Here is a 72,089-nt window from a genome sequence, read left to right as displayed (position 1 = left end):
GCAAACAATAGAAAGAACACAAGAATAGTAGGCTTAATTAAAGGCATGGATGTATCGTTTTTTTTTAAGACAATATTTGCCCCCCACTTCACTGAGTTTGCTAAATAATTGCAAGGAAATTTAACTCTATGACACAAGTAAGTTAGATTTCCTTCCAGAAGCAAATTTAGAGAATCCTGTGAATTTCTCTAAAGTTTGCCATTAAAAAAATGGTAACTTGAAATGTCACTTTGGTTGATATAAGCCCTCTAAGATGTTGCATTGACTATTACTAATCGTTACAGGCTGGAAAAGTCTATTTCCTATCGTTTTCAACTAAATTTTAATACGTTGCAACTATCTCGCTTGAATGGCCTTCGAGTGCCAATCGAGCGAGCCATTATAAGACTCCGCCCATACTTGCTGAAGTCTTACTCGAGTAGGCTCAACTAAAGTGCCAATCTAATTTTGTATTACAAAATAGCTTAATTTATGACTCATACTTTGTGGAATTTGAGTCAAGGTGGACTTTTTTTTTTATAAAATGTTCCAAATTCCTATTTTACTTGGTTTGGGTCTTCATGGTGTAGAAAGAAATTAAGTCTATTCCTATTTAAATAAGTAATGGTACTCTTTGTCTACAAAGGAATGTATTCATTGTCCACTACGAAAAGGTAAACCTTATCTACCAGTAATGAATATTGAAGTATTATATAAACATTTTGAATATGGTTTTGACCAAAAGGTCCTCCCACATGGAGAGAGACTTTAAATTAGTTTTAGAGAGGCCTAGAGAGATTTTGTTTTCTGTGAGGGTTCTTTGAGTATGTAAACACTTTGTAATCTCTCTTTTATATATCCCCTAATACCTCTAGAGTTAGGCTACTGTTTGAACTACATAAATTCTCTATGCTCTTACTTTGTTTGTGGTTCCTATTTTTCGTTTCTTTTCCCCAAAGAAAAAAAAAAATTCTTATATGGGAGTGCTATTTGGAGGCCCATTCCTGCAACAAATTAGTATTATTGCTTCCGCTTTTACAACAAATTTCTCAGTTTATCGATTTGTGAACTTTCTTTACCGATAACTTCGCTCAAGGGATCCACTGAAACTCAATTTTTATTTCTTAGTCATTCTTCATTCTTTTATTATTAAAGCAAGATTACTCACATTACAACCTACACTTGTGTGTGTATATATATATATATATATATATGTACAATCAACATGGATTATATGTTCCTTCTCAAAAAAAAAAAAAAAAAAAAGATTATATGTTCGTAATTGATGCTAATAAAATTATAAGGTGTAAATAATAAGTTATGATAAAAATGATGTTATTTCAATCATAATTATTCATATTGACCTTTTAAAAAAATGTGTCGGTAAAAGTTATTAGAGTAGATTTCTTTTAAGGACTTAAAAGTTAGCTCACAAGATGGCCACCCGTACGTGCATGATAAAACTCGAGAAGGTAAAGACTAGAACACTGGAATTATTGAATTATGTCGACCCACGCGCAAAGATTCGTTCGGTGGTGCTTTTTTTGTTTTACTGTCACTAGCAATGCAGAATTTGTGTAGCTCTAAATAGCAAAGATACCTCTCATAGTAAAATTTATTGTCACCTGAATAAATGTATTTCATCAAAAAATCAACTTGCTATTCTGTACAATGTTTGGGAAATGAATTAATGGTTAACAATGAAATCTTTGTAGATATTTTGTCGAGCCTATCACATCCATTTCAATTTAATTAGTCAAAAGATCTAGTAGAACAATAAAATACATAATTTTTGTCGAATAAAGTTTTTCTCCAAACTAGTTTGGAGAGAAACTCTTCAAACTTTTTATATATATATTTTTTTAGTGTGAATTTTGAAAATCTAACCGTTAAATTTTATGTTCCTTATGTTTATAACATGCATATCAAATTTTGTATAAATCGGATATTATTCACTATTTAATCAATTAACTTATTTCTTATATATAACTTTAGATTACAAAAACTTGAAATTATAATATTTATTTGATAACATAGCAATAAATCTTTAATTTTCTTGAAATTTTGTAAGCATTAAAGATATAATAAGAACATGCAATATAACGGTTAGATTTTCAAAATTCACACTCAATATAAATATATTTTTGTCATAACTCTCTGTATAGCTGATTGTGATTACTAAATAAAAAGTAATGAGTTCATGTAAAAGTGATAAAGAATAAGTTAAAGAGTCGTGGCAAAAATTGTGAGTTTATTTGTGGTACTAAAAGAACTCTCCATCAACCAATTCTGAAGTGCCAAACTTTTAGCGCAAGCATGCTATCACCTTTTCATTGAAGTGTTGAAAGACAAATCTTTTTCCCAAAGTGTGTTTTCCCAGGACCATTTGCTAGATTGGCAACATATATTCCCTTCTGCATGTATTATTTTCCAACCTTTCTATATTTTCCACCTTTCTGTTTCGTTTTTGAATTTTATGTGGCAAAAGGAACAAAATATGCTTAAGTTCTTTAACTAGTTAATAATTATGTTCATTCTCAAAACATAGAAAACAAAAAAAAAAAGTTGATAATTATGTGACAAGTGCCAACCCGCCATATGTCAATATGCATATATAACACCGTGACCTTCCCATTTATTTGGCGTACCAAAAAGAAACACAATGTATTGACCAAAATTACACATTACAACCACAAGGTTGTGTCAGATCACACAAGTCATAAATGGTGGGAAAATAGTGATATGTCATCTAAAATATTAGAACTAAAGAGAATGAAGATATTTATGTTACGTATTTCATTATAGAGAAACAAAGTTTATAAACGTTCCTTTTGTGACACTTACTTAAATTGGCTAAGGATTCCAATTTTTGCGGTTGTATAATTTTTTACTTTCCAACTTAATTATGTCTATTATTTTTCTATGCTTATTCAAATGGAAATTAGGTGTTGATGTTTTTTCCTCCAATTTTTTTCACAAAAAAGAGAAGGTAGATGTCATTCTATAGCCATTAATAATGAAAGCTACTGCTTTTTTATGATTTTTTTTTTAATGGAAAATGAAAGCTACTGCTTATGCATGCTTTGATTGTTCTTATTCATTGCAAGGTAGGTATAAGTACAACACCATTGCGCTTATGCTGTTAAGAAATGACATTATTATCTATGGAAACTATGTACTGTTACTAATAACTGGAAAAACACTACACACAACTCATACTATCCCATTTTGAATTTTTTTTTTAACAATATGATCAATTAAGAAACTGTTGTTACAGTATATGTGGTACCAATTTTCTAATTTCAGTCAATTAATCAAACATGACTTACCAAAATGTAACCTCAATTCATGGAGTCATGCAAATTGGCTCATGGATATCAAATTCTTTCACAAATGGCAGGGGTAGAGTAAGACATTTTGGTTTGGGGTGTCAAACACATTTTGATAAATTAGTAATGAGAAATTTAAAACACATTCATATATACATTTACACACGAGCCTGTGTGTTTATATATATATATATATATAATTTTGAAAGGAAACTTATTATCTTTATAAATTTTAATATGCAAAAATTACCTACTTTGCAATCAATATGTATAAAAAAATCACCATTATTTTATTATAATTTTTTGAATACTATCACTCCCTAACATTAAATCTCTATTGGGAAATTTAGACCTCAGTTGATAGAATTAACAAGTTTCAAATCCAAGTTGCTAATTAGATTTATTATGAACAAAACTTGTTAAAAACAAACAAACATCAATATCATGCAGCGGAAAAATAAATAAGACAAGATATGATGACCCAGGAAAACCAATGAAACAAACTAGTTTCATAGTAAAAAACCTGGGGGGAAACCTTCCCAGAAAGCAATCTACTATAGTAAAAAGAAGTTTCAGATCTAGCACAAAACCTTTGTCCCTAGACTCTACAATCCCCATAGATAAATTCACAGCAGAAACTTTCTACCGTTTCAGAATCTCTAAACTCTTCAATAGATAAACGCCACCCTTTGATGTTACATGGATCCCAATACGTACACTCCAGCAATTTTATTGATTGTTGTTGGCTGCAAAGTTCTTCAACTCATAAACGATGAAGATCAGAAAGCACTTGGTTACAAAACCTAAGGCGTACAAACGCAGTAACTTCACACAAAATATATGAATTCACTCTGTTGCTATTTCTCTTGTAAATTCTTTTATGTGACGACCTCTAAAATAAATCTTATATAGGTCTAGGGTTGTGAGAAAAGAAATTCTACACAAATATAAAAGCCTGACCCAAAAATCAGATCTAAAAATTCTGATTTCCCGTAACCTTGATCGATCGGAAGGTGTCGAGCTTTAAACCTCGATATATAGCCATCTGTCGAGAAGCTATCGAGGAGCTATCGAGAACACAAAAGATTTCTCGATCGATCCACCAGCTGTCGAGAAGGTGTCGAGATTGCGATAAAAAAAACCTTAAAAAGCTCGATAGATAGCCAGCTGTTGAGAAGGTGCTGAGCAGCTGTCGAGCTATCTGTCCGCAGGTGTCGAGCTATTTGTCCAGCTTTATTGAACATCTTTTCTTCACTTATTTCTTGGTCCAATCTTCATGACTTTAATACTAGACTTGAACAACATGTTTCTTTAAGTATTAAACACATTCTAGATCTATCCAATTACAAGTAAAGTGTGTTTTGTCAAAGGATTAGGCAATTACATAAAAGAATGACATATGTTCTTTAACAAGTGAAACCACATATGTCCTAACAATCTCCTTTAGTTAGTTTTTTATTTTATTTTTAACATTTAACATTTTGAGTGTAATTCAAACATTGACAAACAATTTGAAACTTAACAACAATGGCAACAAAAATCTTAGTTCCAAATACTAAAAATTTGCAAAAGAATTTTTATTATTATTAAATACTCACTATTCGAACTTGACAACTAAAACTCACAAAATAAGAGGGAAAATAAAAGAGAAATGTTTTTCTAGAGTACCATTTTTTGGGGTTAAAAAATAGATTTTTTTTTTTTTTTGGTTATTATCAATTATTGGCTTTAGATCACTGATTAGTTGTTCAAGTCATTTTTTTATTGTTATTTGGGGGGGGGGGGGGGGTCAGGGAGGCTACTCTTATTTTTTGGGTCCAATATATTTTTTTTTAAACTATAAAAAAGTCATATACATGAAGAGAATTTTGAAAATATTTGGGAGACCATCCCCCCAAGCTACGTTGTGGCTTTGCCCCAGCCAATAGGCTATAGCAAACGGATACTGTTTGGGGATACTTTAATTTTTATCTGTTTGATAGGTTCACAGGTCGTTTGATGTCTCTTTCAAGTTTCAAAATAAAATCTGATTTTAGCTTAAAGGGATGAGGTTTGATGCAAACGATGCAAGAAACACTAGAATATGGAAAGCAAGTGAATTAAATCCTAAGTTATCAAGCTAATTTTGAGGTGAAGTCTATGCTGATGAACTTTCAAGTTTCAAGAACTAAGTTATCCATGATCATCATAAAGCAAAAATATTGAAGGCCAAATAGCAGTCAGGCTAAGCATCAAATTAATTAAATTGAAGGTGGATATATAGATCGAGGTCTAAGACTAAACATCAAATTGAATCCAAAGTAATGAAAAATAAAATTATATAAACTAAGAACAAGATCACAAAGAACCAATTACAAGCATGAACACTTCACAAGGAACTAGAATTACAATGTTCTGTGTGTAAAATATGTTAAGTTTTAGACCCTGGTTGTTGAATAACAAGTGAATTAACCAAGTTGTTCAATTAGTCTGATTATATTAATTTATAATTCACGAGTAAGGCACTCTAATGCATGCAGAGGCATGTTCAATAATGTGTCACCAATCGCACAAAGTCATTCACAAGGAGATGGTGATATGGCTAACGAAGTGGAAACTGATGGGGAATACTCCAAAGGAAAGCCCACTCCAAAGAAACCTTCTCCAAATAAGAAAACCCTCTATGATAATAGATATTTTAAAATCAACCAAAACATCTTCGATTGATAGCAATGATCGAAAGGCTGCCGAAACTTCGATCGATCGAACAACAATTGAGGGTTAGTTGAACTCTAACGGACTTGAACACTTGAGTTGTATCTTGCATTGTTTAGCTATTTCTTGATCCAATCTTCAATGACACATTAACAACTCAATTTTGGCATACACAGGAGTCATGGAATTCCCCAACACTAAAGATTTCCCCTAACAAAATAAAGAGAGATGCTACGTCTACAACATTTTTACAACAAATCACAGGTGGTTAGTTGTTATTGGTTTAAATTTGAAACTAACACTAAGATTACTTTTTTGCCCGAACAATAACAACTAGTAACAACCTGTCACTTAGAATTTGTTGTAAAAATATTATAAAAATATTGTAAACATATCATTTCCCCAAAATAAATTCTCTAGATGCGTACAGTGTCCTTTTTTTAAGGATTGGACCCCTATCTATACTTGTGGCTTGATAGTTATTAATAATTGTTCCTTCATCCATCTATCTTTCTCTTGTTGGGTTTATATAACACTTGTCACAATTTTACATACTACTTGTAATTTTTTTTTTTTGTTAGTATTTAGACCTCTGAACAAACAATGTTTAACCTGATTTTATGGCTAAGTTATTAATTAAGTCAATTATGAAAGCCTTAGGTTAAACGTAAATCAAACATATCATGTAGTGGAAAATCTAAATAACATAAAATATGATGACTTAGAAAAACTAATAAAAAAAACCAGTGAAACAAACCAGTTTCAAGGTAAAAAAACTTTGGGGGATCAATTCCAAGAAGAACAATCCACTATCAAATAGAAGTTTATAGTCAAGAATATTTAATTCGTAGTAAACTTAACTATGACTATCAAACTGAGCTTTGAAATCCTTAAACATCTATGATATGAATCTGCTCTAACATGAACCTCCAGTTCATGCTTTAAATCTCCAACGTAGACCTCCAGTTTACGATTTCAAGTCCACCCTAGAAAGTTTAGATCCAGCACCTTTGATGACTGGTATGCAGGAACTTTAGATCTACTGGTTCTTATAATATATAAATTGATTTCCGGTAGTAACTTTGAAAGGAGAAGGTACAGAACCTTTTAGATCTCAAAAGAGCAACTTCAAAATCTTCTCAAAACATATCTCAGGGTTTTCATTATATACTTAGTGAACTAGATTTGAAATCCTAATCATTTGATGGGCTAATAGGCCGATGGGCCTTAATTTAAATTCTGCATATTTGTAGTTTGATCGATCGAAGCACAGTCTTGATCAGTCAAAACTGACATATTTCGAATTCTTGAACCTACAGCTTCTTTGTTCTTGTATTTTGACTTTTAGCAGTTTGTGCAATGTCTAATATGACCTATAGATACTATGATCTATACCTAGATAAGTTTATATACTCAATTTGCCAACAAACTAAACATTTAGAATCTAACCGTCTTGATGACACTTGCCTTCATTTCGTGTACCAAAAATTGCCGCAAGAATTATCATCTTTGGCCCCCATTTTTGTTCTAGTATGGTGTGTTGTTGTAGGCAACAAAAAATAAACCTATACTTCTAAAAATATATGTAGCAGTGCGAGTAAGGATCGTTTTCACGGAGAGTATCTAGCCTAGTTTAATGCTACGAGAACCAGGAGGGGGGTTCGAGTATAATGAAAACAATTTTAAGAAAAACAACTAAGGAACAATTCAACTTAAAGTATCGAAATCAATCAAGAGAACAAACCTTGGTCTAAATCAACATCCACCATCAGAATTTTACAACTGATCATCGATACAAGTATATATCAATTTACACTTTGAATATTCACTGTTGGAACTATTTTCCTATTTTTCCTTAGTTGTAGTTAATTAGAAAACAAGTGATCTAATTAACCCTAACTACTAAACAACCCAAGACAAGCGCTAAAAGTTTAATCTAGTAGCAGCCTTAAGAAATAGAGAGATCGATGAAATTAAACAACACAAACACAAGCGGTTGCATTTAATTTAGTCGAACGTTCTTCCTAAAATCTAATAATTTTTTACAGCAAATCATTAAATCTTGGTTGCTTCATAAATTAGAGGTATGAAACAATTACGGATTTGATATCTAACCTAGTAGTAGATTGCAACAAATAATAAAACAGTAAACCTCCTAGTAATTAAACGAGACAATCATGAAAATAGGCACCGAAGAACATCTAATATTCAAAAGCATAAATTGAACAATAAAAATAAGTTAGATCTCACAGTTTTATTGATTCCGAGTCTTTAATTTCCTTCAACCAAGTATAAAAGTTTTAGCCACACAGGACCATAACAGAAAACTCGAAGGAGAAAATAAGAGAAGAGGGGAGAGAGAGGAGTGTGTGTCCAATTCTATTTATTCCTCCCCCTTTTACACGTTAATTCCCCCTTTCCCAAGCCTACAAAATCTCCTAAAAATATTCTAAATAATAATATCCAAATTTGATAATTAAGGCAAAAAAATTAAAAATAAAACAAAGTCCTAATATAACTAGAAAAGTTGTGTTTTTCAGCTGTAAATTTCATGCATCAGATCTGGAAGCTTCCAAAAATAAATCGCATCAGATCCGCGTATTAGAATTTCAGGCAAAGGAACATTCCAAAACGTTAGCAATGCAGGTACAACAACTTCAATCCTGATTTCGACCTTGATGCATCCTGTATCTCTCAAAACTCAAAACATGAAAGTTGTAGATCTTTTTCTTGGCGTTCCATAGAATCTTAAATCATCTCAATCGGAGCTTGGCTGAGAGAATTATGCCCATATTACAAAACGATGTCAAAGCTGTCTAAAATCGCCCAATTAGCTATGTTTTGCACTTAATGCTCCATTTGCATCCTAAATCAAAATATAAGGATAATGAGTACATTTAGGCACCAAATAAATATAAAAGACTAAATATTAAGGGAGAAAAATATGACATTTTGCATTCTTATCGTAGTACCCTTGCAAATGTAATCCCTTTATTGTCCCCTTATCATGCTTGTAATAATTCAAGAATTTCTAAATTAATACCAACGGGTACCATTGATGTCACATTTCATTATCATCTTAGATCAAGCTAAGTTATTTTGATTGAATATGTATCTATTTGTTGGTGTGTGTAAGAGCCAAGACCGAATTATATATGTTATAACTTTTTATAGATATTATATTATTTGATAAATTAATTAAAAATCTCACTGTTAGATTATATGTCTTGTTTTTAATATGCATACAAAATTTTGTGTACATCAAATGTTATTATTTGATATGTGACCTCATGTTTTGAGTATAATATTGAAATAAAAAAAGAAATATATTGAAAAATGAAAACTAAAAATTTTATGTAAGAGATAATTATTGATTTTAGATTATCAAGATATTTTTGCAAGTATTAAGGGCATAGGATGACAATGTAATATAATGGTGGACTTGTCAAAAAATATAAGTATGGGTGGGTGAACTTGAGGAATGAAAAGATCACAAAAATAATAGGCTAAAGGAAGCTGCCACGCCCGGAGCACCACCACCACCGATTAGCTTTCCCTAAATTACAAAAGAAACCCACAAAAATGTTTAAAGTTGGCCTAGTGGGGGATGACCAGAGTCGCTCCAATGATTAAGTCAGCAAGGATTGTAACCAAAAGTATTATTTGTGTTCTCTCTTCATATTCTTATTTTGCTTACCCCTTTTTGAAGAGAGGGAGGCCTTTAATATCATTCATTTTATCTCTCCATCTGTAAAATTCCTCAAATTTGGTAGATCTCATGGTGGCTTGAGAAATTCAGTGGTCGACTAATGGTATTTCTGCCTAATTAAGTGGCCTTCCTCAATGGCTATAGAATACCAACGATGCTTTCATCTGCAGATATCATCATTTTAACCACCAATTTAGCCATCATCTCCATCGTTGTTCAATGTCACCATATTTGTCTCATGCTTTCACATCCTATAATCTAAACTCAAGATATCTTAAAGTTTTCACCTTAATTTTGAAGGGTTTGACTTACCTTTATTACTTTTTTAATTGTAATCTCATTTTATTTTAATGAGAAATTATTATATTATGCACTAATTAAATAAAAGGTAGATATTAAAGTCCATTACCACTTGTTATTGTGTATTTAAAATAAAAAGAGAACTCCAGTTAAAAAAGTACCAAAGATAAGCCAAACCCAATTTTAAAAGAGATATTTGATATGTTAGTCGAGATTCATTGTAGTTATGTTACTGCAATACTATATTGTACATTCTAATTTGTACTACATCTAATATTAGTCTATAGTTTAGGCTCATTATAACATAAAGATTTTATATAGTAGAGAGCTATGTAGTATCTTAAATCTTTTTGTTATAGATATAGGCTGCACCGTATTACATCTTTGTTTCCGCTTTTTATTTCTCTCATCTCTTTCTCACTTTCTCAATCCAATAAATAATTTTCAATACCACAATCACAACTATAACATTATCGTCATTATCAATGACAATGTTATTGCACTACCACCCTAACATCACTTCTTTCATCGATATATCACATCACTACCATTAATGTACCGTCACTATCATCAACACCATTTAATATTTTGCCACAACATCACCATCACATGGTAATTTTTTTTTTTTTCTTTTTTCCTTTCATAAAAAAATATATCTACAAATAAATATATAAATTACTTGTTCCTACTCTTGTAAACTCAACCATACAAGTAGCTATCGACTTTCCCGGACAGAGTAGTTCGTGCTTTAAAGAAGGACATCTCTCTAGGTTGATCTTTTCTTTGGTTTGTTCTCTGTGTTTTTAATGTAGCAAAAAAAAAAAAAAAAAAAATTAAATTTTCTTATACAGATAGAATTTCTACTCTAACCTAATCTAAGTGTATATGTGTGTGAAACTTTCTACTGGAGATTTGAACCCTGGCCTTTGCCCTCTACTTACCATGAGCATTTATATTTATGAAGTGACTATCGCACCAAGAGTGCGCGGTGGTCAACCATACAAGTCTTGGAACTTACTAATTCATGTTTTTTTTTAGTGGCTTAATTACTGTATTAACTGAAGTATTCAATGACAGTTTAATTTCTTTTTGCTAATGTCGACGTCTGGTGTATTTGATTGATCTATGCTTAACCAGATAAACCAAACCTTTACCTTGAATCCCTCACCTGATCACTGGCATGTTTACATGGTTGAACTTATAGGAGGAGCAAAGAATATTGGTCACTTGACTCAATTGAAAGTGGAGTGGGTTGGATTTCCAATAAAATTTAGCTCGAGGCTTAAATAGCATAAAAAAGGAAAGGAAGAAAAAAGAAGAAGGTAGGGCTATAACAAGACCATGCATGCATCAGTTCTTTCCTTTATACTTTGTTCAATTATTTGAAAGGGAAAGGTGCCCTAAGATGCCTCTCCTGTTAGAAAGGGTGAAAGAGAAGGGAAAAAAAAAAAAAAAAAGCTAGAGGGAACGAAGGAATCCCTTTTTCAGGTTTTCTTACGGGCCAAACATTCTCACAATATATATATATATATATTTAGAAAAGGTAAGGGAACTTTATTACGGTATATATATATATATATATAATTGGAGCTTATTTGGATGAGCTTATCTTACATGAAAATCTAATTTGATCCCGTTGACCTATTAACCGGATTGCTTATCAAGTTAATCAATAACAGTTTACCGAACATAATGATAAAGCAGCCACAACAATAACATCAAAATCTAAGAACAGTAAAATACTTACTCTAAAAAGTGAAGAAAAATCAATATAGGGATTTGTTGACAAAATGAAAAACTTTTGAAGAACTTGTCATAAGAAAAAAAATACTTTCAATGTAACCTATCCCACTGGAAAATCACTATAGAATTTTTTTATTTTTTATTTTTAATTTTTTAATTTTTACAACAACCTATACTTAACAAAATATTTGCCAACCGACTTAATGTGTAACTAAACAAACAATTTGTTTACCTCCCATCATAAGGACTACATGAACTTAATTGGATCTCATCTATGGAATCTCCACCACAAACAAACATGTCTACACCAATTTAGAACTTTAGTATGTCAGTGAACTCAAGGCTGACCTTAAGCCTAAGCCACTTAGGTTATGGCCTAGGGCTCCTATACTAGAGAAAGCCCCCATAGATATGGGTCAATATATAAGTGATATTTTTCAATTAAACATTTTTTTTCCTCCACTCATAAAAGGACCAAAAATTATCTTTGGAAATATTTGATGATCTACCACTGTTTACGAAATAATTAGGGATCTACTACTTTTTTGAAATTTGATTTGTCGTGTAACTTGAGTCTATGAAAAATAGCCACCAATTTTTTATGTAACTCAAGTTCCAAGAACTCGAGTTCCATAAAAAATAGAACAGCAAACTTGAAAGTTATTTAGCAATCTACCACTATTTTGGAAAAAATGGCCTTCAAGTTTGTTGTTCTATATTTTCAAGGAACTTGAGTTCTTGGAACTCGAATTCCAGAAGAGTGGTACATCCATGTATATTTTCAAAACTGTAGTAGACTGCTAAATAATTCGGCCAACAGTGATATTTAGCCATTTTGGCCCTCATAAAAGGTCCAAAAAGTAGAGTGGTACTAAAATACTACAAATTTTATAAATTAATGTATTACCAATCACAAAAAGTAATTTAAATGCTCAAATATTATCTTTTTGATGTGTTACCAATCACATTAATTACTACATCAATTTGTAAGTGTTTTGTAGTATTTTTTTTTTTTTTTTTTTTTTTTGTAGTTTTAGACTTTTAGTATTTCCACAAAAATTAGGGATTACTAGCAATTCAAACCAATCATCATTAAGTGAATTAGTGGATTTAAAAAAGTAAGAACAATGGATTTAATTATAAAATATTATAATATAGAAGTGAGAGCATTCACCAAATATTATTTAAATGATATTTAAATATATAAAAAACGGCTCATATAAAGTTATAACTTTAGGCCTCTAACTGCCGGCTCTGATTGAAGACATTGACAAGGGTTAAAAAATTCTGTTGTTATCATGGAAATCATTTTAATTTTTCAAGTTAAAAAAGCATAGGAAATTATTTTCTATTTAGGCTTAAAAGTTCTTGGTACGATAGTCCTTAGCCTTGAAAGTCTTGCTTGAAGGAGTATTAAAGATAGGTAACGTGTTCATTGAAGTTCAGGATCAGTTGTATAAGAAGAAACTCAAGAAAGGCAATCTGTGAAGATTTGACTGTCCTTCAATCACTCTCCAATTGATCAAAGTTTGACAGGACCTCAATTGAGGCTCGTTCAAGAATTGGGATTTGCATGTTTTAGTTCCTGAAATCTGCTGTTTGCTTTCACTGCTTACATTAAGTATGAAATTAAGACACTATTATACAGTTTATACTTGACTTGATACAGGCTAGAGAGGCCATATATTGTCCTATACCTAATCAGACAATATTCAAGCCTTCAATTTTCCACAACCCTTGAGCGTAGATTGAATCATTGAGAGTTATACAATATGGGGTTGCTATTATTGTGTGATCAAAGGTTGAAATTACAGAATCCTAGTATGTTACTGCGGTGAAAAAAATATTTAAGGCGTTCTAGGAATCGATAAGATGTTCCGGTCTTGAAGTGTGGATATGTTATCAATGAAGGCATCCATATTAGTAAGAGTTCAGAAATTTTAAAATCATAGAAGGCTTCTATAGGAAGTTTCATCTACCGGATAGAGTCTAAAGTTAAAGGTTTTAATTGATCAGATCGTAAACATTCTCTTATTATAATGAATTTCTTCGTTGGGGGAAGGTGTTGGGTTTAAATAGATTGACCTTGGTTAATTAATTCAATTACTCAAGTTGATTAATTAGGTCAAATTACATGCAAATCGTTGAGGCACCAACAAATCACAAAATAACTAATATGCAGCAGAAAATAAATAATACAGTGATTTGTCAACAAACGAGGAAAACCTTTTGTAAGGAAAAAACCTCACCAGGTGAATTTCAGGTCACCACTCCCAAAAATCCATTGATCAATAATCAAGCGGTTATAAGTATGAGGAATCTTACCACTACCCTGGTCTATCTCGAAATACCAACCTACAATTCAACATTTGCTTCAATACCTAATTGAACTTGATCTTGTAGCAAACTTCTTCGCTTTGTACAAATCTCCAACTATGACTAACTTCTTTGCACGGATCCCAATACGTAACTAACTCCAGCAATTTTATTGATTGTTGTTGGCTGCAAAGTTCTTCAACTCATAAACGATGAAGATCAGAAAGCACTTGGTTACAAAACCTTAAGGCGTACAAACGCAGTAACTTCACACAAAATATATGAATTCTGAGTCTCTGTTTTCGTACTTGATAACTTTTAAAATAAGTCTTTTATATGACTATGGTTGTAGAGAGAGAAACCCTAATAATTCAAGTCATCATGGGCCGAATTTCAGATCTGAGAATTCTGAAATCGTAATTCTCAATAGATTAAGTTTTTGTTGAGCTTCTTCATTAATCCTCGATAGCAGCTAGTGTCAAGATTTAATGAAACAACTTTTCTTCACTTGTTCCTTGAATCAAACTTTATGTCTTTAATGATACCATTTGATATGTTTGAACAACATACTTCTTGATACATTAAACCCAACTTAGATCTACCTAATTACAAGTAAAGTATGTTTTAAGAGATCTCTTAGGCAATTGAAAACCTTCTATTGGGAAAATAGAAAGATGTGCGTCTTTGACAAAGAAGATATGTCCCTTGATTTGGTATATGAGGTGAAGTTTGATAGCGGCTTGTATATATTGTGCCATGTTGCAATGGTATGTGTTGGTTTTTTGTGGGCAATTATTGGTTGTTGGTTGGCAATGAAATTGAAAGGTTGATTAAAAATATGGGATTTACTAACGTGTCTCCTTATGACATACATTAGTAAACTATTTTATGAAATTTTTTATGAAAAATGAAAAAGTAATTAACTATTTTGACAGTTTTTTCAATTCTCCATAAAAACTTTTCCGTGGAGACAAATATTAACCGAACCCTAAAAATATTACTGGTATTGTGTTTCTTTATTTCTTTACCAAATAAGTTGTTAATTTTAATTTTTCTAAAAATATGTCTTTGAGTTATATCATCCCCATACACTCTCTCTCTCTCTCTCTCTCTCTCTCTTTTTAATAACAGTGAAGACAAAAAGCAAAACATATATTTAACCTTAAAAATTATTTATAAAATTTTTAAAATTGCATTCTCAAACACACAAACCAAATATTCATTTTAAGTTATAACTTTTGGAGTAACATAATTTGCAATATATCCAGATATAGAAGTAACAAAAAATTGACAGGAGTAAATAAATATAAAAAGAAAACCTAGTGCCCTAGTCCTTGAGAGTTGAGAGTTGAGAGTTGAGAGAGAGAGAGAGAGAGAGAGACCCACTCGGCCACGTTAATGAATGTTGCCAAAGACCACAAGGGGCGCCGTCAACAAAATATAAGCATAAATAGGCATCACTATTATGATGCTGTAAAGTCCGTACAAATCCTTCTTTATTTTTACACTAGTGAGCAGTGTAGTAAGTGGTGAGTACTGAGTAGGGGTTTTTTTTTTTTTTTTTTTTTGGGAGAAAATTATTAGTGAGTAGAGCCTAGAGTCTAGAGAGTACACCCCCAATACAAAAGAATGATGTGGTTTCTAGAGCAGACACAACGACTAGACAGTACACTCCAACCAATCAGAAGTCGACAACAAATACTGCAAAAACCAGCCTGGTTTTTTTCATAAACCACTCACTATTTCTCTAAAACCACTTTTTCTGTCAAATTTCCGTAACCATTACTATTTCTATATATATGCAACCATGTTTTCTCAAATACCTTCACATTTGGCAAGAAGTAGAAATACCCATTAATAATTCTCTCTCTCTCTCTCTCTCTCTCTCTCTCTCTCTTTGTCTTTCAGTTTCAGGTGGTTTTGTTTTTCTTCTTTTGGGTTGTGCGTGTTTTTCTTTTGATTTTTGAAAGAGAAAAATGGGAAGGGGTAGGGTTCAGTTGAAGAGGATAGAGAACAAAATCAACCGCCAGGTTACGTTTTCCAAAAGGAGAGGTGGGCTTTTGAAGAAAGCTCATGAGATCTCCGTGCTTTGTGATGCTGAGGTTGCTTTGATTGTCTTCTCTCACAAAGGGAAGCTCTTTGAGTACGCCACAGATTCTTGGTACTATACTCTTCTTCTTCTTCCTCTTCTTCTTCTTCTTCTTCTTCTTCTTCTAACTCATATATAAATAGGTTATGTGCTTGTTTTTCACTACTATTACTTCTTCTTCTTCTTCTTCTCAGTTATATTATTCGTTATATGCTCAATTATTATGAATCTAAAGAAAAACAAAAAAGAGTGCCCTACAAGGTGTTTTTTTTTTTTTTTCATCTGGGGTTTTCCTGATTTTCTTTCTTAATTTATTTCTTTGCCATGGTATTTCATTTCTCTTCTACACTTTCTTTGTGCTTTCTTACTAGCTAGCTCTAAGCGTCTATGTAGCTTTAACTTCTATTTTGTTGATTTTTTCTTTTGTGCTCTTCTGCCTTACCTTCAGATTCTCACTTTATTTTTGGGATAGGGTACTAACTTATGTCAGATTAGCATGGTTTTGGTAAGTAAAATATGCTATCCCGCTAATACTGCAGTGATGGTTTCAGATAATCCAGTTTGGAGTTAGTAAATATATAATAGTGATTTAATATAATAGTAGTAAAAACAAGTACTTCAGAAGCACTAAACGGGTCCTGAAAACAAAGGCCTTGGAAGGCATGTCATATCATACTAAAAGGAGCCTTGAACTTCGGGATATGAAGTGAACTACTCTTTCCCGGTTTATCAAAATTCAAACAAAACGAAATTTTATGAATATTACTCTAAAAAGTACATAAGTACATTCATTTTTTTTTTTTTTTTCTGTAATTGAATTGGGATCTGGGTTGAGAAAATAAATAATAGTATGTGCCAAAAAAAATTAAAAGATTTTTCAAGAAATTTATGAAAAACCTTGGTTCAACAACATCTGATCTGCGATTTGATTTGATTTTGTATTTGAAACCATTTGTGAGATTTATCAAAAAAAGAAAAAACATATGTGTTTACTTGCATGCATTTTGCAGATCAAGTGTAATATCAAAGTTTTGTGACTCTTAGCCCTTCATGTTTGGATTTTTTTTTTTTTTTAAATAATGGATTTTGTTTTATCTTGTTATTTGTATGGTAGATCGTAATAGGGCAAAACTCTTAGCCCTGCACATTTGGATTTTTTTTTTTTTTTTTGGGTGGGGGGGGGGGGGTGATCTTCTAATTACGATAGGTCCTAATAGGGTAAGGCACACAAAACACCATTATTAATTGGCATCCTACCATAAAAGCTTGGTTGTTGGTATTCTTTTAGTAATATATCTTTTTTTTTTTCCACCTAATTTATCTAATCAATTTCTTCTAATTATCAAAAAAATATGAAAATAATTTTATAGTTTAATTAGGAAAAATTGATAAAATCTACTTGCCTTAATCATAGCCAGATTTGCAAACTCAGCCTTCTAATTAAGCAACTATGAGGGGAATATACGGATGTGTGAAGGATTTATGACTACTACTTGTGCTTATCACTTTTTTTTACTGTTACTTGTGCTTATCTCTCTCTCTCTCTCTCTCTCTCTCTCTCTCTCTCTCTCTCTCTCTCTCTCTCTCTCTCTCTCTCTCTCTCTCTCTCTCTCTCTCTCTCTCTCTCTCTCTCTCTCTCTCTCTCTCTCATTGTTGAACTAAATCTATAATAATCATTTAGAGTTTTTCGGCTAACTTTACTCTAGAGAATGGAGTAATTAAGAAGGGGGCTTAAAAGACCATGGTCCCCTAATTTTTTTTTTTTACAAAAAATCCTTCCCACTTTTGTTTATTAATGAAAATTCAAATTATAAGAAAATTTAACCTAATCTCTTAGATTTCGTATGGTTTAATGAAAACTATCATAATATTTTAGAGTTTTTAGGCTAACTCTACCCTAGATAATGGGGTAATTAAGGAGGGGGCCTAGAGGACCATGACCCTCCTTTAAGTTAGGTTGGAATTTTGCTTAATGATCATTTTTATGGATTATTAACCAGTGTTATAAGGGCACTCATTAGCATTTTCTTTCTTAAAAATTGTACAAACTCTTATTTCTCATTTAAAGTATTAATACATCTAACATTCAATTTTTTTTTTCCCATGTATAAGCCATTAACTTTAAAAGCATTTGAAGTGTGTTTCCATGAAGATATATATAAAAAATTTTACTATAAATATTTTTCTTAAAAAATAAACTCCTTTTCATGTTGTATCTAGGAATGCGTTACATATATATGTGTGTACTAAAGAAAAGATACTATGATTTTTATGGTTAAAAGATTTGGACATGTTCTATTTATTTATCATCATTATACAAGAGAAAAGTTTCCATTTGTTATTATTTTTATTTCTATTATTTTTCTCATATATTAAATTAATATTGTATATGTTAGGTTAATCGAAGTGATATTTATGATTTACTTATTCTAAAATTAATGATTTGTATACATTTCATATCTTAATATATTATTTTACTTTGATGTGTAATCTTTAATTTATTTAACCAAAAAAAAAAACCTTATTTAAAAGTTTAAAAATTATTAATTGTGATTAATATAATTTAAAGGATAATACACATGATTTAATAAAAAGAAATCGAATTTCATTGGAATCATATACAACTGACTTGATGAAATTTTTTTATAAATGAGAAAATAATAAATATAATACATGTGTGTGTTTGTTATTTTGCAATTTTTAAAATTATTGATATATTTAATTTGACTGCCCTTTAAAAAAGTGTTTGCTCCACCACTAATCATGGAATTCTTGAAATCATAACCTTCGTGGTTAATTGAATAGTTTTGAAAATCTACATTTTAATTAAATACAAAAAATAGTGCAACTTAATGTTTATTTTATTTATTTATTTTTGAGAAACATCTTAATATTTTTTAAAGGCTGATAACATGGTAAAATTGTAACCATTCTTTCAATCATGGTTGTTAAAATTTTAAGAAGTCCAGGGTGAAGTTAACATATTGAGTTACTTTATATTGTAAAATTAAATGAATTGGACTGGGATTTTTTGGGCTTCTAGACTTGGAGCCATCGTTGAGAAGAAATCAATGCCTTAATCAATAGTAAACATTAAAGCAAGTTGATACCAAGATATTTTCTTATTGTGACTAACAAAGATACACATTCTAATGCTATCAAACACTATGGACTTCATTAACATTGTGAAGATTAATATATTCTGACGATTTACTAGCCCTGAGTTACATAAAAATATCCTTAATATTTTAAATGAAATAGCAAGCATGCAAGATTATGATACTCATGGTGTGGTGCTAGGGGTTTGGGGAGAAAAAGCAAAGTCCTTTAATTTGATTCCATTTTTTTTTTTTATATCTTTTATGAATTCTTTATATGTCTATATTAACTTTTACATTTTTTATATAAGTAGAATTTCACTAAGAAAAATAGAAAGAAAATTTTATTGTATAAATGTCTAGTTTATAGGTTTATTAATTCAGTTCTATGTTTGTTTCTATAAACTAATTATGTTGAAATCAACTTGTTAATATACATGATATAAACTTATGCAAGGTAATGCGCTTCTTTGAGTTTTTTATCCAACCCTCTTGCTTGAGTTTCTCTTGATGTGTCCATGTCTCTGCTGCTTTACAACTTTCAAAATATCAGTTCATGTGTGAATTTTGATTTTCTTTTTGCTAAAAACTTGTATATGAGCAAATAAGCCGACAAGAAAAAGCCAATCAAAACACTCTAAACGGTTGCCATGTGGATGTTAAAGCTGGCATTAGTGAAGTTGCAATGTATGAAGGAAATTCTACTTCTGGGGTTTCTTTGAGCAATTTGCTTTATGGGATGGATTTCTATATTATCATATCTACGTAAGAAAGAAGTGAACAAATGCATGACAAATGTGAAAACCATAGCAGTACTGTACTTAAGAATTTTTGTTTAACATGAAACAAATTCAAAACAAAAGTTCAATGAGCTACAAGGGAATTGGCCCTCTACAACTATACCAACGAACTGGTATCTCCTTAATGATGAGAGAGTTGATTTTCAGATATATACTTAGGCTGGCAGATGCGTAGGAATAATGATTCGGCAATCACTTCTAGGTTTTTGACTCTCAGAAATTTTTAAAGGCAATATTTTACACATGCACAAGTATGGTTGATAAATATTCAAGCACAAGTGCAACTTATGTTTTCTCTAAGATTCAAAATTGTAGCTTAACATCACTATATGATCACTTTGTCACTATAATGCTAAGAATTGAAGAATACAGTGGTTGGCTGGTTGCTTTTGAGTTAATCTTTCATTTAGAATGATTTCAAAGCTTCACAATCATTCATTAGTTAGCAACAATTTTTGTAGAGTGATGGTGGTAGATATTATTAACTTTTTTTCTTTATGCCATAGCATGGAGAAGATACTTGAACGCTATGAGAGATATTCTTATGCAGAGCGACAGCTTGTTGCTACTGATTCTGAATTACAGGTTTGTCATTCCATCAATCTCCAAATATTTATTTCATTCATAAATATGTGAGTGTACTATTATGCTAAGAGCATAATATTTTTGAACATTTTGAAGTGGATATATTGAGTGCAATTTTTGACTGCATATATTCTTATCCTAAGAAATTATTAATTATTTCAAATTTTTTTTAAAAAAAAAATTGTGAATTTAATAATTATTCTAACTATTCCTTACGTGAGGATTTAAACTCTTCCTTAATAAATGTAGCTCAATATGTGGGGTTTTTATATTTTTAAAATAGGAATTAAAATGGAGATAAGGTTGGAGCTCAAACCCACCTACTCTAATATCAAAATAAATTACCACTAGTAATTGTTTGTTTATCATGACTCACACGTGAAAAATAATGTTAAAATAATATTTAAATGATTAAATTTACCATTTTTAATAGTTTAAATCTTGAAAACAATTAACAATTTATTGTATCATCATGTTTGGTCATAATAATTGTTTTTGTGCACTGTGCAATAAACCGTTCAGGGCAACTGGACCATGGAGTATTCTAGACTCAAGGCTAAGGTTGAGCTTCTGCAAAGAAACCATAGGTACTAGCCCAGTTCCATGCCGTTGACTATGTTCTTAATTTCTTTAATATACATTTATTTTGTTTATTGTGTAAAACTCTTTAGGCATTATTTGGGAGAAGATCTGGACACATTAAGTTTCAAGCAGCTACAAAATTTGGAACAACAGCTTGATACTGCTCTTAAACAGATTCGATCAAGAAAAGTAAGCTAGATTATTTTTATTGAAGTCCATAGACTATAGTCCACTTAGGGTTGGGTATATCTACTTGGCATTGAAATATTTTCTCTTTTGCAGAACCAACTCATGTATGAGTCAATCTCAGATCTTCAGAGGAAGGCAAGGCCTTTTGCCACTTCTTGGTTTTATATTACCAGAAACTAATGCATTTCTAAATTCCTTTTCTTTTCTCTTTTTTTTTTTTTTTTTAGTTATTATTATTATTATTATTTTCTAATTTTGAAGAGTTCTGAATTCCTTTTGAAGAAAGGTATTCTTACAAAGATTGAATAACCAACTATAGTATGTCATTTTTTAAAGGGCATTTTACAAATAACACTCTTGAACTTTGACATGAGTGTTAATTGTACCGTTTTATTTTTTATTTGAGCAATTAATCCCCTAGATTTTAGATTTGTGATAAATTAGACATTCCGTTAGTATTTTCACTTCAAAGATTAGCTAAGACCACTGCACTCTTGGTATAATGATTACTCTATAAGTATAAGTTCTTGTGAAGTAGGGGGATAGAGGTGGGGGACAAAAGTTAGGGCTCAAGTCTTTGTGAGGAAGTTTTAAACATATATACACTTAAATTATGTTAAAGTAAGAGTAGTCAATTTATTCGCATGCATAGTTCTACCACAACATCAATGATTTTTAAAATGTCATTCTTATTATAAGTGCACTTTATAACCCCAATCTATAACTACAAATGTTAAATTCTTTTGTAGTTTTATTCTGTTTATATAATGTATTATAAATCCGGTTTAAAACACTAATATTACTATTTTCGTGTATATTCTAATAAGTATTACTCTTTACTCAAAAACAAAAAAAAAAAGTGCATTACATTATTAAATACATTAGGTTCTAACAGAAAAATGTTAATAGAAGGTTTGATTTGTCATAAACCTAATGTTTAAAGGGTTAATTAATTGTTAAAATTGAAAGTTCAAGGACTAAATTGGCATCCACATCATAGCCCAAGAGTGGTATTTGTCAAACTCACTTAAAAAAAAAAAAATTGAAACTTAGTATCTCAATTTATCTATATTAATTTCACATTGTGCTAATATATTGTATGCAGGAGAAGGCAATACAGGAACAGAATACCATTCTAGCAAATAAGGTGACCTGCTTTTTATGTTTGGATGTACAGAAAATTGCAATTTAGCTAATACACCAATTAAGCTCATTAGGGTGTTTTGTTAATCTATTGAATACGAGAATAATGTAATCTTTCTCTCATTTTGAAAAAGATCAAAGAGAAGGAGAAAACTGTGGCGCAGCAGGCCCAGGCGCAGGCACAATGGGAGCAGCAAAACCATGGTCCAAATGGATCATCATCATTTATGCTACCACAGCCACTTCCCTGTTTAAACATTGGGTAACCTTCTCTCACCTAATACTAATTATTACATCTATAAGACCTTCATGCACTCTTACATGATATTGTCCAGAACTATTCACTTACAAGTTTGAGACTTGGTCATGCCAATAAATTGGGTTACATGCCTTCACCATTTCCTATGATTGCATTTCATTCTAAATTTCATATTGATACATCTACTCCATAAACTTAACCTCTCTCTCTCTCTCTCTCTCCAAAGAAATTGAATAAGACTATAATTTTCAACATTTTATAGATGAGACATCTGGGTATATTAGGATATGAGACCAAATGAATGATTAGGAGAAAAAAAAAGGTAATTTCCATTGATATATAGTATATTGATATTATATGTTACATAAACATAATACTATAATTTCTGTTTTGTGTTGTGTTAGAAAATGGTGAATTGATCATTTAACCATTATATTGATACCTCTTTATATGTGGGTCCAAATTACCTTTTAATAAGTTCAAACTTAAGGTCACCTGCATTAATATCATAACAAATTATTATTAATTCCAAAAGTTTAAATTGCTAAAAAAGAGTGAATTTAATTATTTAAATATTATTATAATTGATTCATCCTTAAACCCTAAGGCTAATTTACTGTTTGCAATTAGAAAGTAGAAGATACGAACTTGTTTGAGGCAGGTGTCATTAAGATATGCTATTTCGGAATGTCTGATGTAGGGGCACCCACCATGAAGAAGCGCCAGAACTGAGGAGGAATGAGCTTGAGCTCACTCTTGAACCAATTTATTCATGTCACCTTGGATGCTTTGCCACATGAAGTGAAAGAAGAAAGACACTTCTAGCTGGGTATATAGCTTTGGTTTCATTTTGAGTATGGGACACATATATATAAAGTTAAGGTTTCTAATCCTTGTGTACTACCTGTGGTTTCATCCCTATTTTGATGACATGAAAAATGTAATATTATTGCTTTCTGCTTGTTGGGACTCAACCAATAAGGAATTCGAACTTCGGAACTGTTCTCCTATTGACATCAAGTATAAATATTTTGTACTTTTCAAGCATATATATCTAGAAGATTTGACCTTCTCTCCCCTCTCTTCGTGTGCATGTTAAAATACATAGCATTCTCAACAAAAAAAAATCTGGAAGATTTTTGTTTTATGCAATCTTAGCCAAAATAAGAGAGAGAAGGAGAAAAGGTAAAAACAAATATTTATGTAATCTGGTGTTGTGCCTATATTTATAGGAGCAACCAAGTATTCTACTAACAGGAAAAATAGGCTTATATATATATATATATATATGAGATGAGTTCAAGTTACACCTGTTGTACCATCGTGTACTTTTGATGCAATGGTCATTTCATAACTATAACTGCTTGTGAAGTGTGAGGGAAAAGAGTCAAGGTTCAAGTCTCTAAGAGGGAGTTTCACATACATATACACTTAGATTAGGCTAGAGTAGAAATTCTATCTTATATAAAAAAAGTTACACCTGATATAAGGATTTAAGTAGATCTAATAGTAAAAAAAAAACTCTCATTAATGCTAATATTATAATTGATCTCATTTATTATCCCTTATTTAATACATGCCATACTTATTTCTAAACCCAAAAAAATTTATACAACTGATCACTCTATCTCTCTCTCTCTCTCTCTCTCCATTGCACGTCTCTCTCTCTCTCTCTCTCTCTCTCTCTCTCTCTCTCTCCCTCTCTTTGCACGTTTCTTTTGCACGTCTCTCTCTCTCTCTCTCTCTCTCTCTCTCTCTCTCTCTCCCTCTCTTTGCACGTTTCTCTCTCTATCTCCTCCTAGGCTAGCTCTTCCACCTCCATGGCCAGGTAGCTGGCAACAACAGCAAAAATAAAAAAGCCACATCCGCCAAACTTTGTTGAATAACACAACTATTGCTTTTAGTTGTTCTCTATGTCCACATTTCTCTCTCTAGAACGCTCTCTCTTTCTCCTCCACCGCTCTTCCACCTCCATGGATAGGTCGCCGACAGCACCCAAAAAAAAAAGAAAAAAAAAGAGGTAGCTGGCAGCAAAAAAAAAAAAGAGATGCGGGACATTGACGTTAAATATTTTGGAAGAAATCAGTTTAAAATTCTAGTTTGAGCAATTATGTTTCTATCATTTTGTATTTGTGAAATTTTTATAGAGACTGCACTTTTTGTTTTTTTTTTTTTTTTTGAGAGAGAGAGAGAGAGTCTGCACTTTTTGTTGCTGCAATTCAGTTGCAACTTTATAACCATCATAATAAATGCTATTGCTTACAAAACAATAGTGCAATCCTAGCGAATTCATTACAACAATTTACACAGCAATAGCTTTTGGTCTGATACAGATCATCAAGACAAGGTTTGGTTTACGCGATCCGCTCAAGTCATTCAAGACTTCAAGCTGCTCCGGACCTAGCCCAGCTTAGGCATGGTCTGAACAATCAAAAACAACATCAGCTCAACAATATCCGAAACCACAATTAACATGATTACAAAAATTCAGTATAACGATCTGCCATAATATACTATAAACCGAATTCAATGCCATGATTAAGGTAACATACTAATTATCGAAGAATTCTTATCTTCCTTTCCAAGAAAATATTTAAAATAAACCGATTTTTTTTTTTTTTTTTAACATGTGTATTTCATTGAAAGCCATCCTTCGAGACATTAACATGTTTTGGGCAAAATTGTTAATAGGCTTCCTCAAAAACGTTTTCGTTATTGGTATACCCCAGATTACTAATTTTTATGACAACAATCCATTATTACATCTTCAAAACTTAAAAAAATAATATGCAACCTTCAACCAAATGCTCTAAAATCAACTTGATAAAATGTGGAGATAGAGAACAACTAAAAGCAATAGCTGTGTTATTCAACAAAATCCAACGGCTGTGGTTTTTCTTTTTCTTTTTCTTTTTCTTTTTTGTTGCTACCGACAACCTAGTTGTGGAGGTGGAAGAACCGTGGAGAAGATAGAGAGAGAAACATGCAAAGAGAAAGAGAGAGAGGTGTGCAGTGGACAGAGAGAGTTATAAATTTTTTTGGGTTTAGAAATAAGTATGGAATATATTAAATATGGGATAATAAATGAAATCAATTAGAATATTTGCATTAATTATGGTTTTTTTTTTTTTTTAATTATTGGATCTACTTAAATCCAATAGTTTAAAAAAAGATGTAACTCTTTAGAGCTACACTAAGTATAACTTGAACCCATCTCTTTATATTAGGGATGACAATTCGTGTTAGTAGGGTTGTGTTCTTGTCATGTCGAGATATGGGTATTCGAATACATGGTTCAAATCTAATCCAACTTATTTAATAATTGTGTCAAACCCTCTCAGCCTTAACACAACCTTAACACAACTCATTAATTACATAGATTATTCAAGATGTATAGAGGATAAACTGTTTGTTAGGAGTATTAAAAACAAGTTCCAACCATTCATTACATTATTTATAAAATATCTCTTCTTATATAATAATTGAATGTAAAAAAATCTTACAAATTTTAAAATACTTTTAAATAACAAATATACATAGCTTTATTTAGAAAATCTAGTATATTATCAATTATATTTTGTTAGAAAATTATCGCATCATTTTAAGAATGGTTTGGGACTAACACTAATAAGTCTCATCGACTATTTTAATATTTTCAGTTAACCAAAAAAAAAAAAAAAAATCATCAAATTTTTCAATGCATTGCACAAATCTGTGACTAGTATTAAGAAAAGTGAGAGGCTTGCCTCAAGGATTATAGGAATGGCAATGAGGTAGAGCAAGGCTAGATCATGGGTGCTCTACCCCTAATCCATAGGTAATTGCCCCACCTCGCCCTGTCTCGTATATCAAAGCAAGTTGCTTGGCCCCATAGGACCTCGCGGGGCGTTGCCTTGCCTTGCATGACCCCACCCCATGTTAACCCACCCCAACCTATTACAATAATATAAAAATATATTGATCACACTAAATCAAACTATTCTTTACTAAGTAACTCAATAATATAAACCAAAGTACTTAAGGCAATAAAAAAAAATCTTAATATCCAAGCATTTTAATACTTAATAATATAAGTTAGTAAGCGTACTTGAGTTATATTTGAAATATAAATAAAATAAAAGGGTATTTGTGTGTGTGTACACTTCAATTTGTCCTTGCCCTGCCCCACCATTGGGATGAATTGGGGTGGGTTGGAGTAGTGTGGAGCAAAATTGTCATCTCTACTCAAGGAAAAATTTGAAAAAACTACTCCCAAAACCTAACTTATCCAAAACCAACAAAACCTAACATATCCAAACCAACAACAACAACACATAAAAAATAAAATAAAATAAAATAAAAACCTTAATTCCAAATTTTTGTTGTTGTTAGCTATAGATTCTCAACAAATTAGTCAAGGTAAAGTCGGCCACATCTGCTTTCCAATCACCATGTGCCAACCTAAGCCCTTAAAGAAGAGTAATTATTAGGTACTTTGACAGTAAAGTTAACATGATAGCCTATATCAATAAAAATAAATAAATAGCCACCCAATACTTTAGGAATATATATCTAAGATGAACAAAGCTAAGACCACAAAAGATTTCACAATTTTGGCCACAACTTATTATGTGATGAATTGTGAGTGGTGGAGAAAGAGTGGTAAGTCCATGTGTGTTTACACTTTCACCACTTACAACTTGCCATGTGGCAAGTTGTGGCGAAAATCCTGTAATTTTTTGTGATTTTAGCATTTTTGTCTTAATAATTTTCCCCTTTGAAAGTCTGCCACTAGTCTGGTTTCATGGCTTGCCATGTCTCATTTGGCGGGCACTTGCAGTGCCTAGTTGAAAATTTCATATGTTCATCTTTCCCCTACAACTTTCATTCTAGCACAGAGTTTTACATTAATCTCATATGAAGGTGGTCAAGTCAAAATCACAAATATGTGATAGCCAACGTAGCAGCCCGCTGGGAATGAGCCACACAATTTGCTTGTGTTGTTAGTAGTTACTGTTGTTTCCTTCTATTGTTGGGCGCCTTGGTTGAAAGATTTTGATTTCCAACCAAAACAACAGTTGAAGAAACTTTCATCACAACAATTATTTATCAATCCACATATACATAGGTTAGCTTCTTCAAAAATCACGACGACTTCCAATAGTAGAAGTCATGTACAATAAATACTAGGGGTGCTAAAAAGAATTCAGAAAAAAAAAAAAAAAGAAAAAAAAAAAAAGAAGGGTTTTTCAGCCCATCCAGTCAACAAGAACAACTGAACAAACGAATTTAACATGAGATAGAGGGAATTTCTTAGAATGCATGTATTTAGAATTTTCGGATCCTAATCTGTCTCTCACATCGATGTTGATGATGAGAACTTATCATAAACTCTGCTTAACATCATTTGCTTCGGCAATTGCAGCTTCATCTTCACTCTTTACATGCCATAAGCAATTTGAGATTACTTTGTTTCATCAAATGTCAACACCTACAGGACCAGTTCATAGATAGTTAATTGCAATGTAAATAATGGCGCTTTACTGATCATGTGGGGAAGAGGCAAAAGGATTATAGAATGAACAAAATCCTTAAAAAAAAAAAAAAAAAAAAAAAAAAAAAAAAAAAAAAAAAAAAAAAACTATAGTTATTAACAGTTTAGTGATGACTCTTATTTAAGAAACCCACCATCCTACTGAGAAAGAAGTATGATGAAGAAATTGTTTACCTGGCAACAAACTGGACAGGTTTCGCTTCTCTCCATCCATTCATATATACAACTAAGGTGGTAATGGTGAGAACAATGTGTCACAATCTTAGGATTTTCAGGAGTGTATTCTGTCAACAGAAGGATCATAGTAAGAGTTAAAATGAAAACCGGAACAGCAAATATCCTTTGACAAAAAACTTTTAAGTTCTATCCTCTAGCTAAATGAAATAGCAATCCTGTTCAGAAGTTGGACAAACAAATCAGGACAAGAGACTATAATTACCATGCCAGAATAAGGTTCTCTATCAAAAATGGTTACCTTCAAGACATGTAGGACAAACATCCTCCTCTTCTTGTAATGCATGGTCATAAATATATCCAGCTTCTCTATTTTTCAATGATATCTTCTTTGGAGACTCTGAGTGACATTTTTTTGATTTCTCTCCGCAATCTGACTGAGTTACAAGGTCTTGGCCAATTTGAATACTATTACCTCTGAGTTGTGTTTCACTGTGCAAAACGCCTGCACCTTTTTGGTGTCCTGTTACAAGTCCATCCCGTTGCACATTGGCTTGTCTCAAATCAGAATGAAATGCCAAAGTTGTAGGAGGAGATAAAATGGTTTCAGGTGCCCCATTTGGAGTTGAAGAAGCTACCTCCTGATGGGACGAAGGGGGGACATTCATTTGCCCATTGCAGAAGAAAGATGCATACTGTAGATAATGGGAAATTACATAAGAGGTAAATTTCCTGTCACGAATTTCAAGTTTAAGTTGAAATGCAAAATAATTTAATGAAAATTAACTTGCACATCTACAGAAAAAGTTGTGAGATAATTACATACTTCCAGTTGTCACAGAAGGACTAGACATTAATAAACAAAACTACGACATGCTTCAAGCAAAACCACAATCCAGACACTATGACACAGGATGACAGCATTCCTCTGAAGTTTTTCAAGAACTTAAGTGGGAAGTAGTTCACTCAGGAGTCGTAATCCTTTCAGATTGTAAAAATAACTAACTCCTGCAAGGCCGCTAGGAAAAAAAAATTCATTTCAAGAGATTACGTAGCTAGTTTGAGTGAATTTTTACAGTTTGTAAAAGTGAAATAAGTTCCTTAGGGTCATTAAGATATTCATCCTTTGATCAGACCCCTAACATTGCTTAGGAAGTAGCATAAACTATTCAAAGAAACTGGGTACTTTGAGGATATAACATTTGCAAATCCGATACAAACTTCACAGAATTAGATGGTAGTCAATGCTAACAAACTCACATCAACACCAAGCAAGCAAGATGAGAGGTTAACAGCATTAGTGCCAGTCCTCAGAGGTTGTGTTTCCTTATTTATTTATTTTACAAATGAGAACAAAATGTTGTTAGAAAGCAAAGAAGGTATAAGCTTTAGATAGATGCAAATATGACTAGCAATTCAAATAATTGTCAGGACTGTACCAGCAACTGAGTATGGTTTATAGAGATAAATGGATGAGTCACTCATAGTTACTGAACTATAGCTAAGATGTGTAGATAATTATTATCATGATTGGAATGAACCAAAGTAAACAACTTCAGTAGCACCAAGAATCAGCCACCATTCACTCACCTCTTAAATTATAAAAGAAAAAAGTTTGGCTCCAAATTGGTTTGGAGCTATCTTGCTCCAACCCATTACGTGGCAACTGAAGAGCCCATCCATGTGTAATTTTAGTCACGACTTTTTTTAATGAGTTATGTGACTTGTTTATATAATACACTTGAATAGCCTTATAAATCATCACGTAATAGGTTGGAAAAGATAGTTTCAAACCAATTTGGAGCCAAACTTTGTCCATTATAAAAAAGCACCGAGTAGTACAACTTTGAAGTGAGCTACAAGAAGTAGTGTGCTAGCAATTAAAAAAGTAAAGGCTCTTAATGCAAGACAGGTACTTCGTGAAAAAAGCTGAAAGAGGTCCTCTAGTAACAATTGGAAATGTTGAGGCAATCTAATACACTACCTTCTCAAAGAAGTTATGAATATGGGAATTATGATGGCTGATGTTTCTATGACTGGATCCATCTAAAATTTCTTCAGGATCCTTGTCTTGAAAGCAACTACAAATACAAGCCATCATAAGGCTTCAATTTTGGCAGCAACTTAGACTTCTGCAAGGTATTATTGTCATCAGCAATATTCAGATAAATCTAGCAATATTAATCAAAGGACAGCTAAGAAGAAAGGGAATTTCTTGAAATACAAAATCAACTGTGGAATAAGAGATTAAACTATGCCAAGATGACCCATCCAACAACTTCAATCAATTAAGTTTCCATGTATTTTTTTTGGGACAATTTTACTAGAAATTGAATCCTCAAATTATATTACATAGATATATAAGCTAATTGCATAACTTGGAAGAAAATTCAAATTTGTTCTTCCAGACTTCCACATGGAAGTTTTGATCCTTTTTTTTTTGGTTGGGAAAGAGTTTCTATTTAACACTAGTTAAGCCGCAGGGGAACAAAATTCCTGTTTTACTTAAAGGAAACAAAATTCAGATTGAAACTGCAACAAAACAGAGCACAATAACAAAAACACTATATTGATGTGGGGATGTTCCATTGAGTGTACAAATTGCTGCAAGCCTCTGAATCTTCAACCTTCCAAAGAAACTAGCCTCAGCCTGACATGTGATTTCATGAGTTTTAATAGAATCCTCTCCTCATATTTGTATTTGGTTGTGTGAAAGCGCAAAAATATTAATTGAGCCCTTGTCTAATCATTAAATCTGCATAGCAAAAATAGTTACCTGCTAAGAAGAACATACAATACAATTGGATGGAAATAAAAAGATGATTGCTATGACGATGACAACAAACTACTATGACAGCTACGGCGATTATTGATAAAATAGAACAGACAAGACACAGTTTCATCCTCTCTTTTCCTTCTTTTTTCTTTCTTCAACGATTACCAAACAAACAAACAAACAAAAAAGGATATTGGGTATCCAAGTTACCAACTTTAACGTGTCAAGAGCCCAACAGAGTAAATTGAATAAGCCCCATGAAAGAATAACTTGTACCAATAGCAAGCAAACTAGAACAGGACTTAGAAAGCAAGTTAGCTTAGAAACCTCGAGAAGACAAAGCAAACATAGGAAACTTGTAGGAAAAAAATAGAACAAAAATTGGGACAAATACTTTCTTTAATGTCTGGGGAAAATTGCACAAGGCTTGGTGAATTGTCTTCTGCAATAGATGCTGATGATAATGATAATAATAAGTAAGGTTTCTAAAAAGAAAGGGAAAAAAGGCAAAAGAATACGATGAAAAGAAAAAGGGGAGAAAAAAAAAAAAGAAAAAAAAAAAGTACAAGTTGAAGTTGGACTCGGAGTAAACGATGATTCTAAACTCTGGAGTTGTACCTGCGCAGGATTCTCCGTCACACTTATCAAAAAAAGAGCTTATATATCGCGATTCTGTGGGGGCCACCCCATTATGTCATGTTGATGTGGGATAGGGATAAGCGTTCCTACCTGCTGCCTTTTTTCTTTTAATAAATATATAATTAGGCAAGTCTTTTAAATTGATGTGTAATTTTTTTTTTAACATAATTTTTTTTAGAAAAAAAATTATTATGTTATTATTATTGTCATAATAGTACATAGTAATACCATATAATTCTACCGTTACCCTTTCTTTTTTGGGTACATTATTCACTCGTAGTTAATTTGTTATATTAGGTTATCAAAATATCATATTTGATGGTATTATTTTTATATTGTGTAATACTAAAATTATATGTGACTGTACTTCTGTCATATTTAGCAATTCTTTTTTTTTTCTCATATTTAATAATATCATTTTTACAATATGCAATACCAACATCACATATAATTGTACTTTTATCGCATTTAGTGGTCCATTTATTTTTTCTCACATTTAATGTTAATGTTATCATTCTCACATTATGCAGTACCAACATTACATGTGACTGCATTTTTTTCATATTTGGTGGTTCCATTATTTTTTTCTCACATTTGATGGTTCTATTGTCACATTAGGCAGTACCAGCATCACATTTGATCATACTTTTTTTTTTTATTCGATGGTACTTTAATTTTTTTCTTACATTTGACAGTTCCATTGTCACATTGGGTAATACCAACATCACATGTAAACTATACTTTTGTCACATTCGATGGTTCCCACATTTTTTAAATTATTCTACAGTCTATAATCTAAATACTAATTATTATCTTAAATATTTATAATCCACTTAATAATATAAAATTTACAAAAGGGAAAAAAAAGGGAAAAAAAATTTATCCAATACTTGATTTCTTGAAAAAAAAAAAAAGTAACATACAAAAAGAAAAAGAAAAAAGATAAATCACTTCAAAATCCAAAATCTAAATACTAATTATTATCTTCAATATTTATAATCCACTTAATAATATAAAATTTATAAAAGAAAAAAAATGTGAAAAAAAAAATTTACCCTGCACTTGATTTGGAATTTAATTTCTTGGTATTTTTTCCTTTTTTTTTTTTTTTTTTTTTAGATAAATCACTCAACAGTTCACAATCTAAATACTAATTATTATCTTAAATATTTATAATCCACTTAATAATATAAAATTCACAAAAGGGAAAAAAAAAGTTTTAAAGAAAATTTACCCAGTATTTGATTTCTTCAAAGTAAAGTACCAGTATTTGATTTCTTCAAAGTAAAGTACCATACAAAAAAAAAAAAGGATAAATTACTTTACAATCCACAATCTAAATAATAATTACTATCTTAAATATTTATAATCCACTTAATAATATAAAATTTACAATAGAAAAAAAAAAGTGAAAAAAAATTGTTAGGAAATTTAGACTCCGTTTGATAGAATTAACAAATTTTAAACTCAAATTTTTAATTAGATTTATTACGAATAAATCTTATTAAAATAAAAATATTAATATCATGTCAATATCATGCACAGCGAAAAAATAAATAAAACAAGATACGATGACTCAGGAAAACTAATGAAACAAACTACTTTCACAGTAAAAAACTTGGGAAAACATTCCCGAAAAGCAATCCATTATAATAAAAAGAAGTTTCAAATTTAGTACAAAACTTTTGTCCCTTAACTCTACAATTCTCATAAATGAACTTACAGCAGAAATCTTCTACTGCTTCAAAACATCTGAACTCTTCAATATATGAACGCCACCTATTTTGCACGGATCCCAGTACGTAACTAACTTATTTGAACGAATCCCAATATGTGACTAACACACCAACTTGAGAAAAATTGTTGGCTGCAAAATTCTCCACTTTATCACTTTATCAACAATAAAGATCAAGAACTACTTGGTTACAAAACTCTAAAGCATAAAGACGTTGTAACTTTTTTCAGAGAGAATAAGGCACTCGGTTACTTATTGCATGTGTTCTCCTTGTATTCTCATATATGACGACCTTTAAAATAAACCTTATATATGTCTAGGGTTGTGAGAAAAGAAACCCTACACATACACATCAACTTGGGCCGAAAATTAGATCTGAAAATTCTGATTTTATAATTCTCAATAGATATTTCTATCGAATTGCTGTCGAGACCTCGATAGATATATCTGTTGAGCTATTTATCAAGAATCTGTTTAGCTTCTGTCCAGCTTTAATAAACAGTTTTTATTCCTTGTTTTTTGGTCCAATCTTCATGGCTTTAATACTTGGCTTGATTAACATATTTTTTGAATACTAAATCCATCATAGATCTATGTATTCAATTACAAGTAAAGTGCATTTTGTCAAAGAATTGGCTAATTCAACCATATATGTCCTAACAAAATTTACCCAGTACTTGATTTTTGGAAAATAAAGTACATTAAAAAAAAAGATAAAGATAAATCACTACACATTCCATGCCCTAAATAGTAATTACTATCTTAAATATTTATAATCCACTTAATAACATAAAATTTACGAACGAAAAAAAAAATGTGAAAAAAAAAAATTTAACCAATACTTGATTTTTGGAAAGTAAATTAAAATAATAAAAAAAGGATAAAGATAAATCACTCTACATTCTACACTCTAAATACTAATTACTATCTTAAATATTTATAATCCACCTAATAATATAAAATTTACAAATGAAAAAAAAAATTACCTAGTACATGATTTCTTGAAAATAAAGTACCATACAAAAAGAAAAAGAAAGAAAAAAAATAAATCACTTCATAGTCCACAATCTAAATACTAATTACTATCTTAAATATTTATAAACAACTTAATAATATAAAATTATAAAAGAAAAAGAAAAGTGAAAAAAATTTACAAGTATTTGATTTCTTAAAAGTAAAGTACCATACAAAAAAAATAAAGATAAATCATTCCACAGTCCACAATCAAAATACTAATTACTATCTTAAATATTTATAATCCATTTAATAATATAAAATTTACAAAAGAAAAAAAAGTTAAAAAAAATTACCTAGTACTTTATTTTTGGAAAATAAAGTACAATTAAAAAAAGAATAAAGATAAATCACTCTACATTCCACACTCTAAATATTAATTATTATCTTAAATATTTATAATCCACTTAATAATATAAAATTTACAAAAGAAAAAAAGTGAAACAAAATTTATCTAGTACTTGATTTCTTGAAAATAAAGTTCCACACAAAAAGAAAAAGAAAAAAAAAGATAAATTACTTCACAGTTCACAATCTAAATATTAATTACTATATTAAATATTTATAAACCACTTAAAAATATAAAATTTACAAGAGAAAAAAGAAAAGTGAAAAAAAAAATTACCCAGTACTGGATTTCTTAGAAGTAAAGTACCATACGAAAAAAAAAAAAAAAACAATTAAAATGAAATCTCTACAAAATTTCAATTTACCACAACTTAAACTAATTGATTTATGTTGGTTCCAGCTAGCTTAACTAGTAAAGTTTCTAATGGTTGAATAAGAGATCCGGGGTTTAATTCTCGCTTATTCCAACAAATGATTGGTGTCTTGGTCTGATGATAAAGAGCTATCATCAAGAACGGACGCCATAGGTTGAAACTCTCTCAAAAAAGAATGAGCCTACAAGACATACGGAGTTTCTGTAGTATTAAGCTATTAACATTATAATTGCCATATAAAGAGAGTGAACTCAAGGTAAAACTTAATGGGTGTGACCAGATAATGTCCACTTTAGCCAGTTGAGGTGTGTACAAATTTTGAACTAGAAATGGCATTGGCAAGTGTCCCAATTTAATTACAAAGACAACACATAATCTCAGCTTGACTCCAAATTCCAAAAGGGGTGAGATAAGATTACACCACAAAAAAAAAAANAAAAAAAAAAAAAAAAAGATGAATCACTCCACAGTCTACAATCTAAATACTAATTGTTATCTTAAATATTTCCAAGTACTTGATTTCTTGAAAATAAAGTACCATACAAAAAGAGAAAAAAAAAAAAAGATAAATCATTTCACAGTCCGCCATCTAAATAGTAATTACTATTTTAAATATTTATAACCCACTTAATAATATAAAATTTACAAAAGAAAAAAAAAGTGTAATAATATAAATTCACTAAAGAAAAAAAAAAGCGAAAAAAAAATTATCAAGTACTTGATTTCTTGAAAATAAAGTGTCATACAAAAAGAAAAAAATAAAAAGGTAAATTAGTCCACAGTCTACAGTCCACAATCTAAATAGTAATTATTATCTTAAATATTTATAAGCCACTTAATAATATAAAATTAACAAAATAAAAATAAAAAGTGAAAAGAAAAAATTTACCCAATACTTTATTTCTTAAAAGTAAAGTACCATGTAAAAAAAGAAAAAGAAAAAAAAAAGATGAAGATAAATCACTTTAAAGTCCACAATCTAAATAATAATTACTATCTTAAATATTTATAATCCACTTTATAATATAAAATTTACAAAAGAAAAGAAATGTGAAAAAAAAAAAAAAAATTACCTTGTACTTAATTTCTTAAAAATAAAGTGCCATACAAAAAGAAAAAGAAAAAGAAAAAGATAAATCATTTCTTAGTTCACAATTTAAATACAAATTACTATCTTAAATATTTATATTTCACTAAATTTACCCAGTACTTGATATCTTGAAAATAAAGTTCCATACAAGAAGAAAAAGAAAAAAGAAAAAGATAAATCACTCCACAATCTACAGTCCACAGTTCACAATCTAAATACTAATTACTATCTTAAATATTTATAATTCACTTAATAATATAAAATTTACTAAAGAAAAAAATAATGAAAAAAAATTACTTAGTACTTAGTTTCTTGAAAATAAACTAACATATAAAACGAAAAAAAAAAAGGATAAATCATTTCATAGTCCTCACTCTAAATACTATTTCCTATCTTAAATATTTATAATCCACTTAATAATATTGTAGGGTTAGTTTTTGTCACCCAAGCCCAAAAGAGATGGGTTGGAGGCCCAACGAACCCAGAACAATGAATTTGTAGAGAGTGGGTGAAAGAACTGGGCTGGTTATGAAGCACAGAACAGTTGGCTAGGTCACGTGCAATAATGATAGCGTGAACTAAAACTCAGATAACTCCATGAATGAATGTCCGAAGAGGCGTTTTATTGAATGAACAGCGATTACAACGTTCAGAGCTACAGTAAAGCTTTTCTCTCTCTTTCTGTTTCTTTTTTCTCCCCCCTCTATTATCAGGGACCCTTCTTCTTTATATAGCATCCCTTCCTATAATCTCCATCGTCTACTTGTTCTTCATCCACGCATCCACTCGAGTGCATGTCATGTCGTGTGTCTACTTTAGTTCTTTATGAGTGGCGGTAGCTGAGGTTGCACTGTTCAAGGGTCTTCTCCACATAAATGCGGTCAGAAAAGCTGTTGCAGCACATTAAATGCAGTGGTACCAGCCTTTCCTTCAGATATTTTCTGGTTCTGATCATTTATGGATCCACCCAGAGTCCATCATCACCGTTGGGATCGTTGGGGAGGTTGGTCGGACTTTTCACACATTCGTTTGATCAAAGCTCATCATAGCCGAGGAGAAAGACATCCTCGGACAAGTGGTGACCTCCTCGAACGACACTCCCCTTCTGCTTCTGGGCTTCCTGCTTCAGATGGGCCGCCCCAACCATCTATTAATTCTCGGAAACACCATGGCCCTTAATCAGTGGGTTCCGAGCCCATTAAGTAGCTTTGGGCTTTTCCCCCCACAAATATAATTTACAAAGAAAAAAAGAAAGTAAAAAAAAAAATAAAATTACCTTATACTTGATTTCTAGAAAGTAAAGTACCATACAAAAGGGAAAAAAAAAAAGAATAAAGATAAATGATTCCACATTCCACACTCCAAATACTAACTACTATCTTAAATATTTATAATTAATTTAAAAATATAAAATTTACAAGAGAAAAAAAAGTGAAAAAAAAATTACCTAGTATTTTATTTCTTGAAAGTAAAGTACCATACAGAAAAAAAAATGGAAGATAAATCACTCCGCATTCCACAATTTAAATACTAATTACTATCTTAAATATTTATAATCCACTTAATAATATAAAATTTACAAAAGAAAAAAAAAGTGAAAAAAAATAATTTTAGTAACAATGAAGGATTTGATATTCCTTATTTGAGTCTTTTTTATACAATGAAGGATTTGAAATTCCATTGTTTGGATACCGAAATTTGGATTTAGATTTAGATTTAAGATAAATTAAATAATTTTTCTTAAACTTTCTCCATTTTAATTTTAGTAACAATTTTTTAATAAATACATGAGGTAATGAAAAACCATTGATAATCCAATTAACAAGATAATGACTAAAAATCTATCATCTCAGCTAACTAATTTATTTATTTATTTTTTGTGCCAAATTTTGATTACTAAAATGTTCCATATCAACATAATAAAGAGAGAACCCAAATGCATGAGTTTTTTTACAACATTTAGAACTGAAACTAAAACCTTTTTTTTTTCAAAGTTCTTAACAACTAAAAAGTTTTATATCGAGAGAGTCGATAAAGTATCCAAAATATATATATATATATATATTTTACATAAAATTCAAAACAAAGAGGTCATTGATACACCAATTGACAAGATAATGACTAAATATCATCCATCATAGCCAACTAAAAAAATGTCTTGCCAACTCTTTCCAACTAAAATATTTTAGAGAGAGTACTCATAATACATGGGTTTTTTATTTTTCATTTTTTTTTTTTTTTTTTTTATAACAATATTCAAAATCTCAAACTAAAAAATTGTTTCGAAGTGGATCTTTTCTACTCTTTTTTCTTTGGCAAAACTCAATTGCATAACTTATTGATACCAAATGTTGACGTGATATGCAATAGGAGAATTCATCACTTTTTTCCTTCCTCAATCATAATTTCAACTGCATCGTCCATATATTTTGCACCAACACCGGTAGCTCTATCCCTTCCACACAAGATCTCAATCTCCTCCAGTTGTAGCAAGACTAACAACTGCTTTTGTAAAAATGGCTTTGAAAAGAAAAAAATGTGAGCCATTGCTTTATGTCAGCATGAAGGTACTAGAGATTTTCTGTAAAATGTGCGATGGGCAGTAATCAACAGCCATGCAGTGTTTACCAAATGCAACCCCTTACCAATCTCATCTAGCCCTCACATTACTTCCTTTAACCTATACAAACTCATATAGACATTTTCATGCAGTACTTCAACCAAACAAAAATTTTCCTTTGACAAACAAAACAAATTGATTAGCAGGAGTTTCAATAAGAACAAACATACCACATCAGACATGTCGCAATGAAGCTTAGTGATAGAGTCTCCATGGTCAAGCTCTTGAGCAACTCCATATGCAATATAAGTCTTGGGACCCATATCTGATTGTTTGGGCAACTGGAGAGCAATGTTTAAAATACCCTTGTGTGGATGTGTATATTCCTTAAACGGCAAGTGTTAGGACATATGTGAATCAATCTTAGGAACATATGTCAATATAGAATTGACTAATTCTTTGACAAAATGCACTTTATTTGTAATTGGGTAGATCTAGAATGTGTTTAATGCTTCATGAAATAAGGTTTCAAGTTCAAGTGTTAAAGCCATACAAGTTTGTCCAAGAAACAAGTGGAGAAGTGTTGAATTTTAAAGCTTGATAGCTAGCTCGACAGTTAGTATCTATCGAGATTTAAAAAGTTGTTTCAGCTTGATGCTCGACAGCCTCTCAATAGATAGGGTATCTATCGAGATTTATAAAATTCAGTTTTTTAGAGCTGATTTCACTCCAATTCCTGAATAGATGTTTGGGCTTTCTTTTCTCACAACTCTGAACATATATAAAAAAAAAAAAAAAAAAAAAAAAACCTTCTTTCTTCTCTTTTTGGTAAGGAAATCCATAAAAGTTAAACAAACCCAGCTAGTGCTAGTTCATCTTTTCATTTATGCACTAGCATCCAGATTGTCTACTCTGAAGGTTAATATGATCAAAAGGACCCCATTTCTCAAAATATGTTGTTGTGTGAATTTTGTTCTCTGCTTTTCTGATTGGTCCCTTTAAACCAAAAACCAAAAAAAAATTATTGTTATTATTTGCTAATGCCAGAAAATTAAAATTATTTTGTACAATAATGAAATGCTTTGCATACACTTAAAAGGGTAATATAAGTATGTAGGGTCTGTTTTTGTAGCCCAAGCCCAAAGGATATGGGTTAAAGGCCCAACAAACCCAGAACAATGAATTTGTAGAGAGTGGACGAAAGAGCTGGGCTGGTTATGAAGCACAGAACAGTTGGCTAGGTTACGTGCAGTGATGATAACATGAACTAAAACTCAGATAACTCCATGAATGAATGTCCGAAGAGGCGTTTTATTGAGTGAACTGTGATTACAACATTCAGAGCTACAGTAAAGCTTTTCTCTTTCTCTCTCTTTTTCTTTTCCGGTCCCTCATTATCAGGGACCCTTCTTCTTTATATAGCATCCCTTCCTATCATCTCCATCGTCCACCTGTTCTTCATCCACGCATCTACTCAAGTGCATGTCACGTCAGGTGTCTACTTTAGTTCTTTGTGAGTGGCGGTAGCTGAGGTTGCACTGTTTAGGGGTCTTCTCCACATAAATGCGGCCAGAAAAGCTGTTGTAGCGTATTAAATGCGGTGGTACAACTTTTCCTTTAGATATTTTTTAGTTCTGATCATTTCCGGATCCACCCAGGACCTATCATTACCGTTGGGATCACTGGGAAGATTAGTCAGACCTTCCACACGTTCGTTTGATTAAGGCTCATCATAGCTGAGGAGCAAGACGTCTTCGGACCAATGGTGACCTCTTTGGACGACACTCCCCTTCTGCTTCTGGACTTCCTGCTTTAGATGGGCCGCCCCAACCACCTATTAATCCTCGGAAATACAATAGTCCTTAACAGGGGGTTCCAGACCCATTGAGTAGCTTTGGGCTTTTTCCCCCCACAAAGTATATAACCAATCAAACATAAGACAAGAGATAAGAACTTGTACAAGAATGTTTGGAGGAGACAAATTAACTTCAAATTATTATGTTTATAATTGGAAATTTTTTTTTTTTGTCTATTTCCTTAACTAAGCAGCTCAGAACACACAACCTCAAATCAAGAGGATAAGAGCTTAAAATTAAACCAATACCACTATTCCAAGTCCTAAAACCATTATACCAAATATTTGATCTTGAGCCAAGGAGACAAACCATCTTCCAATTCAATATTTTACCTCACTCATTTTGTTAAAAGCTTGTAAATTACAAACTCTTACAAATGATCATTTACACAAGTTTTTGTTGTATATCATTTTTTTGGACACGCTAGAATACATAAACATGTCTAGTTTTAGACATGTATCCCCATTCTAACGTGTCCACAGTTGCGCTGTATTGGACACAATCCTAACCAGGGGCGGCTGTACGTTACAGTCAGGGGGTTCAAATGAACCCCCTGACCCGAAATTTATATATAAAAAAAAAAATGGAAGATAAATCACTCCGCATTCCACAATTTAAATACTAATTACTATCTTAAATATTTATAATCCACTTAATAATATAAAATTTACAAAAGAAAAAAAAAGTGAAAAAAAATAATTTTAGTAACAATGAAGGATTTGATATTCCTTATTTGAGTCTTTTTTATACAATGAAGGATTTGAAATTCCATTGTTTGGATACCGAAATTTGGATTTAGATTTAGATTTAAGATAAATTAAATAATTTTTCTTAAACTTTCTCCATTTTAATTTTAGTAACAATTTTTTAATAAATACATGAGGTAATGAAAAAACCATTGATAATCCAATTAACAAGATAATGACTAAAAATCTATCATCTCAGCTAACTAATTTATTTATTTATTTTTTGTGCCAAATTTTGATTACTAAAATGTTCCATATCAACATAATAAAGAGAGAACCCAAATGCATGAGTTTTTTTACAACATTTAGAACTGAAACTAAAACCTTTTTTTTTTCAAAGTTCTTAACAACTAAAAAGTTTTATATCGAGAGAGTCGATAAAGTATCCAAAATATATATTTATATATATATATTTTACATAAAATTCAAAACAAAGAGGTCATTGATACACCAATTGACAAGATAATGACTAAATATCATCCATCATAGCCAACTAAAAAAATGTCTTGCCAACTCTTTCCAACTAAAATATTTTAGAGAGAGTACTCATAATACATGGGTTTTTTTATTTTTTCATTTTTTTTTTATTTTTTTTTATAACAATATTCAAAATCTCAAACTAAAAAATTGTTTCGAAGTGGATCTTTTCTACTCTTTTTTCTTTGGCAAAACTCAATTGCATAACTTATTGATACCAAATGTTGACGTGATATGCAATAGGAGAATTCATCACTTTTTTCCTTCCTCAATCATAATTTCAACTGCATCGTCCATATATTTTGCACCAACACCGGTAGCTCTATCCCTTCCACACAAGATCTCAATCTCCTCCAGTTGTAGCAAGACTAACAACTGCTTTTGTAAAAATGGCTTTGAAAAGAAAAAAATGTGAGCCATTGCTTTATGTCAGCATGAAGGTACTAGAGATTTTCTGTAAAATGTGCGATGGGCAGTAATCAACAGCCATGCAGTGTTTACCAAATGCAACCCCTTACCAATCTCATCTAGCCCTCACATTACTTCCTTTAACCTATACAAACTCATATAGACATTTTCATGCAGTACTTCAACCAAACAAAAATTTTCCTTTGACAAACAAAACAAATTGATTAGCAGGAGTTTCAATAAGAACAAACATACCACATCAGACATGTCGCAATGAAGCTTAGTGATAGAGTCTCCATGGTCAAGCTCTTGAGCAACTCCATATGCAATATAAGTCTTGGGACCCATATCTGATTGTTTGGGCAACTGGAGAGCAATGTTTAAAATACCCTTGTGTGGATGTGTATATTCCTTAAACGGCAAGTGTTAGGACATATGTGAATCAATCTTAGGAACATATGTCAATATAGAATTGACTAATTCTTTGACAAAATGCACTTTATTTGTAATTGGGTAGATCTAGAATGTGTTTAATGCTTCATGAAATAAGGTTTCAAGTTCAAGTGTTAAAGCCATACAAGTTTGTCCAAGAAACAAGTGGAGAAGTGTTGAATTTTAAAGCTTGATAGCTAGCTCGACAGTTAGTATCTATCGAGATTTAAAAAGTTGTTTCAGCTTGATGCTCGACAGCCTCTCAATAGATAGGGTATCTATCGAGATTTATAAAATTCAGTTTTTTAGAGCTGATTTCACTCCAATTCCTGAATAGATGTTTGGGCTTTCTTTTCTCACAACTCTGAACATATATAAGGATTGTTTTAAGAGCTATCACAGCTGATGCAACTCAATGCAAAAGTTTTTCACAAGCATATTATGAACTGGAAACATATGCCCTAGTTTATCTTTCTCTTCAAGAAGCTGCTGTGTTTGTACATCGTAGGGTTTTGTAATCAAGGAGTTTCGTGATCTTCATATTGTGATAAACTGAAGAACTTTACAGCCAACATCCTTCTCAAGTTAGTGAGTAAGCCGCGTGTTGGGATTCATGCATTGAATTGATTAGTCATATACTATGAGCCATGCATTAAAAGGAGAGATTGTCACTATAGAACAAGTCCAATTGGGTATTGGAGTAAGGGTTTAAGTTGGTATAAAGTACTGGAATTTCTTTATTTGTAACCGCTTGTTGTGATAATAGTGAATTCTCAGGAGTGATGATGTTAAAATCACCCTGTGGGATTTTTGCCGTGTAGGTTTTCTCTATTCCTAAACAAATTACCGTGTCATTTTATTTTCCGCTGCATTTTAACTTAGTTGGTAATTTGTTTGTGCTACCACACTTATTGCATACAAATTGAATTAATTAATTAACTTGGCTAATTAATTGGTTAATTCATTATAAGGGATCAATACATTCTTGGCTTATCAACAAGCAATAGATATACTCATCACCATGACGTGGCAATGGAGGCCAACTTTTAGCTTCAGTATTAAGCGCCATAAATGACAATCAAACTGACCTTCTATATACCCAGTAAAAAACTGGCGGATGTTGATATTAGTCTGTGATTCATCACAATAATTAGTATCACAAAGCAAAATTATCAAGGACTATTTGCGTATCATTTTATTATGCCTGAGTAGACAGGTGGAAAGTAAAAACACTTTAAATAAGAAGAGAAAAAAGTAAAAGGAAAAACAATGAAAATAACTCCAAAAAAGAAAATTGGCCTTAACAGTCACTATCGTGAATAAAGAATCACTACAAAGTGGTGGTCCTCCAATTTTTAATGGGGCTTTTTATTATATATTAATTTGAGACTGAAAGGCAAGGCATAAGAACGCAGTCATCTCCCCTTGAAATCAATTGGAAGGTGTACATGCTGCTGCTAATTCTCAAGTGAAGAGTATTTAAAGCACTTATTTTTTGTAAATGACCTGGAACACTAATGAACAAGTTGCAAGATAGCATCTCCCTTTTTCCTTTACTTGGATTGAGTAAGATAACCATACTAAAATTCTATTCCTATTTCTTCCAAATTGAAAAACTATTATCAATGGTCATCGAAGGTTGGGAATTGAATTACTGTGTTCAGAACTAAAAGGAACCTTTCTGAGAATAAAATAAATTGAAAATTTCTAGAAAGAAAACTGTAGAGTCTCAATTTGTAGCCCAAGCCCAAAAGATATGAGATATGAGCCCAACAAGCCCAACGCAATAAACTTGTAGAGAGTGGGTGAAAGAGCTAGACTGAGTGATCTAAGCAACATCTCGTGCAGATTACAAATGATGAACAAGTATAACAACACGCATGAAATTCAAATAGATTGATGTCTGAATAGATAAATTAGTGTTTGAAAGACTAATACAATTATCAGAGCTACAATCACTCTTGTTTTCTTTCTTTTTTCTTCCTCCTTCCCTCCTTTCTGTAAGAGGTCTCTTGTGCTTATATAGTTCTCTCTTGGACTATCCTAGTTGTACACTTATTCTTCATCTAAACGTTCACTTGAATATATGTCCCATCAGGTATTTTCGTCGGTACTCCCTGAGTGGCGGTAGTTGAGACTGCACTATTCAAGGGTCTTCTCCACATTAATGCAACCAGAAAAGTTGCTGCAGTGTATTTAATGCGGTGGTAGCAACTTTTCCCTTTAGATATTTCTCTATTCTTATCATCTTCATATATGCCTGAAGTTTAACTTTATCATTGGAATTGCAAGGAAGGTTACTCAAGCCCCCCTGGTATTTACTTGATTGATGTTCCTCATGTCCGAGGAGGACATACCTTTCGGACAATTGACACATTCTTCAGACTATATTCTTAGATCATTCTCAGGCATATTTCTCCCGTCTGGAATCCTTCCCAATCATCTACTCCTCTTCGGACACACTTTTAGTCTTCAAATAGAGCCTTAGGCCCAATACATGAATTTGGGCTTTTTTCCCCACAAAAACTTTTTTTTTCAAGAATTTTCAAACAGTCTCACTAAAAACTGATAAAGAACAATAGATCATACACAAATTTCAAGGTCGAAAATATTTTTTGAACTTGAATCTAATCATATTTTTCATCCAATTTTATAATTTTTTGAAAAAAAAAAAGAAATATAAATCATTTTCATTATCTTTAAAAGTCAAAAACAAAAAATAGTAAGACCCAGATGAAATATTTTTTACTTGGAGACCAAAAACATCCTAAAGATTAGACATGAACTAGTTAATGAAAACAAAAGATGGAGTTCACTATCTCTTTCAAGGTTTATATTACTTGAATGGAATTATAATGTTCATCCGTTTCATGGTTTTGTTTGTTTGTTCAATCTATGTTGATTTGTTACTGTCTTTGATTGGTAAGTTGTAAACTATGGTTAATTACTTCTAACCAACAAATTTTTGATGTCGTAAATTATTTATAAATTTTAAATTAATATGTATTTGACTATTTTCTTTAGACATAAATAGTGAATCATAAATATACGCAGTCAATTTATAGACAAATTTTGTCATACTTAGATCAATCAATTATATATAATAAATTTATCAAGCATCTTCTTTTTGTTGATTATACCCTCATTCTTTGTGAGGCAAATTCTACACTTCTTCAATATTTATGGTGTTTTTTCATTTGTTTTGAGGCGGTACCGGTTTTGAAAAATTGATATATGTTTTATCTAGTGATTCGTAAATACAGGCAGACAATTTAGGCAAATTTTGTCATATTCAAATCAACCAATTATATATATATATATACACACACACGCACAATTTATCAAGCATCTTCATTCTGTTGATTATACCTTCCATATTTATTTATTGTGATAATATGGAGGTTATCCTTTGTGAGGTAAATTCTACATATCTTCTATATTTATTGTGTTTTTTCATTTGCTTGGAGACGGTAACGAGTTTGCGAATTAAGTAAATTTGAAATGCTGGTGGTAGGAGGAGAGCTAATGCTTATTGAGGAATTACAGTAACTTTTGGGGAATATGGTTATGGTGCTATGGACATGAAGTTACACACCTGTGGCGTCGCGTAATGTCATCCAAATATGGGGAAGAAGGGTGAAGAAGGTGGTAGTAGGTGTACAAAAGCCAGTAGAAGGATGTATGGATGTAGTTTGTGGAGGAGTATCAAAATTGGTTAGAACACTTTCTTCCATCATGTGGATTTTGAGGTTGATGATGGCAATCAAGTAAGGTTTTAGTACGACAAATAGTATGGCAACCTTCCTTAGGGACTTTCTATTTGAGTGTTCAATGGATAGGGAGGCTTTAGTTTATGTTGTGTTGGATTACTAAGTGGGCTAATTAGGAGTTGGAATTTGCGTTTCCATATAGAATTTGGTGCATTAAGATCCTAACGAGGGTACCATTTTTTATGTGGGCAGTAGTTTGGGTAAGATTATTACAATTGATAACTTCATCAAGGGGATAATATTTAGTTGATTGGTATTGTCTATGTTGGTATAGTTAGGGAATGGTGAACCATCTATTGCTCCATTTGTAATGTTGCTTATGCTTTGTGGAGTGAAGTTTTTAAATTATTTGAGTCTTTGTTAATTCAAATGACTATTTTGGACTCACGCTGACATAGCTAAGACTTTGAGTTACAATGCTTATTTATAGTTTATTCAATTTATGATTGAGCTACACAGACTTGTAAATTTTATGAAGAATCTACTAACATTATACTAAGAATGTGACATTATTGTTAATGAAGCAACTCCTCTTTTTACATAAACCTCTTCTCCTAAAGCACCATCTAAGTAGATTGAAATAGACTGAATGGATTGAAGTGGACAATATGGACTGAAGGGGATCAAAATTGACCAAATGGACCGAAGAGACCAAAGTGGACAGAAATGCACTGTAGTGGACCATATGGACCGATATGGACCAAAATACACCTAACCAAATGGACCGAATAGCCTGAAGAGGACCAAAATGCACTGAAATGAACCATATGGACCGAAATGGAGCAAATGAACCAAATAGACTAAAGTGGACCAAAACGCACCAAAGTGTATCATATGGACCAAAGTTGACCAAATGGACTGAATAGACCTAAGTAGACGAAAATGCACTAATGTGGACCAAATTGACTGAAGTGGAACGAATAGACTAAAGTGGATCGAAATGCACCAAGGTGGACTACATAGACCAAAATAGACCTAAGTAGACTAAAATGGACCAAATAGACCAAAGTTGACTGAAATGCATCGAAGTGGACCATATGGATCAAAGTGGGAGAAAATAGATTGAAGTGGACCAAAATGGGCAGAAATGAACTAAAGTGGACTAAAATGCTATGCTAATGTGACTCAATTAGAGCGTGGTAACAATAAATGCTACCTTTTAGTTTTTAAATATTATATAAATAAGTCATATTAACAGATGCCCTTAGGGCAATTGGTAATAAACCATAATAGGAAAGTTTTGAATCACTTTTGACCACTTTCATGAGAAATATAAAAAGTTGTCACAACATTTATTGTTTTATTATACTCCCAACAAAATGTTTCTAAAATAGCTCCTAAATCAATGCCCTATAAAAATATAGATGTGTAATTTTTTCTCACTTTGTCAATCTCAATAAAATTGGCATCTTCGTTAAATGAAAAATAAAGCAATACCCGAGGCAACAAAATTACATCTCCACAATTATATTTTATTTTTGGGGCTAGTGAGTTATGAAATTCTTGGGTGGATGAACCGTTGAAACCCATGCCCATTAAAGATTTGCATGCACCGTAAGAATCTTTTTAGAGTAGTATCAAAATGTGAACCTTAAGCACACAACTTTTATCCCTTGACTTTTATGGCAATGCTAAGGATACAATCATTTCCACGCCCAAATTTACAATTTGCTAATTTGTGCAATTGTAAGTGGTTGACAAAATATGGTGGGTCCATATCACAAAAAGCGTCTACCTTCAATAGTCGCATAAGTTAGCAAGTAGTGAAACTAGGTGTGTGATTAGTGTGTCTTATTCCTACTTTTTATGTTACAGCATTTGCTACAATTTTGATATGGCAACTTATGAGTGGTGGATAAAAAGTGGTTGACTTATGTAAACTGATAGACAACCACTCATAATTGGTCAAATCAGAGTTGTTACAGAGTTTTTGGTCCAAAAAATGGTTAATTTATGTAAAAGTGATAGATAATTACTAATAATTGGTCAAATCAAAGTTTTGACAAAAGTTGCATCCTAGAAGAACACTTATTTGAGTTTTTGTTGATTGAAATGACTATTTAGGAATTACGTTGACATATTTATGTAGGATAACTATAAATATATTTCATAATAAATCTGAGGTTTGAACCCACGTTTCCCTCCATTATCTGCTTATCAATATATACAACTAAGAAATCAAGATTTCTATAAGACTAAATTTTAAGGTTTGTTGATTAAGTTGGACACATACTTAATTATGTCATTTTGTGATGATAGTTTGCCTTTTTTTGTTGTTGTAGAATGGTGAAGAACACTATGGACTCGGTGGTTCGAGCATTAACTAAGCCGAATTCCCACCATGAGTTGGGGCAAATATCTTCCATAGAACCATTCTTTACTCATTTGAATTACTTAAGGGACTTTTACTCTTAAAATTTTTTGTCTTCTTGAAATTGTTTGCCTGTAGTTTGATTGTTAATATTTAACGATTGAAACAAATCTACTTACAAAAGCATCTCAAACTACAACCAAAAAAAGAAAGACATATTCAATAGAAAAAGAAACAAAAAACCAAGCTATTATTAGGTCTTATTTTCAATCAACTTTATCACAACCAGTACTATAGCAATTAAGCAACTTGCAATTTTAATAAATAATTCTATACTTTGCAGGATTATGGGTTAGCTGCTGAGTTTTCTCCAGAGGGTTTTAACTCTTCCCAAACTTCAATCCAAGTTACCATGGCATCTACTAGCATGTTAAAGAGCAGATCGAGCTTGCTAAGCTTATCCTTGACCAGCTTGGAGAGTTCCATGTAACATTTTTGAGGAGTTATGGATTCCTTAGAAAGAACAGATTGGAAGAATGGGATCAGCTCTTCTTGCTAGAAGAGACCATTATACTCCGTTTTGAGGTTAAAAAATGGATTGCTGGTTTTGCTGTGCCATAAGTAGGGGAGACTAGTATTGACTCCTAACCCCAAATGGTCACATACAACCTACAAGTACATCAATATGATGAGTATATTAGTGAAAAAGTAAGTGTAAAGGTTGTCACATTTGATTCTGAATAATAAATTGAAAAGGCAATTAGATTGAGCTAGGCAATATATTCACCCTATAAACCTAGTAACCATTTATAAGACTAGGACAATAATTTACACCATAATGAAGACAGATTGATTATGAGAATTTTTCTTGTTAAGATGAAATATAGGAATTATCAGTACTACTTGATATCTAAACAAGGTCATGTATGTTATCCCAAAAGAGACTAGTGTAGTTTCAAACGCTGACAAAATTATGATGAATATAGATTACCTACTAAATTGAAGAAATAACTTCAAAGGAAGACTTTGTCATGAACAAAACCCACTATCAAATCCTTATTTCTAGATAATTTTGTTTTTTAAAGTTTAAAACTCTTCAATTATAAGACTATTGGTGTAATAACCATCCTAAACTTACTAGATTTTCAAATAGAACCATGGAAAATAATGAATGGGAAAAAAGTGGGAGAATAATATGAATAACGACTAAAAAAAGATTACCTTCGAGCACCAGCCAGCCCACAATACATGTCACCATATCTTTGAATTGGCTGACCTTTACCAAAGAGGTCAAAGTACATATATTGTAGGTCCAATCAATTCACAATTGAACACCAGATTCATACCACACATGGGGTACAGGGTTCCCTTGGGTATTGTCAACACAGCATCAACATACATGGGGAGAAAATTGGTCAAGGCATACATATATTTGGCCTGTGCTAAACAAGTATATGTTCATTGAAAACATTTTACAGCGAAACAAATGAAGCGTTTAGATAGATGTATACATATGAAAGTTTGGAAATGTGTCGAAAACACACAAGCTGTTTAGACCCCCAAATTAAAGTTACGGCTTGGTTGATTTTACACTAACTTAATACTAAGTGCGAAATAGTGTAAACACAAGCGTATAAGCAAGAGAAATACTCTAATCCATATTTAAAGCAACACAGCAGTAAAAATGCAATGAACAAGAGTAGGGAAGAGAAATGCAAACATAGATAACACCGAGACGTGTTATCGAAAAAGAAACCGAAGAACTCGGCGAAAAACCTCTCCGCCGTTCTCCAAGCAGAAATCGATCCATTAGACAATCAGTTGGGATACATGAGTGAGCAAGAGACTGACCCTCCAAGCCTAATCTACCCTCTGTACCTAAACCCTCCAAGCTCCTACTCCAACAAGGCTTATTGGAACCGTGTCTTGTCTAACTCTCCCGATCCCGCAACAAGCTCCATGTTGCATCTGCCATCTTCAACTTCTTCCAATGCTTTCCAGCAGCTCCAAGACACTTTCAACACTATGAATAGATGTGGGTTGTGTTTGAGTACAAATCTCCTCTCAAGGTATGACAATGGGAGAGGGATGAAGAAGAGGCTACAATGATGTCTCACTAAGTATGAGTAGCTCTTTCTCAAAAAGATGGGTGTGTGTGTTGTAGAAAACCTATCTAAGGTTTTTCTCTCTGAATGGCCTCACATACATTTGTGGGTAATGAGGGTATATATAGTATGGGTGAAGGGTAAGAAAGTCACACTTGAAAATCCTCCAGGCAAAATGTTTCGTGACTATCTCGCGAGAAGGCTTTACCCGCGAGACACTCACGAAAACAACAGCTTGATACGACTCTTCAGCTTCCAGTCATGTGCTTCTCATATGGCTCTTTCACGGGTTAGCTTCCAGCGAGACACTCGCGAGATCCACTGATTCTTCATTTAAGTTTGAGTCTTCACCAACTTGATACTAAACCCAATATAATAAAATCTCACAAAAAACAAGGAACAAAATTAAAGCAATTACAATATTTTTTGTCATGGAATAAAACTAACATAAAACATAGTTGTAAATCACAACTTTACAACATATACCTAGTATTTCTCTCTTTTGGCTTAACAAGTTGGGTAGAAGCATTATAGTCAGTAATGTTGAGCCAAAGGCCATAAGAAACAGTAGTAGGGACACCCTCACAGAGACTGAAAGGGAATCCGTGGATGAAGTCAACACCCTCTCTGTATGGATTGTAAAGAGTGTTGAAGAAAAGTGGACTGGATGGAGTTAGAAGATTCTCTATGTGCTTTTGAAGCGCGTTGATGTCTTTTCCAGATAGGTCTTTGGCAACCTGCATATAAAATGTGAAATCTTACAACAAAATTTGGGTAATGCAAAGAACCAAATGTGATTCATGATGAAAATAATGAAAGGTTTCTTGGGCATGAAAGGGGCATGTTGTAAGGATCTAGCTCATTATCAAGTAGTCGAGACCTGGTTAATGGCTATAGGACCATCTCCATCCTAGAAGCATATCAAAGTTAGATTTAAGGTTCTCATAAATTTGTAAATCAATGATGGATCATGTAACTTGGAGGATTGCCAATCCACTCTACATCTAATTAGCAAACTACACCAATTCAAATTAAGGGGAAAAAAATGAAGAAGGAATATTTAAATTCTAAGTACATTTTTTAAGCACATAAAAAAATAAAAATAAAAAAGAAAAAAAGAAAAAGAAACCAGAATAATGGAGATCTAAGTCTGATATACCATTTCAGCGATTTGTCCATAGCATAAAGAATATTGAAAATATCATGAAAGCATTTTCAATATGCACCAATTCCATTAAGTAGAACCAGCCATTATTTCCACACACACACACACACACACACACACACACACAAAATATATATATATATATATATATATATCAAATATGTGTGTGTGTGGACACAATGAATGAGAGTCGCAATCTAGTTTTTGTAATGGTTTAGGAACCATATATATAATGTCCTCTCAAGGAAGAATTATTAATCTTATTATCAGAAATATAGGTTCGAAGTTAAGGTACGGTCTTAAGAAGGTGTTAGGCACCTAAAACCATCCAACTTTAAAGTTGGCTTCCTCTTATTATGTCTTATGTCTTAACCCTATCAAAGGCATACTCAATATTGTTATTCTAAACTTACACACACACACACACACACTAACATTCATCTAACAATTAACATGGCATCAAACATCCCTAACCACACATCTGTTAGGATTAGTGCCCTTAAATCCTATTGTATGATGCTATGTATGATATTAAGTTTGACATTGTGTATGACATTGTGTATGACTTAATATTGTGTTTAATGAATTTGTTTTATTATTATCTGAAATAATTGTAACATGAATATTCGGACATTATCATATAGTCCATGAGATGCATAGTATGTGATTTATGTGAAGAGTCACAGAAGATATAAATCACAAGTTCTTTGTAAACTCAGAATTATAGTTCATAGTCGGTGATGAAATTGGGCTTTTCATCTGCGAAGACTATAACATATCAATCATGATGATTTGTCTTGATCATGGAAGTGGTGACTTCTGGTTGATGTGTTAATATGTTTTAAGAGTTAAGACATATTGAACTGGACCGCTGTGAGATTTATTATTCTCCTAAAGACTGTCAAACGAATAATAAATCTCACGACTTACATTTGTCTGAACTCTTAATCCTGAGAGAATAATGGACCTGATCATAAGGTGTAGGTTGCTTTGATATATCAGGAATGAGATCTAAAGTAATGGTCAAAACCTCAGTATATTGGGCAACCACATTTAGTGTTGATGGAACATATATTCTCAAGATGGAATTCATAGTCTCTTAACGGAGATATAAAGTACTCCCTTGAGATAAGTTTAATGAGTTTGTTATTCAGAGAGTTAGGCCTAACCACTTTAGTAAGACTAAAGTATATATTTATGGAATTGGATTTCATAAATATATAATGAATAACATTAAAGGATTAAACCAGGTACTCAAGGATTAAGATGTAGTAGTTTACAAAGTGGCAGTCTACATTAATGATTTTGTATTACTATGAATATTTTATGAAGGGGTTACATGTATAATAAACTCTAGGGATATAATTTATAGATAAGACCTAGAGTACAACTATATTTATATAGTGGTATTAAATATAGTTAATGGTAACTTTGGACTTATCAAGAGTTGACAGAAAAGCCCAAGGCCCATTGGAGCTAGTGTTTTATTGGTCCCTTTTGGTCCCACTCCAAGCCACACACTTAAGCCTAATTGGTAAGGCCCAAAAGGCCAACCTAATTAGATAAACTGGTTAGATACAAAGGGAAAAACGTTTAGATTTTTCTGAGTGTGAAAAACAACATTGAAATGGTGTGCATGTGAGTTTTTGTCACTCACAAGTCATCCCTTTGTTACCAATTGAGAGACCACACATCTTGGGCGTTAGTGGCATTAGAGTGAAGATTAAAAGTATTCCCGAGTACTTCAATCTTTGTTTTTGAAATTCACCGCTTCAAGGTACGATCTCTTGTTCTCAAAATTCTGAAATTTACTTAGTACGTGTTATCAATATCGAATGAAGTAGATCCGTTTAAAACTTAATTTCCGCTGCACTCATCTCTATTTCCATCAAATGGTATCAGAGCGGTCTTCAATTTCGTATTGTTTAACATGTTTTGTGAGTTTTAGAATTGGAGATGATAGTTTCATAATGTTAGAAGATTGTGTTTTAATTTTCTGCATGTTATTGAAACTATGATTTGATGAAGACTGAAATTGATGTTGTGATGTTGATTAAATTTGAATTTAAGTATGTTAAATTGATCTTTAAGACTTTAACATCAATGAATTTCAGTTTTGACATCATTTTCTGTTCAAGCATGTTCGTTTGAAAGTTGTTTGTTCATGAAAAACAAAGAAAACTGCCTTAGGAAAAATTCTGGAAATTTGAAATTCGCGATTTTTGATCGATCGAAAATCACTTCCGATCGATCGAATCAGACAGTGATAAGATTTTTCAGATAGATTGATTTTCGATTGCTAGTCGATCGATCAAATCTGTTTTTCGATCGATCGAAAGTCAATCGAGTATTAATCGAAAGAGTCAGAGGATCAAGTTTGAATTTCTTAATTTTTTCGATCGATCGAGGGGCACTTTCGATCGATCGAAAGAAAGAAAATCAGAAATTTTTCTAAGTGTTTTCTCGTGTAAAAGGGGCAAGACAATGTGTAATTAAATTATGCATGTTTTAAAACTAAAAACCTTTCTTTTAAAACATCTAGTGGGAGAGAGATACAAGGGTTAGGTCTCACGGCCTCCATTGTTGGTTCATAGTAGTATGGAATAAATACTTTGTCTTTGCCTTGAGCTTAGCATTCCATGCGGAGAGTATTTATTTCATGGACCTACAAGATTGAATTTCTTGGTTTATAGTAGTTTGTTCAAACACCTTGTCTTAGCCTCGAGCATTGCATTCCATGCGAAGGGTGTTTTGAATCATGGTACTACAAAATAAGCCTGTTAAGGGGATGAAATGTGGCTACACATGATTCTACACAATGGTATACACTAGACTAAATATTATAGTAACCTCTATGCTGAGTTCTTACTATAATTATTTAGAGGCCAAATGTATAACGGCATATTTTTAGTGTTTGATAAGAGTTATCATGATAGCACTAATGATGAGAATAGTTCTCAATCAATCATAGTATTTTATATTCACACTATGCTGAGGGATATTGAATATGGGATTGGGTTGTCGTTGCATATATTATATTATGGTTTTATTAAGGTTCCATACTATATGTTTATATGCTAAATAGATAATGTCCAATTTAATGATTATATTCATGTTTATTGTTTTCAGATTTAGAACATGGCATCATTTAGTCCACTTGTAACTATTCTTAATCAAAACAAACTGACTGGATCCAACTATGTTGACTGGAAAAGAAATTTGGACATTGTTCTTACTGCTGAAGAGCATAAGTATGTTCTTACTAAACCATGTCCTAGCTTTCCTTCATTAGATGCTCCTTTTGAGGAAAAACAACGATATGATCATTGGCAGAAATCTAATGAGATGGCCAAGTGCTACGACCTAGCATCTATCTCAAATGTTCTACAGTATCAAATGCAGGATGTAGAACTAGCTTCAGACATCATGCTAAGTCTGAAGGAGATGTTTGGTGAGCAAGGCCGTTCTGCAAGGCAAGAGACCATGAGGCAAATTTATAATACCAGAATGGCTGAAGGAAGTTCAGTGAGAGAGCATTGTCTTATAATGATCTCTAACCTAAACACATTGGAAGTTTTAGGTGCCGATATTGATGGAGAATCCCAAGTGGATATGATACTCCAGTCGCTACCAGAATCATTCAAGGAATTCAAACTTAACTATAATATGAACAAAAAGATTTATACCTTGTTTGAATTAATGAATGAATTGGTAGCGGCAGAAGGCATTCTTGGTACTTCCCATGTTGAAGCCAATGTTGGTTCTACTTCTCAACCTAAGTCGAAAGGCAAAGGTAAGAAGAAGAAGAAGAAGGACTTCACTAAGCAAGACGGTAAACAAATTGCCTTAGGGGTTGCTGATAAAGGAAAGAAGATCAAAGGAAAGTGTTTCCATTGTGGTGAGAAAGGGCATTGGAAGAGAAACTGTCCAATATTTAAGGCTGCCAAGAACAAAGGTATGATTAATACATTCCTTCTTGAAATATGTTTGGTACAGAATCCCACGGATTCCTGGTGTGTGGATTCAGGTTGTACTAATCATATCTGCAATTCTTTGCAGGGGTTCCAGGAGACCAGAAAGCTTAAAGAAGGGAAGTTGTTTCTTACTTTGGCTGATGGGAGCAAGATTTCAGTTGTAGCTATTGGTGTTTGTAATTTATGTTTTGAATCTAGAGTTTTAATATTAGAAGACTGTTTGTATGTACCTAATGTTCGTAGGAATTTAATTTCAGCTACTTAGGTAAACATGGATATTGTGTTATCCTAAAAGACAATGTTGTAATAAAGAAGGATAAAGTGTTTATCTGTTCTGGCAATATTGTGGATGGTCTTTATATTTTAACTCCTGATAAGCATGAATTATATAATTCTGAATTAGATAATAACTCATATGTAAAATCATTAAAGAGAAAGTTTCCTTCTACTAGTAATGCATATCTTTGGCATTTGCGTTTGGGTCATATTAATTCAAATAGGATTCAAAGACTAATCAAAGATGGACTCTTAGAGCCCATGGACTTTTATGAATTTCCAGTTTGTGAATCTTGTTTGGAAGGTAAAATGACCAAACGACCTTTTAATGTAAAAGGTAGAAGAGCTCAAGATTTGCTAGAGCTAGTGCATTCTGATGTATGTGGTCCTATGTCAATCCAAGCAAAAGGAGGATATGAGTATTTCATCACTTTTACTGATGATTACTCAAGGTATGGTTATGTGTACCTAATGAGACGAAAGTCCGAAGCCTTTGAAAAGTTCAAAGAGTTTAGGGCTGAAGTAGAGAATCAATTATGTAAACGCATAAAAGCCATTCGATCTAATCATGGTGGTGAATACCTTCTTGGGGTTTTCAAGGATTACTTAACTCAAAATGGGATTGTATCCCAATTGGCTGCACCTGGAACTCCTCAACAGAATGGTGTAGCAGAAAGAAAGAATAGGACTCTTTTAGAAATGGTTAGGTCCATGATGAGTTACTCAACTTTACAAATTTCTTTTTGGGGTTATGCCTTAAATACAGCAATACATCTTTTGAATTTAGTTCCATCAAAATCTGTTCCCAAAACACCCATAGAATTGTGGAGTGGGCGTAAGCCTAGTATGAAATATCTCCACATTTGGGGTTGTCCTGCACATGTGTTAAAAGGGAAGCCTGATAAATTGGAACCAAAATCTGAAGTGTGTTTGCTTGTAAGTTATCCAAAAGAAACTAGGGGTTATTTATTCTATAGTCGTAAAGATAGCAAAGTTTTTGTTAGTACAAATGCTAAATTCTTGAAAAATGACTATATGAATAATTTTACTCCTAGAAGTAGAGTTGTGTTGGTTGAAATGAATGAATCTGTAAATGAACAACCAATAGATGAAACTAGGGATGATGTGGCTGTATTAGATACACCACAAGATACTACTCATGATATGTCTAGTACTCAGGTGCCTTGTCGTAGTGGGAGAATTGTTCGGCCTCCTATAAGATTCATAGGTTTGGGAGAAACTTATGAAGCTATCTCAGAAGAGGTTGAATCGGATCCCTACACATATGATGAAGTAATGAATGATATAGATGCACATCATTGGGTCCAAGCTATGAAATCTGAATTAGATTCCATGTATTCCAATCAAGTTTGGGATCTTGTAGAGGCGCCTAACGGCATTAAACCTGTTGGTTGCAAATGGGTTTACAAGAGGAAGAGAGGGATAGATGGAAAGGTTGAAACCTTTAAAGCAAGGCTAGTGGCGAAAGGGTATACACAAAAAGAAGGTATTGATTATGATGAAACCTTTTCTCCAGTAGCAATGCTTAAATCTATCAGAATTCTCTTATCCATTGCTGCTCATTTTGATTATGAGATTTGGCAAATGGATGTCAAGATGCATTTCTTAATGGCAATCTTGAAGAGGAAATCTATATGATGCAACCGGAAGGTTTCATAGCAAAGAACCAAGAGCATATGGTATGCAAGTTGCAAAGGTCCATTTATGGACTTAAGCAAGCATCTAGGTCATGGAACATCAGATTTGATCAAGCAATCAAGACATTTGGTTTTGAACAAAATCTTGATGAACCATGTGTACAAAAGACATCAAATAAAGTAGTAATGTTCCTAGTGCTTTATGTTGATGATATTCTACTCATTGGAAATGATGTAGGGGTAATGTCATCGGTAAAGGTTTGGTTGTCAAGCCAATTTGATATGAAGGACTTGGGTGAGGCTAACTTTATTCTAGGGATCAAGCTTTGGCGAGATCGCAAGAATAAAATGTTAGGCTTATCACAAGCTGGATATATAGATAAGGTTCTAGAACGGTTTAGCATGCAAAACTCCAAGAAAGGATTCTTCCTTTCAGACATGGAGTTCCTCTGTCTGATGACCAAAGGCCTAAGACTCAAGAGGAAGAAAATATGATGAGACAAGTTCCTTATGCTTCTGCAGTAGGAAGTCTCATGTATGCCATGCTTTGTACTAGACCAATATCTGCTATTAGTAGGCATGGTCAGCCGATATCAATCAAATCCAGGCCAAAACATTGGCAAGCTGTAAAGCATATTCTCAAGTATCTACGGAGAACGAGAGACTATATGCTTGTTTACCGTTGTGAGGATTTGATTCCCATTGCTATACAGATTCAATTTTCAATCTGATCTAGATTTCAGAAAATCCACTTCAGGATGTGTTTTCACCTTGGGAGGTGGAGCCATTAGTTGGCGGAGTATTAAGCAATCTTGTATTGCAGACTCCACCATGGAGGCAGAATATGTTGTGCTTGTGAAGCAGCAAAGGAAGCTGTATGGCTCAAGAAGTTCCTTTCTGACCTTGGTGTAATAAGAATGGAGCAAGTTCCAATCACATTGTTTTGTGACAACAGTGGAGCAGTTGCACAATCTAAAGATCCAAGGAATCATAAGAAAGGAAAGCACATTGAGAGGAAGTACCATATCATTCGAGATATTGTTGCTCGTGGAGATGTGGTGGTAGCAAAGATTGAAAGTGCAAATAATCTAGCAGATCCATTTACTAAAACTTTGCCTCAAAGGACTTTCGAGTCACATTTGGAGAGAATGGGAGTTAGATTAGTGCACAATAGTCTTTAGGGCAAGTGGGAGAATGTTAGGATTAGTGCCCTTAAATCCTATTGTATGATGCTATGTATGATATTAAGTTTGATATTGTGTATGACTTAGTATTGTGTTTAATGAATTTGTTTTATTATTATCTGAAATAATGGTAACATGAATATTCGGACATTATCATATAGTCCATGAGATGCATAGTATGTGATTTATGTGAAGAGTCACAGAAGATATAAATCACAAGTTCTTTGTAAACTCAGAATTATAGTTCGTAGTCGGTGATGAAATTGGGCTTTTCATCTGCGAAGACTATAACATATCAATCATGATGATTTGTCTTGATCATGGAAGTGGTGACTTCTGGTTGATGTGTTGATATGTTTTAAGAGTTAAGACATATTGAACTGGACCGCTGTGAGATTTATTATTCTCCTAAAGACTGTCAAATGAATAATAAATCTCACGACTTACATTTGTCTGAACTCTTAATCCTGAGAGAATAATGGACCTGATCATAAGGTGTAGGTTGCTTTGATATATCAGGAGTGAGATCTAAAGTAATGGTCAAAACCTCAGTATATTGGGCAACCACATTTAGTGTTGATGGAACATATATTCTCAAGATGGAATTCATAGTCTCTTAACGGAGATATAAAGTATTCCCTTGAGATAAGTTTAATGAGTTTGTTATTCAGAGAGTTAGGCCTGACCACTTTAGTAAGACTAAAGTATATATTTATGGAATTGGATTTCATAAATATATAATGAATAACATTAAAGGATTAAACCGGGTACTCAAGGATTAAGATGTAGTAGTTTACAAAGTGGCAGTCTACATTAATGACTTTGTATTACTACGAATATTTTATGAAGGGGTTACATGTATAATAAACTCTAGGGATATAATTTATAGATAAGACCTAGAGTGCAACTATATTTATATAGTGGTATTAAATATAGTTAATGGTAACTTTGGACTTGTCAAGAGTTGACAGAAAAGCCCAAGGCCCATTGGGCTAGTGTTTTATTGGTCCCTTTTGGTCCCACTTCAAGCCACACACTTAAGCCCAATTGGTAAGGCCCAAAAGGCCAGCCCAATTAGATAAATTGGTTAGATACAAAGGGAAAAACGTTCAGATTTTTCTAAGTGTGAAAAACAACATTGAAATGGTGTGCATGTGAGTTTTTGTCACTCACAAGTCATCCCTTTGTTACCAATTGAGAGACCACACATCTTGGGTGTTAGTGGAATTGGAGTGAAGATTAAAAGTATTCCCGAGTATTTCAATCTTTGTTTTTGAAATTCACCGCTTCAAGGTACGATCTCTTGTTCTCAAAATTCTGAAATTTACTTAGTACGTGTTATCAATATCGAATGAAGTAGATCCGTTAAAACTTAATTTCCGCTGCACTCATCTCTATTTCCATCAACATCTACCATGCTTGTCATCACATCACAAATCCTAACATACATCTAATCATGCCTATCATCACATCATAAACCCTAACATTCATTTAGCATAGCATTTCCTAACATTTATCTAGCATACATGTCAAACTAACCTGGCATTCATCTAGCATGGTATGGCATAATCCCTAGCATATATCTATCATCATGTCATCATATCACATCCAAGGCAAAAACATGTAAACATTAAATCAAGGCAAAAACACCAATATAAAAAGATTCAAGCAAACATATGATTAAGCATAACTCTTCCAAACAAACACGTTCAAGTCTATCATTAAACAAAATCATATTCAAAGATGCATGTTCATGTGAACGCATGACTTATCTCACATATATTACAGCAACTCAACACCAATGGCATTCATGCATGAACATGTGAATGTGTGTTCATGACATCAGAATAAGAAAACACAAGATAAATCCTAATCTAACTTGTGAAAGGCAAATAAACAAAAAAGGATGTGAAAGAGAAGCTCAAAATCATGAACATATGAAAAAGGATCTAAAATAAAGGCATTTCATGAGAAATCAGAAACAAAATCAGAAAGATTAGGGTTAGGGTTTTTAGGCAGGATCATGCGCATGCATGAATAAGCATATGTGCGCATAATCCAACATGCGCACGCAGCTAGGATTATGCGCACGTGAGTTTCAACCCAAAACCCTGGCAACACTTAAAACAGAGCGAAACTTCTAAACAAGAATTATAACAACCTAACATGCTTTAAAACATAACAACTACAAGAACCTAAACTATATAAACATATATGAACATAAACCAAGCAAAGAAACAATATTGGAAGCAAGATTAAAATAGAAAAGAGAGAAAAGAGTTTTGAACTCAATACCTCAAAGCTCCTATGCTTATTTTTTGACCGTTCCCCTCAATCAAATCTATTCACAATTAATAAAAAAAGTGATTACTAATCTTAAACTCAAATATTAAGGCCAAAAAAGGCCTCAATCAAAAGAAATTTGACTTAATGATGTTTTGTGAAAAAATCCCTCTTTGATTCACTATTTCTAGTGAATCTTAGTGTTTTCCTATAGGATTTCTATCTCCTTTTGAAAAGGTACCATGTATGGATTTATATTTTGAAAATGAGTGTTTGGAACGACTTTCAGACGATGTGGGATTCATTTCAAATCTCAGTCTTTAATACAGAATACTTGCCTTTCATAGTTTTTGGAACCCTTCATGTGCACATAGAATTGGGCCTACGTGCGCATGCATCATGGCTATGTGCGCAGGCTGATTCCTGGGTGTGCATGCCGAGGGTTTCTTGGTTTTATTTTTCCAAAAGTAGATTTATTTGCTTATTAAAAGTTATATTTTTCATTTTAACATTTCTCAAGTCAATTTAACATTTGATTGGGCCCTAAACCAATCTTGGGTTTTAGAATTTCAATATCATTGGAGAACAGGGAGCCAAGTTGTAAGGGGTATAAAATGCGGTGTCTACAATATATATATATATACACTCACACACACACATTCTTTTTTTAAAGAATATTGCTACTATAAACTGCAATCTATAATTAAAAGCTTTCAACATTTTGCTAGAAGAAAAATAGTTGTGATATTATGAATTTCAAGTGACATTTTACACCTAGTAATGTAAGGAATAAAGCCCTTTATAAATTTCATTAACCAAAAAAAAAATCTATTGTCATCTTATACCTATTCAATCTTTTAAACTAAAGATTGAAATCAAAATTTTATCTTAGAATTCCTTTCTTCATGTTAAAATCTAAAGATTAAATTGTAGAGATTGATGCAGAGAAGTGGAAGCAAGAACGAAGAGAGAGACCATGAAGGTTATGTGATTTAGCTTAGCGGTTTACATCCATGAGATAAAACCTTTTGGGGCCACATCTTTATGGTACCCTCAATCTTGTGTTTCAATAAATCCAATGTGAGGATATTTAGAGTTAAATACTAAATTAACCATAAAATAAAGTGTAAGGGCACATTTTGATTCCTAAGCCCAAAAAGTAAAAGGATTAAGGAGGTCCAAAGAGCCCAACACAATGAATTTGTAAAGAGTGGGCTGGAAACTATACTTCAATGAGTTAGACAATTATCATAGTAGGTTGAAGATGACAAGAAAATAAAGATAAACTAGTTCTATGCAAAGAAAATCTTCCTTGGCAAAGTCCAAGGAGAGTAATTCTTGTATATATCTCTCTTGAATTTGATTACAAGTCCAGTTCTTATTGCTATAGCGTTTCTTCTATAGATTCTCAGAAGATCCACTTGTAATTGGGGTCTTTCTTCTTTATATTACCCTTTTTTGCTTCATCTCAGCCCTCCACGTGTAGATCAAGCTGCTAGCTTTGATCCTTGTTCTATCAGCTCATTCCTAAAGTCTTTGGGGGTAGTTATAAGGCTGAATATTACTATTCAAGTATCACTTTCACATTAATGCGGGCAGAAAGTTAGCTTGCAAAGTATTCAATGCAGAGGTAACAGTTTTCTTCTAGATATTTCTCAACTTCCCTTTGTCCTATTCTCTCCTAATGCTTATCCTCACCAGTAAGATTATTCAGTGTATCATTCTTGACAGTAAATCAACCCTTTGACCTCTACCCTGTTTAGCCGAGGAGGCATCTCTCCTTGGACTACTTTCCCAATCTTTTTTTGTCCAGAATTCTTCCATTACTTACTGATTCGTACATCTTCGTTAATGTCTAACCGTCCTCGAACCACTAAATGTTCTTAGACAAGGCCCATGGCCTAATATACATTTTTGGGCCTTTCATCTCCACATAAAGTATGGTTAATGGACTAGTAGTATAAGTAATATCCTTGGTTTAAACATCAAGGATTGGGCTTGGGTCTTGTCTATAATTGGGTTTAATACTTTTAACAATCCAAATGAACCACAAAGAAAAAACATAATTTTTATATCACATACTAAATAAAATACTATGAACAAGCAATTTTTTTTATTTTAAATAAAAAAAAGTACCAAGCACAAAGTGCTTAATTGGCACCTTTTCATGCACAAAATGTTTAGAGGTAAGGAAAAGAGTTCAAGCAAAAGGGTTAGCACCATATTGTAATTATCTTTAAAAAAAAAAAAAAAAGATTCATACCAAACTTAAAACCAACCTCAATTGTGTGTCTGTGTCGAACACAAATACGCCTTGTGTCCTTGTTTGTCACAAATACACCTTGAACATGGTTGCATGCATGTCCCCAACGTATTTGGCCAAAAAATAATAATTTTTTTTCAAAGATTATTTTACTAACTTTAACTTCAATTCTTTGTTTAATATTTTTTTAATTGTTAAAAATGTTAAGATTTGGTTATTAATTAATGATGGTCTTGTTAGTATTAGATGGGTTAGACTCTTTTTTTTTTTTTTTTTAATAAAATTGATTATATTTTAAACATCATTTAATCATAAATAATTCACTTTATACATTAGTGCTCTTAAATTGATATATGTTTAACAGTATATGAAAAATAAATGGTTAACAATATATACAAAATATTAGACAAAATATATATATATATATATATTTTTTTTTTGTCATATTCTAATTTTTCAGAATCTATACGTGTGCCCATGTTCATGATTTCTAGCGAATATTATATGCTCATATATATCTCAATTTTGCTACCAAAAACAAGATCACACAAAAGTCAGTTCAAGAAACCATTTTCTCTTCCTTATATCAAAGCATATATTTAAAAACTTTTCTTAGCCACCAAAAAAGAAACAAGGAGAGAAAGAGTGAAAAAAAAAAAACTTACAAAGCAATCATCATCAATAGTGAAAATATACTTCTTCTTGGAGAGAAGGAAGGAAAAGGAATGACAAGCTGAGTCCTTGTAAGAAATGTAAGAATCCCTTGGACCTAGAATTCAATTAATATCGTTATGATTGTATAGCTCATAGTCAAAGCTTTCTGGGACCCCTATGGTCTTTGATGGGTCACCATCTTGCACTATGATCAGATGGTATTGCTCGGGAAATGGCCTCCAACTCTCTAAGAAATCTAGAGTCCTGATAGTGGGGATCATTATGTCTAGCTCGTCTTTCAAGGGGGTGTGACTTTGGTCGAAGGCTCTGCCATTAGTAACAAACAGATAGAAAGAGAGAGTTGCAGAGGTTTTGAGAGACAAACAGTTGGGTTGGATGACGAAAGTAGAGTGACATATATAAATAACCAGGGACGGACCCACGTTGGGGCAGAGGGGGGCCATTGCCCCCCCCCCCCCCCAAATTAAAAAAAAAAATATAGTATAAAAAAATTAAGACTTGCCCTTAATATATATATATATATATATATTTGTGTCTCTTCTAAAATATTTAGATATTAACCTACAAGAAAATAAATAAAATCCATGCCCCTTTAACTACAAAAACAAAATAAAAAAAATAAATATGGATTAAACAAAAATCGCGCACAAAATAAGGAAAATTATTTTGTATGTTATACTTTGTTGATATGCTTTATAATATGAAATGTTTAAGAAATACTTATTTTGTATGTAGTATTTTGTTGAATATAAAATAGATATTAGTTTTTATTTTCATAAATTTTTTTTTTTTTTTTTGGTTTTAAGCTTTGGCCCCCCTCAGATATAAATCCTGGTTCCGTCCCTGCATTTGGTGTGATTCATGTTTATCCATCTTGGACTTAATGAGCATATTTGGACTTTGTGGGCATATTAATTGCATAACTCTAAGGAATAGGAGCATTCCAATTGCTTGTATTTGCCCTTTGTGCAATGAAAATCCAAGTATCATCTTTTCCTCTATTGTCACTTGGCAAGAGCGGTGTGGTTTGGTTCTCCTTTTGCCATCAAAACCACTGAGCTAAATCAAATTTCAGTTCAATGTTGGCTGATTGAGTGCATACAAAGAAACCAAAAGCTCACTCAATCTAACATGTTTTTCCTACAGTTCCTGTTCACCACTCAATGGCTAATATGGTTCCATAGGAAAAGGCAGGACCCAATGGAAGTAATTCTCATATCTAAATGTCTTGCTTGCAGGGTATCATGCAGATTTTGGCAAGGAACAATCCCTCCTAAAAAAACTCTGAAGTCCTGCATAGTGGTAGTGATGATAATAGTGTAAGGCAGCAACTCCTAAAGCTAGACAGCAGTAAAAACAGAAAAATCAAACGATGCATCTATGCCTATGAAGCAAAGAATGGAATAGGCGACAGGATTTTTGTTGGATGTAATAGCAGTAATACATTAGGATGGAGCTAAGCTTGGAGCCATTTTTTTTTTAATATAAAAAATGTTCATATATATATATATGAGTATTAATTTTAACAATTTTGTTTCATAAAATTATACTTTGCCCCCCAACAATATCATTGATTCTTTTAAGATGAATACTCTAGCCACGAACTATTCTATTACAAATTGTTGAGATAGCAAATAATTATTGATTTATATCTGAGCTTACCACTTATATAATTTTTTTACTTACCAATAACCACTCACCACATCATTAATTTATTAAAAAGTTTGTATCTTTAACATTTTCCTTCAATTAAAGTCCATAAAAAAATTTATAGATCTAAAATCTAAAACAAACTATACAAGCCCAAAAAAATTAGAGCAACAACAAAAATTACCAATAACAAAACTAAAAAAAATTAAGCCCAATCAATAAGTTTTACCCAAAACAAACAACACGGCTATTTAAAAGATTTTAAACAAAATAATTTTGTTCTTACCTAGCAGCAAACACATGCATCAAAAGACAATTTAAATAAAAAAATTAAATAAAAAACCTCAGCTAAGTTGCAAAGCCGAAGGGTGGAGTTACCGCACGCAGCTAACAGCAGAGCCGCCCCTAACTCCAAGTCTTGGCTCCATTTTGAATGCAAGAGGCTTCAATGGAGGCCATTTTGAAAGCTAGAGGGCTGGGATTTCGAAACATCATTGTGCTAATTAATAGTAGGAATTTAGGAATGGTGTGCCATGAGAGGAAGAAATCCCAATGGCAGGAGAAATCGATGGTAGCTGACTTTGATTTCCTAAAGAAGCAAGTGATGAATTTCCACCTTATAAGGTGAACAGCCTCTGGTCAATGGAACAATGCAGGCAAGGGAAGTCGGCAAAATGGATCCGTAACCAGGGGAAAATGATTGGCTCTAAGGGCTGGGCACGGGACCGAGCCCAGATGGCTAGGGCTTTCTTGCTCTATGTGACAGGGGCCACTACTCCCTTTGCTAACGGTGGTTCTATATCCCCAAATCCAATTTTGTTTTGAACCCTTTGTTTGAATTGGCTACTATAGCCTCTAGAATACCCGTCCACCATTACTGGGTTCCCACTCATAGAAATAAAAATCACAGCAACCACCAATGTAATTAGCAAATATAAGCTTTAGAGAGAGAGAGATTCATAATATAGACAATTATTTGGAGTGTTTGGTAGAACAAGCTTACATTCGAATCTAGGCTTTTTCCCTTGTAATTAAATATTGATTAAAAAAAGAAATTCAAATGCAAATATGTAGTAATAAAAGAGAAATAATCTCCATGTTAGATGAAAGTCCAACATAATATTGGGCATGTAATTTGATCCCTTAAGAAGGATGAACCTTGTTGCCTGAAAGTCCCTTCCAAGCTGATTTCATGGAAGCAGTAGCAGAATTCAGTGCAGCCTCTATATACTTCTTGGAAGCAATAGTTGCTGCCTTTTCAGTCAAGTTCCCCATCTTCCTAGCCCTCTCAGCAGTTTCCTCCAACTTGTTCAGCTCAGCCTTTGCCATGCTTTCTAGCTCCTCCTCAAACCGTCTGAACTCATCCATGGCGCTTTCCATGACCGAATCAAGGTAGTCCTCGGCTTCTTGCATGGCAACCTCAGCTTCTTGAGTTTCTTTCTGCTGTTCTAGCTCCGCGGCTGCCCATGAATTGTAGGCTTCGATCTCGAACAACTTCATGAGGTCTTCAATGGTGGATGGGTCGAAGCTCTTGTCTTCCAAAGCTTGGTTTGAAAGGAGGGTGAATTGATAGATGAGAGCATCCATTTTTGATTTCTTGTGAGTGGTGCAGAATCTGCAGATCTATCTTTCTGTTTTACTGAATGCTCAAGAAAAAGGTTGGTGGATCAGTGGATGGGTGGGACAAGAAAAGAAAAGAACCATGTAAAGCATTGGTTGTATATTACATGTCCTTTGAAAAAACGTAAACATTTTTTTTTTTTTAAATTGCCCCAGGTAAAAGGGATAATAATTGAGAGGAAAAAAATAAAGTCCTTTTGTAAAGGTTTTTTTTTTTTTGGATAATCCCTTTTTTTTTTTTTTTTTTTTTTTTGATAATCCCTTTTGTAAAGTAGGAGATAACGTTCAACTACACTCTATATCATATTCTAAAATTTTAGCATAAGGTAGCATCAGATTCTAAAAATAAAAACAACAAATACGAGTACCTAGAAAATGGCAAACAGCTCTTTCTAAAATAATAATAAAATGGCAAACAGTTTTATCAAAAAAATAGAAAAGAAAATGGCAAACAGTGGCGTGTAGGTTTTTTTTTTTTTTTAATGTTAGTGGCGTGCAGTTCATGGACCCAACATAATGACTTCTGTACATAATTTTGTTATTCTATTGAAAACAGTTAGACTGTCTACATTTGACCAAAAATGAAACCATAGTTTTTTGTTTTCTTATAATTAATTACAATAATGTGAAAGGGTTGAACCCTAAGAGCATTCACAGTAGAGGTATATTACTATATTGCTAAAATTTAGCTCCACAATCACAAAATTCTTGCCGCACAGTGGAGCTAAAACTAAAAATTTTAGCTCCACAGGTACAGTGCACATCTAAATATAGATGTGCACTGTAGCTCACATCTAAAAAAAAAAGTAGTTTTTATTAGGCTTCTCTCTCCTCTCTCATTAAATAATCATTTTCTATTTTCTTTCTCTCTCTCGGCTTCTGTTCTTTCTTTTCTCTTCCTCAAATTTTTTTTCTCTCTGGCTTGCCGTCCACTCATCTCCCTCATCCCTCAGCTCGCCGGCCAACTTTCTCATCGCCGATTTGTTCCACCGGCCCACCCAAGCCCCATCGCCGAGTCGACCTGGTCCCCCAAGCCCCATCGCCGATTCCCCAAGCCCCATCGCCGATCTCTGGGCATCAACGAAGGAACGTATTGGGCACCTTCTTCGTCGCCCGATACGCCCATGCCGAGATACAGCAAGCCTTGCGACGAGGCCTGTTCGATACGGCGCTCGGTGTTTAGGTACCATTCGTTGCCGCCGTCGATGATGGAGTCGTCGGGCTCCATGAAAGAGGAGAGGGCGGCGATGGTTTTGGTCGAACCGGTGTGGATGGTGGATGATTGTGCTGTGCTGTGCTGGTGATCGGAGTGCTTTGCTCGTGGGTTTCTTTTTTTTCTTCTGCTGTGGACTGCTGCTGCTGCTGGTGGGTTTTTTTTTTTTTTTTTTTTTTTTTTTTTTTTTTTTTTTTTTTTTTTTTTTTTTTTTTTTTTTTTTTCTGCTGTGGACTGGTGGTGGGGATGATTGTGCTGTGCTATGCTGTGCTGGTGATCGGAGTGCTTGCTCGTGTTGTGGTTTTTTTTTTTTTTTTTCCTGCTGTGGACTGGAGGTGGTGGTGGTTGTGATTGTGGCTGTGGCTGTGGTTGATGGTAGAGTGGGTTGTGGGTGGTGCTGTTGATTTTTTTTGTGAGTGTGATATATTATTTTATTGGAGTAGTTATATTATTTTATTGTAATGTTTATATTATTTTATTGTGTTAAAAGTTAAAATAGATCCACTGCTGCAGCACGTATGTAGGTATAATAGATAAAGTGATTTTTGGTGTAGCTAAATAGCTAAAATTTTGTCTTCACTGCTGTGAATGCTCTAAAAAATATCAAAAGGTGCTTCTTCTTTTTTACGTTTTTCTTTTTTGAAAAACTAACACACGTACAAGAGAAAGAAAAATGGGTTGTTAAACTATAAGACTCTTACAAAAAAGTAAATCCCTGAAATATTGATACTATTAATTGGGTAGAAGCTTAAGAGCTTCTTATCCATGATGATGATACAATCATGTAAATATAGCAATTCTCTAACCTGCCTAGAAGGAAAAGATCATAATTTGAAGTTGGAGAGATTGAAAAAAAAAATTAATTTTTTATACAAAATAGAAATTTTATTTTAACTTAATTTAAGTGTGTGTGTGTATATATATATATATATGAAGCATGTAAGAAATTCTCTAACCTACTTGTGGAGTGCTGCCCATCATGCTAAGGGTGCTAAGGTATTTTAATGGTTGTTTGCTAAGGTGTTTAATAAGCCACGTGCCCAAAATTCTAGAGGAAAGTTTAAAGAATGGTAATATTTTTTTCCTAATTTATAAAGCATACATATAATCCCACAAGCTCAAATGACAGTAAGAAAAATAAATGTATAAAACACTCGCTGAATTTGTATGAACTCAATTTTTACCGTGGGATCAAATATCGTTTGATGGTCAGATAAAGGACGTGCAGCTTGACCGTCGGAGTTCTTCAAAAGTAAAAGAGTAATCATTTTCATTGGTGGCGATAAGAAATAAAACGAAGGTGATGAAAAGACGTGGAAGATGTCTTTTCTTATCTCATTCATAGTTCGGAACCTTGACTTTAGACTTTTTATTGGAGAGTGGACCCATGTCAATTGACAATTTGGCCTAGCCCAGGCCGGTGTAGTTGATACCGCATAGGTGCCGGCTGTACCAGTCGGTATATACTATACGGATATATATATACTAGTATTAAAATATTAATATTTCGTACTGATTTAAATATTGGCTGTACCGTTCATGTACTGATCATATCGGCTGATTTCAGATAATAATTGTAATTTTTAAATTTTTGTAAGGGCAAAATGATAACTTACTTATATTAACTTATTAGTATTATTTGTTTTCTTAGTATGTAATGAACAATTAAGTTTTCTATTTTTTATATTGTGTTTTTTTTTTCTTTTAATTGATGCTAAAGTCTAAAACTATGAATAATTTATTCTGAATTGAGGTAATATTTTATATTTGTTATAATATATATCCATACACATATACATATACATACATATATATGTATATATATATATATATATTTATAAATATAAAAAATAATGATAAACCTGAAACGGTACATCGGTATTGACCAGTACCAAAATATATCATTCTACTAGTCAAACAGGTACAATATTCGATATGAGATTGACTCCGTTAGCCTAGCCTCCATGTGTGAACAAGTCATTCAAAAGTACGGAGCTCTTCTCCTGTTACACATGATGTTGTAGTTGTTTTTTCCGAATAAGAGCATCTACATCAGTGGATGCAAAGTCTTACATAATAAAAAAAAAAATAAAAAATACTTCATTTTACACATTTTTACCAAAAAAATACTCACATTTATAGTTGCGAAATTGTGCATTTATGCATAAGTGCTACAGTAACCGTGCATATATGCACGGTTACTGTAACTCTTCCATTTAATATTTTACATTTTTCTCTCTCCTTCACCTCACTATCTTATTTTTTTCTCACTCTTACCTCTCTCTCTTTTTATCTCTGGTCCCTTAGTCCAGCCTTAATCTCGCTAATCAGTCCAGCCTCGTTGATACAATCTTACTCACCTTTGATCCTTTTTAATTTTTTGTTTGATCAACTTTGTATTTTCTGTTTGATCAGTGGGTTTTGGGGTGATGGTGCATGATGGTGGTGGTTAATGATGGTTGGTTAATGATGGTGGCTGGGTGGGTTGATGGTGGGTGTGGATTGATCGTTGATGGTGGGTGAAGATGAATATTTTATTTGAATAAATGTGTATAATAGACAAACTGATGTGTGTGTTTTGTAAAAATAGGAGTGTAAAGTAGAAAAAATAGGTTTTTTCCATGCAAATTTACAAAATTTTGGCATCCACTGATACAGATGCTCTAATAATCTATTTGGGTTACCTTTAAATTTTTATGGAGTTTGGCTTATTCTAATTCTTTTTTAATTGAAAGTTCATTTTATTTTAATGAAAAATTGTCACATCATCTACTAACTAAATAAAATGTGGAGATTAAAACTCACTACCACTTGTCATTGTATATTTAAAATAAAATGACATGTCCAGTTAAAAAAGTACTAGAGATAAGTCAAATCTTAAATTTTATGTAAAGTTTTTTAAAACCCACTTTTTTCGCTTTTTATTACTTTTTAAAATTTTTTCAAAGTATAAGTATATTTTAGC

The 72,089-nt window shown here is 32.5% G+C and overlaps 4 protein-coding genes across 12 annotated transcripts; 1 reads left to right on the top strand and 3 right to left on the bottom strand.

The window, feature by feature from the left end:
• The first annotated feature begins 16,046 nt into the window (after window positions 1-16,046).
• LOC112022353 (agamous-like MADS-box protein AP1) lies at window positions 16,047-23,615 on the top strand. The gene is made up of 8 exons (XM_024054917.2): window positions 16,047-16,231; window positions 20,564-20,642; window positions 21,165-21,229; window positions 21,314-21,413; window positions 21,507-21,548; window positions 22,519-22,560; window positions 22,691-22,818; window positions 23,516-23,615. Exons 1-8 carry the CDS (start codon window positions 16,047-16,049, stop codon window positions 23,613-23,615), a joined length of 741 nt encoding a protein of 246 aa, XP_023910685.1.
• A 4,259-nt stretch (window positions 23,616-27,874) lies between these two features.
• On the bottom strand, window positions 27,875-31,920 carry LOC112022354 (E3 ubiquitin-protein ligase At3g02290). Of its 9 annotated transcripts, none has more exons than XM_024054922.2 (5): window positions 31,121-31,920; window positions 30,507-30,654; window positions 28,824-29,217; window positions 28,523-28,632; window positions 27,875-28,285 (listed from the first exon to the last, which is right to left on the bottom strand). In XM_024054922.2, exons 2-5 carry the CDS (start codon window positions 30,621-30,623, stop codon window positions 28,259-28,261), a joined length of 648 nt encoding a protein of 215 aa, XP_023910690.1. In that variant the 5' UTR covers window positions 30,624-30,654; window positions 31,121-31,920; the 3' UTR covers window positions 27,875-28,258. The 9 variants fall into 9 exon arrangements, with proteins under 9 accessions (XP_023910690.1, XP_065628756.1, XP_023910687.1 ...); XM_065772684.1 differs by having other exon boundaries at window positions 31,299-31,920; XM_024054919.2 differs by having other exon boundaries at window positions 30,507-31,277; window positions 31,509-31,920.
• Window positions 31,921-49,403: 17,483 nt separating this feature from the next.
• LOC112029429 (UDP-arabinopyranose mutase 1) lies at window positions 49,404-64,954 on the bottom strand. The gene is given in 7 exon segments (XM_065773584.1): window positions 49,404-49,727; window positions 50,280-50,303; window positions 50,306-50,362; window positions 50,364-50,466; window positions 51,650-51,900; window positions 64,632-64,927; window positions 64,930-64,954. Coding segments are annotated over 7 exon segments (1,080 nt in total).
• Window positions 64,955-67,231: 2,277 nt separating this feature from the next.
• LOC112041176 (uncharacterized) lies at window positions 67,232-68,018 on the bottom strand. Its single transcript, XM_024074078.2, has one exon. It carries the CDS (start codon window positions 67,876-67,878, stop codon window positions 67,435-67,437), a length of 444 nt encoding a protein of 147 aa, XP_023929846.1. The 5' UTR covers window positions 67,879-68,018; the 3' UTR covers window positions 67,232-67,434.
• Between the last annotated feature and the right edge of the window lie 4,071 nt (window positions 68,019-72,089).

This window comes from Quercus suber, unplaced genomic scaffold (genome assembly GCF_002906115.3).
Source record: "Quercus suber isolate HL8 unplaced genomic scaffold, Cork oak 2.0 scaffold_1, whole genome shotgun sequence".
Classification (NCBI taxonomy): Eukaryota; Viridiplantae; Streptophyta; class Magnoliopsida; order Fagales; family Fagaceae; genus Quercus; species Quercus suber.
The sequence above is the reverse complement of the archived record's forward strand: the minus strand, read 5'-3'. Positions and strand labels throughout refer to the sequence as shown.

Excerpts from the sequence above, each read along its gene's own strand:
- LOC112022353 (XM_024054917.2), top strand. The coding sequence starts at position 16,047 with ATGGGAAGGGGTAGGGTTCAGTTGAAGAGGATAGAGAACAAAATCAAC. Across the intron at positions 16,232-20,563 it reads GAGTACGCCACAGATTCTTG|CATGGAGAAGATACTTGAAC; the intron begins GTACTATACTCT and ends TTTATGCCATAG. Across the intron at positions 21,414-21,506 it reads AACAGATTCGATCAAGAAAA|AACCAACTCATGTATGAGTC; the intron begins GTAAGCTAGATT and ends TCTCTTTTGCAG.
- LOC112022354 (XM_024054918.2), bottom strand. The coding sequence starts at position 30,623 with ATGATGGCTTGTATTTGTAGTTGCTTTCAAGACAAGGATCCTGAAGAA. Across the intron at positions 29,218-30,506 it reads TTCATAACTTCTTTGAGAAG|TATGCATCTTTCTTCTGCAA; the intron begins GTAGTGTATTAG and ends CATTATCTACAG. Across the intron at positions 28,633-28,823 it reads TTGTCCTACATGTCTTGAAG|AATACACTCCTGAAAATCCT; the intron begins GTAACCATTTTT and ends TTCTGTTGACAG.
- LOC112041176 (XM_024074078.2), bottom strand. The coding sequence starts at position 67,878 with ATGGATGCTCTCATCTATCAATTCACCCTCCTTTCAAACCAAGCTTTG.